The sequence below is a fragment of the Dendrobates tinctorius genome, unplaced genomic scaffold (genome assembly GCF_039654945.1).
Source record: "Dendrobates tinctorius isolate UK_male_01 unplaced genomic scaffold, ASM3965494v1 ptg000019l, whole genome shotgun sequence".
Taxonomy (NCBI): domain Eukaryota; kingdom Metazoa; phylum Chordata; class Amphibia; order Anura; family Dendrobatidae; genus Dendrobates; species Dendrobates tinctorius.
This window is the reverse complement of record NW_027361687.1, coordinates 85,305,242-85,377,330: the sequence shown is the minus strand read 5'-3', so window position 1 is coordinate 85,377,330 and position 72,089 is coordinate 85,305,242. Positions and strand designations below refer to the sequence as shown.

General features: G+C 47.4%; 1 protein-coding gene across 1 annotated transcript; it reads right to left on the bottom strand.

Annotated features, from left to right (window-relative positions):
- Positions 1 to 18,343: 18,343 nt before the first annotated feature.
- On the bottom strand, positions 18,344 to 53,511 carry LOC141082743 (Fc receptor-like protein 6). Its single transcript, XM_073566662.1, has 3 exons — positions 53,385 to 53,511; positions 25,194 to 25,454; positions 18,344 to 19,272 (listed from the first exon to the last, which is right to left on the bottom strand). Exons 1-3 carry the CDS (start codon positions 53,467 to 53,469, stop codon positions 18,989 to 18,991), a joined length of 630 nt encoding a protein of 209 aa, XP_073422763.1. The 5' UTR covers positions 53,470 to 53,511; the 3' UTR covers positions 18,344 to 18,988.
- Positions 53,512 to 72,089: the final 18,578 nt, after the last annotated feature.

Here is a 72,089-nt window from a genome sequence, read left to right as displayed (position 1 = left end):
GGGCCCCATTTCTACTGCTCTAGTGTATAATGGGCCCTGTAAATGCTGCTCCAGTGTTTGATGTCCACCTTTGTTGAATGATATATGGGGTCCACCATACACTGGAGCATTCCAGAGTATAGTGCTCTCCAAAAATTGCTGTCCCAACATTGAAAACAATTACATAAGTCTCCTTGCTAGGGAATCCCTGCACTACTCTGAACTCCGTGTCGTCCCCATCTTCCATCTCACTGCACTTGGCTGTTTAGGCCCTCCCACCGGCAGAGACACTTTTGCGTACTATGCGGTGCCCTGTGCCAGTGCCATCGCCCATGAGTATGCCCCCCCCTACCTGCTCAAGGAACCTGCACTTTCATCTGCACCTTCCTCTTTGTCACCGTGTAAGGTGGTATAGTATGTGGGAAGGGGAAGCTGAGTTTCCTCTGGGTCAGATTCTGTCAGTGTAGAGTGCGAGGGGAATGTAGTGGTCTGGGTCAATGTACCAGCAGCAGCATCCAGCAGTGGCTGGGCCTCAGTGCACTTGTGGCGCCCCAAGAGTACGGTCGCCACTGTGGCATTACCTTCCTCCTAGGGAGTGTGTTGTCAAGCTTGGGAGCAACAAATGATCTCTCTAGCAGTGAAACCAACACACAACACATTTCCCACTCCAGGCTAGCAGGGAGACCTCTGAACCTGACTGCTGAGGAGCCGCTCTCTGTGGTCGGGAGGAGGTAAGTTAGGGCACTCTGTGCAGGGAAGGGGAAGTGTGTGGATGTGAGAAGGGGAGCTGGAGGATGAGCAGAGTTAAGGCTCACTCCTAGCTGGAGCGCATGGTCCGGATTCCGGTCTCCGAGTTTGCAGGGACACTGACGTTCCTGCAGCAGAAACCGGGGGAAGTAGCAGCTATAAATGCTCTGTACCCAACTAAGGCTCGGAGGCCCCAGCATCGACGTGTGGGAGCCAGAAGGAAAAGGCTACAGCTATCTGCCATACAAGTAAAGTCTGAGGAACATCTGTTAGACAGGAGGCGCTTCAGTAAACCACGGTCCTGTGAGTGCTTCCCCCACAAGCGCTAGAAAGGAGATGTTCAGGAAAGTACATGTTGGCAGAGTGTTGGAAGGGAGCTTTCCATTTTGGTCCTGGAGGTTGGCTGAGGTCCTGACCCGGAGGACACAGCACGGAGGCAGGCATCTGTGTAACTTGCAGACTGTGAGTAAAGCTTTGGAACTGCACGCTCTGGTGTCCTACAGTTATTCCAGCACCGCTACATCTGGGTACCAGCACATACACCACCTGTGCCTTTCCCCCATCACTACATCTACACTTCCCTGGGACTCCAGCTCCACCTGTAGGGAGCTTCACCATCTTTGCTGCACAACATCATCAGTCCCAGAGGATCTGCATGCAGTGTCGGCCTAACATCTATGTTGCCGAACACCACAGGTGGCGTCAAACTATCTCTATAAACTCTTTACCATTATACCACGCCATTTACATGGGCGCCCAGGGCCACCGTCCGGGTCACCGCTGCTGTGACACATCCCACTGACACCGGCCCGGTACCGAGTACCCCACAGCCCTGGGAGGGCGACCCATATGCCGACTGCTGATCGGGCGGCGTTATTCCCACGAACCTCCAAACAGCGTCCCTGAAGGCAAAGTTTTTGGTTTCCGGGGGCAGTATGATTGCAAAGCTGAACCTTAAAGGAATGTCCAAAAGGGCACCACCAGGAGTGGAGCCTGTGGCTTAATTGGACTCCACCCGGGAAACCACAACCATGCCACCTAAAGAAAAGATGCACACTTTGAAAGCTGTGTCGATTCTGTGTGTGGTGTGGTATGTGTGTTGGTAGTTGTGCTAGCGATTTCTCAGCTTTATGCCGTTAACAACCGAGACTCCGGCATGCCCCCGCAGTACGCGTCAAGCTTACTAGAGGGATAAGCGAGGCTCTGGCACGTGAGATCGAGCAATAACAGGTCTAGCATTCCCGTACATGTCCAGGGCTGCATGCACGCTACACTGAAAGGACCAGCTTTTGTCGCTTACAGGTGCAGATAACCTGCTGAACTCCGTTAGTGATGGGGATCTGGGATTCAGATTATTCCCCGCGAACAATGATTTCCCAGTAAGTTCAGGTCAAACGCAATTCCGGAGTTAGGCCTAACCGTCATTCCTGAAAAAATTACGTGTCCAAACCACAGGTGCTGTAGCTTGCTTAACAGCTCGGCAGCCGTTCTCAGGCCCAGTATGGATTCAACAACATTGTAGAAAGTTGATAAAGGGTACAGTTTCACCGGATAACACGTATATATGTAGCCTAGTTTACACATTAAAAATATATGTCTATAGATCAGGAGGCAGACTCAGATGTTCTCAGGCCCAGTGTTAGCGTGGGTGGTCAGGAGCGGGAGCTCCGAGAGTGGACCCTCTGGACCGTGGCACCGAGGGACCCCGGGCGAGCTGCCAGGTGGAACCGACCCCTATACAGGGACCGTTAGGAGCAGGCCCAGGGGTTCGAGTACCACGGTAGCCGGTACCGAGAGGGGCGGCTCAGGATGGACCGGAGTAAGACTGAGACTGGAGTAGGACGGCAGGAGCACTGAAGACAGGACTGGAGTAGGACGGCAGGAACACAAGGCAGGACTGGAGTAGGACGGCAGGAACAGTGAAGGCAGGACTGGAGTAGGACGGCAGGAACACAAGGCAGGACTGGAGTAGGACGGCAGGAACAGTGAAGGCAGGACTGGAGTAGGACGGCAGGAACACAAGGCAGGACTGGAGTAGGACGGCAGGAACACAAGGCAGGACTGGAGTAGGACGGCAGGAACACAAGGCAGGACTGGAGTAGGACGACAGGAACACGGGTAGCAGGACTGAGAAGCTGCTGTGAGGAGCAGCCGAGACAGGAACTGCAGGAGCAGAGTGTGCACGATGGAGCGAGGCCAGAGTGTCAGGAAACACAACGATCAGGTGCCTCCCTCAGGGGGAAGCGACCTGATATGGCCCCGTCTGGTCAGCCATTGGTCCAAATGTGCTTCCGGGTCAGGGCACAGCCGGAGCATAAGAAGCAGGAAGGAGGCGCGGCCGCGGCCTATGGCGCATGCGCATAGCATGCAGGGAAGGCATCGGTCGCGGGTCTGTCTCAGGTGACCGCCGCGGCCGTCGGGTGGAGAGAGGCTGCGGCGTGGGAGCGGAGGGCGACTGCGGCGTGGGAGCGGAGGCCGGGTGAGTATGGCGGAGCGGTGTAACAGTACCCCCTCCCCTAAGCCGCCCCCCCCGGAGATTAACAAGAAACCTCTTGAGGATACGGGGAGCATTAATATTCTCCCGAGGCTCCCAGGATCTCTCCTCAGGACCAAAGCCCTTCCAATCAACGAGAAAGAAAGTCCTACCTCTAACCCTTTTCACAGCGAGGATGTCCTGCACTTCAAAAACGTTGTCGGCACCCACCGGCTGAGGACCAAGATCAAGCGAGGAATGGAAACGATTCAGCACCACAGGCTTCAGGAGAGAGACGTGAAAGGTGTTTGGGATCCGGAGCGAAGCAGGCAACCTCAATTTGTAGGCAACTTCGTTAATACGTCCCAGAATTTCAAACGGACCGATGTAGCGTGGACCCAACTTGTAGGAGGGCAGTTTTAGTCGGACGAATTTGGAGGAGAGCCAGACCTTGTCGCCAACACGATACGGAGGAGAATCCAACCTCTTTTTGTCTGCATAGTTCTTCATCTGATCAGCGGATCTCTTGAGTGATGTGTTGGTCTCAGCCCAAATCTTAGAAAATTCCGAGGACAAGGCATTGGCCGCGGGTACCTCAGAGGCAGGGGTTATCGGAAGAGGGACACCAGGATGTCTGCCAAAAACAATGAAAAACGGAGACTTGGCCGAAGACTCACCAGCATGGTTGTTATAAGCGAACTCTGCCCAGGGGAGTAAGCTGACCCAATCGTTCTGGTGGGCGTTAGAGAAGTGGCGTAAGTATCCCGTAAGCGTCTGGTTGGTACGCTCTACTTGTCCGTTGGACTGTGGATGGTAGGCCGAGGAGAAGTCGAGGGAAACGTTCATAAGCTTACAAAGCGAACGCCAGAACTTGGAGGTAAACTGAACCCCTCGGTCAGACACAATGCGTCGAGGTAGTCCATGAAGCCTGAAGACTTGATGAATGAAGATCTCGGCCAGCTCCGGCGCTGAGGGAAGACCGGGCAGAGGGATGAAGTGAGCCATCTTGGAAAAACGATCCACCACCACCAGAATGACTGAGCAGCCCGCAGAGCAGGGTAGGTCGGTGATGAAATCCATGGCGATGTTCTCCCAAGGAACCGTAGGGACAGGCAACGGAAGCAACAAGCCAGACGGAGATCTCCGTGGTACCTTGTTCTTTGCACAGGATGGACAAGAAGCCACAAAATCGAGTACATCTTGGCGAAGTGAGGGCCACCAGTAGTGACGTTTGATAAGATCAAGGGTCTTCTTAGTTCCGGCATGGCCGGCCAGTTTGGAGGAGTGCCCCCATAGAAGAACCTTTTGCTTGAGATTCTCTGGCACAAGCGTCTTGCCAGGCGGAGGAGTAAGCCAGTTCACTGGAGCCACGGTGATGATCCTAGTGGGATCAATGATATGTGACGGTTCCTCCGTGGATTCGTGTGGTTGGAAGACCCTGGACAGGGCGTCGGCTTTGGAATTCTTGCTGCCGGGACGGAATCGGAGCTCGAAATCAAATCGGGCAAAAAATAAAGACCATCTGGCCTGGCGAGGGTTTAGTCTCTGGGCAGACTGGAGATAGGCCAGATTCTTGTGGTCCGAGAAGATGACAAAAGGATGGACAGCTCCTTCCAGGAGGTGGCGCCATTCCTCCAAGGCCAACTTGATGGCCAAAAGTTCCCGGTCACCGATCGAGTAGTTACACTCGGATGGAGAAAAGGCCTTCGAGAAGAAGCCACAAGGGTGCAGGCGACCGGAGGCGGTTCTCTGGGACAGCACCGCCCCGGCACCAGTCGAGGAAGCGTCCACCTCGAGTACAAAAGGTCGATCGCTCTCAGGGCGATGCAGGACCGGAGCCGTGGAGAAAGCCCGTTTTAGGGACAGAAAGGCCTCCTCTGCCTCAGGAGACCAATCCTTGGAAGTAGACCCTTTACGGGTAAGCACAGAAATGGGTCTTGTGATCGCGGAGAAGTGGGAGACAAATTGCCGGTAATAGTTGGCGAACCCGAGGAATCGTTGTATCGCCTTTAATCCGACGGGGCGAGGCCATTTGAGGATGGCAGACAACTTCTCGGGATCCATCCTTAGACCAGCGTCGGAGATAATGTATCCCAGAAATGGCAGAGAGGTCTGTTCGAAGAGACATTTCTCGATCTTTGCATACAGACGGTTCTCCCGAAGACGCTGAAGCACCAGGCGGACACTCTTTCTGTGGGACGAGAGGTCCGGCGAGAAGACGAGGATGTCGTCTAAGTACACGACCACACAGGAGTACAAGAGATCCCGGAAGATCTCGTTGACGAACTCTTGAAAGACTGCAGGAGCATTGCAAAGACCGAAGGGCATGACCAGGTACTCGTAATGGCCATCTCGAGTGTTGAAAGCGGTCTTCCACTCGTCACCTGCACGGATACGGACCAGATTGTAGGCTCCTCTGAGGTCCAGCTTGGTAAAGACCCGAGCCCCTCTGAGACGGTCAAACAGTTCCGGAATGAGTGGAAGAGGGTACCTGTTCTTGATGGTAATCTCATTCAAGCCCCTATAGTCAATGCATGGCCGTAGAGTCCCGTCCTTCTTTTTGACGAAGAAGAACCCGGCTCCCGCGGGCGAAGAGGATTTCCGTATAAAGCCTTTGGCGAGGTTCTCTTGGACGTACTCGGACATGGCGGTGGTCTCCACGGGAGACAGAGGGTAGATTCTGCCCCTTGGGGGGGTTGAACCAGAAACAAGTTCAATTGGGCAGTCAAACGGCCGGTGTGGAGGGAGGACCTCTGCTTCCTTCTTATCAAAAACATCGGCGTAGGAGCTGTAAGCTGGAGGAAGACCCGGGAGGTCTGGAGGTGACCGTGGAGCGGCCGCCAGGCGGACAGGAGTCAGACAGCGAGCTTGGCACGGGTGCCCCCAGCGGAGTATCTCCCCAGAAGACCAGTCGAGAACAGGCTGATGAGTCCTTAACCATGGAAGACCGAGTAGAATGGCGTGAGAGAGCTTAGGTAAAACGTAAAAGGCTATCTTCTCTCGATGTAAGGCTCCGATTTGCAATTCCACCTCTTCAGTGACCAAGGTGACGGTCACCTGTAGCGGTTTGCCATCCACGGTGGCAATCTGAATTGGGTTAGATAGAGTGACTACAGGAATTTGGTATTTGTCTACCTCTTCCGGCCGAATGAAGTTACCCGCTGAGCCCGAATCCACGTAGGCCACCTCGGAACCACGCCTCCCTCCTGAAACCAAAAGCACAGAAATCGTAAGGGGTTGAGAGGAATCATCATCATCACCTAGGAAGGCCTCTCTTACCTGACCTAGGTGGAGTCGTTTCCCTGTCTCTTAGGACAGGTGCGGATATAGTGTGACGAATGACCGCAATAGAGGCACAGACCTTGTGCCCGTCTCTCTCTCTGACGTAACTCGGCCAACCTGAGATGATCTATCTGCATGGGCTCACCCGAAGAGAGGGAAGAAGATCCGACTGAACGGGAGCTGGCCGACTGAGCGAAAGGAGGAACTGACCTGGAGGAGCGCCTGTCTCTCACTGACTCCCGAGCGCGCTCCAGGAAGCGCAGGTCAATGCAGGTAGCCAGCGAGATAAGGTCCTCTAAGGTGGACGGGGTATCTCGACCAGCGAGTTCATCCTTTATTTTACTAGAAAGACCGCGCCAGAATGCCCCCACCAAAGCTGCATTATTCCAGCCGAGCTCAGAGGAAATAGTGCGAAAGCGAATAGCGTACTGTCCGACCGTGAGAGAGCCCTGGTGTAAGTTAAAGAGTGACTCAGTGAGAGAGGCTAACCGGCCCGGCTCATCGAAAACCTTACGAAACGTATCCAGGAAAACCGGGAGACTCGAAACGACCGGGTCGTCACGTTCCCAGAGCGGGTTTACCCAAGAAAGGGCCTCTCCCTCCAGATGGGACATGATGAAGGCCACTTTGGCCCGGTCCGAGGGATATTGCTGCGGCAGCCATTCAAAGTGGAGACTACACTGATTTAAGAACCCCCTACAGAGCTTGGGATCCCCGGTGAAACGAGGCGGCTTGGCGAGGCGGGGCGTCGGATGAGCAGCAGACGCAGGGGGAGGAGTCGGCACTGCAGCAGCAGCCTGGAGGGCCGACAAGCGACTATCAAAGGAGGCCATGTAGGACAAAATGTGGGTTTGAGTATCTTGCTGCTGGCCCAGCTCCTGTTGGAGACTGGCCAGCTGAGTGGCATTTCCAGGATCGGCCACCTGTAAGGCCGACAAACGGGTGTCCATCGACTTCATGATTGACATAATGCGCCCCTGATTCTCCCGTAGGAATAGCAACTCTTTCTGGGTAGCAGCCGTAGTACCGGCGGAGTCCATGGCCTGATCGTACTGTTAGCGTGGGTGGTCAGGAGCGGGAGCTCCGAGAGTGGACCCTCTGGACCGTGGCACCGAGGGACCCCGGGCGAGCTGCCAGGTGGAACCGACCCCTATACAGGGACCGTTAGGAGCAGGCCCAGGGGTTCGAGTACCACGGTAGCCGGTACCGAGAGGGGCAGCTCAGGATGGACCGGAGTAAGACTGAGACTGGAGTAGGACGGCAGGAGCACTGAAGACAGGACTGGAGTAGGACGGCAGGAACACAAGGCAGGACTGGAGTAGGACGGCAGGAACAGTGAAGGCAGGACTGGAGTAGGACGGCAGGAACACAAGGCAGGACTGGAGTAGGACGGCAGGAACAGTGAAGGCAGGACTGGAGTAGGACGGCAGGAACACAAGGCAGGACTGGAGTAGGACGGCAGGAACACAAGGCAGGACTGGAGTAGGACGGCAGGAACACAAGGCAGGACTGGAGTAGGACGACAGGAACACGGGTAGCAGGACTGAGAAGCTGCTGTGAGGAGCAGCCGAGACAGGAACTGCAGGAGCAGAGTGTGCACGATGGAGCGAGGCCAGAGTGTCAGGAAACACAACGATCAGGCGCCTCCCTCAGGGGGAAGCGGCCTGATATGGCCCCGTCTGGTCAGCCATTGGTCCAAATGTGCTTCCGGGTCAGGGCACAGCCGGAGCATAAGAAGCAGGAAGGAGGCGCGGCCGCGGCCTATGGCGCATGCGCATAGCATGCAGGGAAGGCATCGGTCGCGGGTCTGTCTCAGGTGACCGCCGCGGCCGTCGGGTGGAGAGAGGCTGCGGCGTGGGAGCGGAGGGCGACTGCGGCGTGGGAGCGGAGGCTGGGTGAGTATGGCGGAGCGGTGTAACACCCAGTATGGATTTGACCAGATTGTACAAAGTAGAGAAAGGGTACTTTATCACTGGATAGCAGGTATATATAGCATAGTTTAAACATGTAAAATCTCCGTGTTCTCAGTATGGATTACACAGCAATCTAAAAAGTGGAAAAAAGGAAATGCATTTGAGGCGTACACAACTATATACTTTTGGTGTTATTTTTAAATCTTCAGATATATTTCTGTCTCCGTAATACAGTCCAGCCTCTCAGTAATTGTATGCATCTCATTTCCTATTGCGGACATAAAGGCTAGTGATTGCAGAAATCTAGGAATTACTATTCACGGGAAAAACTTCTGTCACAATTCTCATAGGCGATGCTGACCCTCAATTAATTTGTGTGTTGAGACAGTGAAAACTTTTTTTGTGAATAAAGTCTTGCTGTATCGCACTTCTGTTGATTCCATCACTAGAGTTGAGCGAAACGGGTCGAAAAATTTCAAAAGTCGCCGACTTTTGGCAAAGTCGGGTTTCATGAAACGAAACCCGACCCTAGGATGAGGTCGGCCACGAGGTCGGCGACTTACGCGCCAAAGTGGCGTTTCAAAAGTTTGTTTTGCGCTCTTTTTCAGCCAATCAGGATCCACGGACACTGTGGGCAACGTGATGACATAGGCACGGGTCACCATCATCTTTCAGAAGGGCATGCAAGTGATTGGCTTGCTTTGGTGGGCGTCACAGGGGGTATAAAAGGGCGTGCACACCGACCGCCATCTTACTTCTGCCGATCTCAGTATAGGGAGAGGTTGCTGCTGATTCTGTAGGGAGAGCATTAGGCAGGGAAGAAGACAAAAAAACTGCTTCTGCTGCTAGCGATTTGGCCTGCACAACACACCAGTCACTGTGTGTGCAGTGCAAGGGGAGGCTATATTGTGGTGTATCAGTGGTGTTGGTTGTTGGGCTGCCTTTTAAGGCTTCCTGACAGGCTGGCATTGCTGTTTACCCACTGCTCTGCAAACTGCTTTTTTAAAAGCAATCCAATCTCCCTTATCCTCTAGTCACTTTGGTCACAGCTGTGCCATCGAGCCTGGCACATAGCGCTCAGATATTCATTGGGCCTCACACAATCCAAAAGTGTCCAGTGTCCACAAGTGTGTGCAGAAATTCAAAATCTCTCTTATCCTCTAGTCACTTTGGTCACAGCTGTGCCATCGAGCCTGTCACATAGCGCTTAGATATTCATTGGGCCTCACACAATCCAAAAGTGTCCAGTGTCCACAAGTGTCTGCAGAAATTCAAAATCTCCCTTATCCTCTCGTCACTTTTGTCACAGATGTGCCATCGAGCCTGTGACATAGCGCTCAGATATCAGTGGCCCTCACACAATCCAAAAGTGTCCAGTGTCCACAAGTGTCTGCAGAAATTCAAAATCTCCCTTATCCTCTAGTCACTTTGGTCACAGCTGTGCCATCGAGCCTGTCACATAGCGCTCAGATATTCATTGGGCCTCACACAATCCAAAAGTGTCCAGTGTCCACAAGTGTCTGCAGAAATTCAAAATCTCCCTTATCCTCTAGTCACTTTGGTCACAGCTGTGCCATCGAGCCTGTGACATAGCGCTCAGATATTCATTGGGCCTCACACAATCCAAAAGTGTCCAGTGTCCACAAGTGTCTGCAGAAATTCAAAATCTCCCTTATCCTCTCGTCACTTTTGTCACAGCTGTGCCATCGAGCCTGTGACATAGCGCTCAGATATTCATTGGGCCTCACACAATCCAAAAGTGTCCAGTGTCCACAAGTGTCTGCAGAAATTCAAAATCTCCCTTATCCTCTAGTCACTTTGGTCACAGCTGTGCCATCGAGCCTGTCACATAGCGCTCAGATATTCATTGGGCCTCACACAATCCAAAAGTGTCCAGTGTCCACAAGTGTGTGCAGAAATTCAAAATCTCTCTTATCCTCTAGTCACTTTGGTCACAGCTGTGCCATCGAGCCTGTCACATAGCGCTCAGATATTCATTGGGCCTCACACAATCCAAAAGAGTCCAGTGTCCACAAGTGTCTGCAGAAATTCAAAATCTCCCTTATCCTCTCGTCACTTTTGTCACAGCTGTGCCATCGAGCCTGTGACATAGCGCTCAGATATCAGTGGCCCTCACACAATCCAAAAGTGTCCAGTGTCCACAAGTGTCTGCAGAAATTCAAAATCTCCCTTATCCTCTAGTCACTTTGGTCACAGCTGTGCCATCGAGCCTGTCACATAGCGCTCAGATATTCATTGGGCCTCACACAATCCAAAAGTGTCCAGTGTCCACAAGTGTCTGCAGAAATTCAAAATCTCCCTTATCCTCTAGTCACTTTGGTCACAGCTGTGCCATCGAGCCTGTGACATAGCGCTCAGATATTCATTGGGCCTCACACAATCCAAAAGTGTCCAGTGTCCACAAGTGTCTGCAGAAATTCAAAATCTCCCTTATCCTCTAGTCACTTTGGTCACAGCTGTGCCATCGAGCCTGTCACATAGCGCTCAGATATTCATTGGGCCTCACACAATCCAAAAGTGTCCAGTGTCCACAAGTGTCTGCAGAAATTCAAAATCTCCCTTATCCTCTCGTCACTTTTGTCACAGCTGTGCCATCGAGCCTGTGACATAGCGCTCAGATATCAGTGGCCCTCACACAATCCAAAAGTGTCCAGTGTCCACAAGTGTCTGCAGAAATTCAAAATCTCCCTTATCCTCTAGTCACTTTGGTCACAGCTGTGCCATCGAGCCTGTCACATAGCGCTCAGATATTCATTGGGCCTCACACAATCCAAAAGTGTCCAGTGTCCACAAGTGTCTGCAGAAATTCAAAATCTCCCTTATCCTCTCGTCACTTTGGTCACAGCTGTGCCATCGAGCCTGTGACATAGCGCTCAGATATTCATTGGGCCTCACACAATCCAAAAGTGTCCAGTGTCCACAAGTGTCTGCAGAAATTCAAAATCTCCCTTATCCTCTAGTCACTTTTGTCACAGCTGTGCCATCGAGCCTGTCACATAGCGCTCAGATATTCATTGGGCCTCACACAATCCAAAAGTGTCCAGTGTCCACAAGTGTCTGCAGAAATTCAAAATCTCCCTTATCCTCTAGTCACTTTGGTCACAGCTGTGCCATCGAGCCTGTCACATAGCGCTCAGATATTCATTGGGCCTCACACAATCCAAAAGTGTCCAGTGTCCACAAGTGTGTGCAGAAATTCAAAATCTCCCTTATCCTCTCGTCACTTTTGTCACAGCTGTGCCATCGAGCCTGTGACATAGCGCTCAGATATCAGTGGCCCTCACACAATCCAAAAGTGTCCAGTGTCCACAAGTGTCTGCAGAAATTCAATCTCTCCCTTATCCTCTAGTCACTTTGGTCACAGCTGTGCCATCGAGCCTGTCACATAGCGCTCAGATATTCATTGGGCCTCACACAATCCAAAAGTGTCCAATGTCCACAAGTGTGTGCAGAAATTCAAAATCTCCCTTATCCTCTAGTCACTTTGGTCACAGCTGTGCCATCGAGCCTGTCACATAGCGCTCAGATATTCATTGGGCCTCACACAATCCAAAAGTGTCCAGTGTCCACAAGTGTCTGCAGAAATTCAAAATCTCCCCTGTCCTATAAACACCTTGTACCTTGTTTTACATTACTATATAGTTTGTTGGATTTTGTCTACATTTCTACCAAAAATGAGGAAGGCTGGTGGAAGAGGCCGTGGAATTGGGCGGGGGTTGGCAGCTGGTAATGATGGTGTTGGTTCTGAATACTTGGTACCTACAACAGGTCGGGACCGCGATGGGGACTCCGGTGGCATGCACTTTCGCCAATCTTTTTTTGGCTGTTTTTGAAACCAGGCATATCTATTCACTTTCTAACGTCTTTTTGAAGCACATCAAGATGTACAGCATATTAGATATGTGGACGATGTATTCATTGTGTGGGACGGCCCCCCAGATGTATTTGACAATTTTGTGTTGTATCTTAACAATTTAGATGACATGAATATGTCATTTACTTCCAAATTTGGGGGCACGTCAATTGAATTTTTGGACTTTTTTTTAGAGGTCAGAGAGGGTTCTATCTTTTCTTCAGTTTTTCGTAAACCATCATCCACTAATGCCATGCTCCACTATGACAGTCATCACCCTTTTTACAGTAAAGAATTTTTCATGTAAAGTCAGTTTCTTAGACTAAAATGTATAAATAATACCCAGAAAGGCTTTGTTGACCAACCGCGAGAATTATTTAACAGATTTTTGAAGAGGGGTTACCCTGAAAACCTGCTAAAAAAACACAGACCAGGTTTAATCAGAACTCAAGTGGTGAGGAGAATAAAAGGGTTAATTGCAAAAAGGATGAAAAGAGGTTTGTTTTTTCGTTTGATTTTGGTCCTATGGACGGGGCAGTCAGGTCTGCAATCCGTAAAAATTGGCACATTTTAAGTCACGATACTGATTTATCAGAAGTTGTGGAGAGAGGACCCCTTTCTGCTTGTAGGAAAAGTGTCGGTTTAAAGGATATTCTTGTAGATAAACGTATGGAAGACCCACATAGTAATTGGCTCAATTTGATACCCCGAAAGGTAATTATCGATGTGGGCAGTGTCCGTTTTGTTCTCATCACATTCTTGACCGTTGTTTACGTATACGTGCGGTAACTCATTATGTCACTGATTTTATTTCATGCAGAACCACTCATGTTGTTTATGTTTATTTTGTCCTTGTAATTTTTTTACATAGGGAAAACTATACGTCCTCTTTATGTCAGGTTTAGGGAGCACTTCAATTCTATTTTGACAGTCAAAGGGGTCCCTAGACTTATTAACCGTATGAGAGAAGCACACGGTGGCAATCCCGATGCATTATCATTTGCTGGCATAGAAAGGGTTACTCTACTCTCACGGGGAGGTGATCTGAATAGGAATTTACTGAAACGAGAGGCCAGGTGGATTATGTAAACCCGTGCTTTAGAGCGCACGGGACTCAATGAGTGGATTGATATGTCTGTTTTTTTGTGAAAGGAAACAAGTTTTTTTTTGTTACAAAAATATTTTTAAAAAAAAAGGTTTTTTTTGTGAAAAATCATTATTTTTTTGCCTCTTTTTTGCTTTTTTTCTCTCTTTCATTTTGTATTTATGGTACTATTATATGGATTATATATTTTTGTTTTCACTTATGTGAACTATGCATACTTTTTTTGTTGTTTTGTTGATTGCTCAGCAGGTGAGCGGCACCGGTGGGAGGGGTCCTGACTTCTGGTTGTGGGTATTTCCTCCTTGGCCGGCTGCAGCTCACCATGTAATCTGTTGAAGCGCCTTTGCAGCATGAAACAATCGTCGTTGCTATCTCCTTTTTGCACCCCTTCTCCCGCTGATATGCTTTTACAATAAAGCCTTGACTACACTACCCGGAGAGTGCCGTTCTTTTCTACTATTTTTTACTTCATTACATCACATTTTATACGACTTCAACTCACAGGACTTCTCACTTCATCCAGTTAACGTGGCTGACCGCACGCCGCACAGTTCATTAATGTCCACGGAACACAACAGGTACCAACAGACGACATTAAGTTGCAGTCTCTACAGTACCTTGTGAAAGTGTTCGGCCCCCTGGAACTTTTCAGCCTTTTCCCACATATCATGCTTCAAACATAAAGACACCAAATGTCAATTTTTGGTGAAGAATCAACAACAAGTGGGACACAGTTGTGAAATTGAATGAAATTTATTGGTTATCAGTTTTTGAATTTCCACAAAAATTTAAAATAAGTGGAGTGTGCAATATTATTCGGCCCCTTTAACTTAGTACTTTGTTGTGCCACCTTTTGCTGTGATTACAGCTGCAAGTCAATTGGGTTTTGTCTCTATCAGTTTTGAACATCGAGAGACAAATTCTTGCCCATTCTTCCCTGGCAAACAGTTCTATCTCAGTGAGGTTTGATAGAGATCGTTTGTGAACAGCAGTTTTCAGCTCTTTCCACAGATTCTCGATTGGATTCAGGTCTGGACTTTGACTTGGCCATTCGAACACCTGGATATGTTTATTTGTGAACCATTCCGCTGTAGATTTGGCTTTACGTTAGGGATCAAACATAGACAAAATCTCTTAAAGGTACAGTACCAAATAACAATACATCTCGAATAATCCCACATGGACAAAATTTCAAGCAAAGGAATCTCTGAGCTATGAGTCACTGTGCTTAGCTATGATTGGATTGGGAGCTGTGAGATCACACCTGTGGGAGTGGCTGCAACCATGACAATGGGGATACTGTGCATTGATTGGTGGAGGAGTTTCTGTTTACATTCTGCCATCACGAAGTTATTTGTGCAAACTCTGCTCTACGTTACAGGTATAATACCGATCAGAGCTAGCGATTTGATGTTAGATTAGCTAGTAATGCAATGGATGCTCAGTGGGTTTGTTTTTAATTATATGTTTGGTGTTTTGTATTGATGGGATTGTATTTACTATTATGTCTGTATTTTATTGGTGCTTTGTTATTTGGTGGATGGTACTTGTCCAATATAATGGTGCTAATAAAAGGTCTTCGGACCGAAACGTCATCACAGGAGGCAGAATAAAATGTAAGGCTTTTTTTTCACCACTGTCTGAGGCGCTGTCTTTTTTATCTATTGCTATGGAACTTGCTCCAGGATGGACTCCCTGGTTTTGACGTGCACCTTCACAAATATGTCTTAAAGACTTTGACGCTTATAGGGTGCGGTTTAACTTTTCGTTTTTTGGTATCAAATCTTTGTCCCAGTCTCAGGTCTTTTGCAGACTCCAACAGGTTTTCTTCAAGAATGGTCCTGTATTTGGCTCCATCCATTTTCTCATCAATTTTAACCATCTTCCCTGTCCCTGCTGAAGAAAAGCAGGTCCAAACCATTATGCTGCCACCACCATGTTTGACAGTGGGGATGGTGTGCTCAGGGTGATGAGCTGTGTTTAGGGATGAGCGAGTATACTCGTTAGGATTCGGTACTCACGGTACTCGAATCCTGGTGAGTATTTCATTACTCACCTCGCAATATTCGGCACAGCCCGCACAGTTCCCGCACAGTCCCGCACAGCCCTGCACAGTACCTGCACAGTCCCGCACAGTACCTGCACAACCCAGCACAGTCCCACACATGCCAGCACAGTCCTGCACAGCCCAGAACAGTCCCTGCACAGCCCGGCACAGTAACTGTACAGCCCCACACAGGCCAGCACAGTCCCACACAGGCCAGCACAGTCCCCGCACAGCCCGGCATAGTCCCTGCACAGCCCAGCACAGGCCAGCACAGTCCCGCACAGCCCGACACAGTGTTCGAACAGTTCCCACCCAGCCCAACACACACACAGCCCATTACTCACATTTCCCATAGACTTACATTGGACTCACTACTCATTACGAGTACCCGAGTATTAGGAGGTACTCGTAATGAGTACATCGAGTATGAGTATTTCACTACTTGCTCATCCCTAGCTGTGTTGCCTTTACACCAAACACATCATTTGCCATTGTTGCCAAAAAGTTCGATTTTGGTTTCATCTGACCAGAGCACCTTCTTCCACATGTTTGGTGTGTCTCCCAGTTGGCTTGTTGCAAACTTTAAACAACACTTTTTATGGATATCTTTGAGAAATGGCTTTCTTCTTGCCACTCTTCCATAAAGGTCTGATTTGTGCAGTGTATGACTGATTGTTGTCCTATGGACAGACTATCCCACCTCAGCTGTAGATCTCTGCAGTTCATCCAGAGTGATTATGGGCCTCTTGGCTGCATCTCTGATCAGTCTTCTCCTTGTTTGAGATGAAAGTTTAGAGCAGTGGTTCCCAAACTCCAATCCTCGCGGACCCCAACAGGTCATGTTTTCAGGACTTCCTTAGTATTTCACAGGTGATGGAAGTATCATCAAGGCATCAGGAATTCTCTCACATGTGTAACACTATGAAAATCCTGGAAACATGACCTGTTGGGGTCCGTGAGGACTGGAGTTTTGGAACCACTGGTTTAGAGGGACGGCCGGGTCTTGGTAGATTTGCAGTGGTATGATACTCCTTCCATTTCAATATGATTGCTTGCACAGTGCTCCTTGGGATGTTTAAAGTTTTGGAAATCATTTTGTATCCAAATCCGACTTTAAACTTCTCCACAACAGTATCACAGACCTGCCTGTTGTGTTCCTTGGTCTTCATGATGCTCTCTGTGCTTCAAACACAACCCTGAGACTATCACAGATAGGACCTTACACTCTGACCATTCAGGTCCATATGCTTTGAACATATGACCCAAACCATGGTCACGCTAAGTAGCTGTAGCCACCTCACCAGTGGGAGGTGTATGTGTGGTTAGTCAGTCCAGCCGAGATATCTAACTAACCCTGTAAGCCTCCCTAGTAAACTAAACAAACCACTTGTGAAACTACAAGTCCCAGAATAACAACATTTTTGGCTTACAGCGCAGACTTCCTCTGCGACACATACCGCCCATTTACAATGCTGCCAGTCACTGTCGCACTATCATCATTACACCTCCATGCGCCTCCTGAGGAGCACATACAGCGCCCCCTAGCTGTAACAGGGGTCACTGCCTCACAAACCCTATAGACATTTGTCCTTTACTTTTAAATTAAAACTGCATAGCCACCTATCACATACCATTCTACTCATGGTCCAACACATGTCATGTAGGGTCAACACTAAAGTTGTTCAGCTCTGACCTATTCTATTCTTTTTGTGTTCTGTTTGGTTCAAATTCAGCTAATTGGCAGCCAGAAAGGCATGTGAGAAAATTCTCACTTCGGCAACCACTTATCCCACCACTCCCCTTAATCCTGCTAGCAAAATTCCTTTTAATTGTTTCGGCATCTTCATTCTCAGCCAAGGTTTCCAGAACAGGCCTCTGATTAGGTCTCAGTCAATACAAGCCTTGGTTGCTTCTGAAATTGTCAGAAGAGCTGAAGAGGATGTTATATGCCTGGTGCCAGAAGACCATATGGGGGACTACAATGGCAGGACAAGTAAGCAGCGAGGTGAATGTGTGTCTTTCCATATGAAAGACAGAACTAGACATTGTAAAGAACATCAGATTCCAATCCTATAACAATATGAATAATGAATGGACAACTTCAATATAAATCAAATTTCATGGCCAAATTCAAAGGAACTTTGCAATAATCGAAGAAAACATCAACCATACAGAAAAGAGACTGTTATGGGCTTCTTTTAACATTCTGTGTTCCTTCAATGCAGAAAAACCAAAGATGGGCACAAATTTGGTTTTATGCAGCATTTCATGGTGGAAAAAGGAAAGTCTGTATTAGGGTGGTTTCACATTAGCATTTCAGGCAGTAGCGTCGGCCTGCGCACGGCCACTGCTAAGCCCCGCCCCCAGCCGTGCCTCTTCTGGTAGCTCTGCCTATGGGCGCATGACGCTGCATGCGACCTGCGTCCCCTATCTTTAGCACTGGGGACGCAGGCCGTGCTCAGGTATGCGTTTGGCAGCGCATGCGTCCTACCAGCGCCAAACGCAACCTGTGAAACCACCCTTAGAGAAACATAAAAAAATGAAGATTTTGCATTGCTGAAATAAGGTGGCATAGCTGACGATCTATAGGATAGTCCTTACCCATCTCTTGTACAGGGGTCTCCAGACATGTAGGAATGACATGGCTGCTGTGAATAGACAGGTGGGTGTACATGCTCAACTGTCATCATTCACTTCTGTAGGAGTTTCAAAAACAGATGAGTGTGCCTGTCAGGCTGATCTAGAATTGTAAGAAATGAATGTAGAGAGATGGGCACAGCACCAGGGTAAGGGGGCACCTGCACTGGAGATAGTAGCAGGCCCCAGAGGTGGTTCCAGCATCTACCAGATCTTTATGATGTATCCCATGGATTTGCCAAAAATAGTGACATTTTGCAAAAACAGCATTTTATTGATGGCGCTAATATGTAACAAGCATATAAGAATACAAAGTGATATGTGGAGCAATTCTGCTGATGTCCTCGAGATGAGATTTTTTTTTTTTTACTTTTTATAATTTTTTTCAGTCATTCATTTTATATGATAGAAGATGAATTTTTTAGTAATCATTCTCTGCGCACCCTGCAGAATGCTAAAATACAGATTCCGTAATTAACCACTTCCATTTTCTGTGTAGCCTGCAAAAAAATATATATATTTTAACTATTGTAATTTAAAATAAGAAAAAAATGGAAATATGAAAGAACATAACTGGAACATTTCCATGAATTCTAGTTTTCTTAAGCTGTCCATGGTAGGTCACGCTTATTTTTTAGGTCTAATGTTAATGGCCCCAGTGAAAGAGATTAAATATAATTTTCGATGAACAGGAATGAATTAAGTTGTGATTTCCGTCACCCTTTGGGTGCTGCTAATTCTTTTTCTTAGACTTGGTTTGGTGCTACGAGTTTCTCCATTAATCTGGGGTTGTGGTTTTCCTTGCGCCTTTCTACTATGACAGATTTGGACCCACAGAAAGTCTCAGATACAACAGTGCCTCAAGAATAGATGGAAGAAGAATATATCAAAAAGAAGAAGTTGTCACACATAGAACACATAACCAGTGTCCTTACTGGCCTCGTCTCTGGATTATTTTCTCCAAACTTCTCTTCTTTACTCTGCCATCTCCAGTTTTTACGTCACATGAGTATCTTCCAGAATCCTTCCGTTGGACTATGTAGACATCACAGGTATCATTGAAGCTGAACTGTTGGAGAATTTGTCCTCCTTTGTAGAAAGCAAATTGTAGTTCTTCTTTCAGTCTGGAGGGATGGAGACTTGTCTCACATTTAAGGGTCACATTGTCTTGTTTTGGGTTTGGGATCACTTTTATTATTGGAGTCATGAACAGCTCTAGAAAGGAACATGGATGACAATACATTACTAATTCTAGTTCTTTCTAGAAAGCAGGACATTTAAGAGATAACTGCTACCAGTAGCAGAGTCTAAGGAGGAACATTTCATCAAGACAAAGTAAGGAGACTTATAGGCCTTACAATGCTCCTCTGGGAAGCTATAATCTACAAATAACTTCTTCAGAGAATAGCACCGCCTATTGGAGGGCAGCAATCCTAAAAGTCAATATTGACCAATAACAGTAAGGCCTGTTTCACACTTCAGTTTTTTGACGTCAGTCAAAATCCGCCAGAGTGTGAAAAAATGGATCCGTTTCTGTTTTGTGACAAACGGATGACACAGGATCCGTCTTTTGGATGGGTCTGTTTTAGATGCAAGTAAATGAAATTTAAAGCAACACGACTGATAGAGCGAGGGGGAGAGAGGGGGAGAGAGCGCGAGAGAGAGAGAATTTTTTGCTGCCAGACCGGAATTTTGGGTTAAAATCATGAAAGGAAATTCTTTCGGGCATGCTCAGTATGAAAAGGCCATTCATTGGCGTATTCCGTCAATTAACGGTTGCGAACGGATCCGTTGCTATCTGCTGGTTTGACGCACACAAAAAACGTTTCATAGTCCGTCCACTGAAGATGGCGGACGCCAAAATTATGACGGATCCATCAAAAAACGTATGCAACGGATGACCATCTGTCAAAATCCGCCGCAATGCAAGTCAATGGGAAAAAACGGATCCGCTAAAAAAAATGGCGGATCCGGTTTTTTTGCAAAATGACGGATTTTGACTGACGTCAAAAAACTGAAGTGTGAAACAGGCCTGAAACAAGCTGATTCCTTTTTGTATTTTTTTCCCTTTGTTAAACGCCAAAATACTAAATCAATCCTTATGATATCCATTGCTTCCTCAATCCTAAACTGTTCCATGCCAATGTCCTAAAGACTGGTACATGTGAAGAGGAAAGATGTGGAAAGGGGCAACATTTATGCTCTGTCTAAAGCTGGATTCACATAGGTGAGCTTTAACTCTTTACTACAGGTCACAATTTCTGGCTTGACCACTGGTTTCCTAACCCAAATTCAAGTTATGGTCAGGAGAAGCGCAGCTGGCCTTGCATTCAAAATCAACACATAGTCTAACTGGACTACAATGCAGTCCTGGCGTTCTAAGCCAACTACAAGACTTTCTTTTCCAAAATGGAGAAGACCATGACAAGGTAGGGTCCTGTGTTCTTGGTCCGATTTCTGCTAGATGGTCATATTCTAAACCATGGAGAAAGTCTGGTCACTTTTTTGTTTAGAAATGATTTCACGTAATAAATCAGCCATTCAATACTTGAGCTAGTCTTGTTGAGAAGATTACTTTTTCTAATGTGGCTTTATACTCTGATACAGGGAATCTGTCGCCAGGGTTTTGCTTTGTAATCTGAGGACAGAATGATGTAGGGGCAGAGAGTCTGATTCCAGCAACCTATCACTAACTGGTCTGCATGTTGTCACTTTGATAAAAAAAAATCACCTTTTTCTCTGCTACAGAGAAATGATGAGGCCTGTATATCCCCGCACTCACCACTGACTGACAGCTTTCTGTGTGCACATTACATAGACAGAAAGCTGCTAATCATTGCTGGGGTCCAGGTTACACATAACGGGAGGACTACTTGGCACAAAACACCAAGACTATGTGCACACGCTGCTTTTTTGGCCGCTGCGGATCTGCAGCAGTTCTGCAGACAGTGTACATGTATGTGATTGACAATCTGCTGTGCACACGCTGCAGGTTTTTAACTGCGGAAAAGCTGAGGTTTTAAATCCGCAGAAAGAATTGACATGTCACTTCATTTCAGCGGATTCTGCTGCGGTTTACCATCTCCTCCATTGTAGAGGTGATAAACTGCAGGCCAATCCGCAGGTCTTCTGACTTGCGGTTTTATCTGCGGTTCCACAGATACAAATCCGCAGACCAATCCGCAGCGTGTGCACATAGCCTTAGTCCTCCAGTGATAATCTCCTGTTGATAAAACACTGATTGTATTAAAACTGCAACACACAACATGCTAAGTGACTCATCACTGGAATCAAGTTCTCAGCCACAAAACAATGCTGATCTCAGTTTACACAGCAAGAACCACTGACAGGTCCCTTTAAGTTAGTGTTTTCGACTAGAGCAGTCTGTTCTTTTTTTACCTTCTGCTAGCATGATATGCATGACTGTGTTAGACCAAGTTAACACCTTCCAGAAGCAGATATTTTTTAACTTTTTTGTTTTCAGTCTACAAAAATAACTTCTATTTATATAATTGCCTTGTAATGTTTTCATTTCCTTTTCTGTCCAGATGTCACCACATCCCAGAATTCCAAGCGGAGGAAGTTCACTGATTGCCATATTGGGACGCCCAACTGATGGGTGTCTCAATATGGAAACGGCTGCTGGTACCAACCTATTGCACGGTACCACCAGCGGAAAACCATCGCACCACACAACACACATGCACACTCACACACGCACTCTATACGCTGTACGCACCACACACTCACACACACTCACACTCTATACGCTGTACGCACCACACACACACACACTCACACACTCGCACAATCACACACACTCACACACATTCATACACTCTAACACACTCACACTCTCACACTCTATACGCTGTACGCACCACACACACACACACACTCACACACTCGCACAATCACACACACTCACACACATTCATACACTCTAACACACTCACACGCTCACACTCTATACGCTGTACGCACCACACACACACACTCACACACTCGCACAATCACACACACTCACACACATTCATACACTCTAACACACTCACACGCTCACACTCTATACGCACGCACCACACACACACACACTCACACACTCGCACAATCACACACACTCACACACATTCATACACTCTAACACACTCACACGCTCACACTCTATACGCTGTACGCACCACACACACTCTCACACTCGCACAATCACACACACTCACACACATTCATACACACTCACATGCACACACTCACTCTATACGCTGTACGCACCACACACACACACTCACACACTTTTTACGCCATACGCACCACACACACTGACAGTCACACACACTCTCGCACTCATACACACACACACTCTGAATGTGTGTGTGAGTGTGGTGCATACGACGTATACACACACTCACACTCTTACACTCTCACACTCACACTCAAATTCACACTCACATTCACACTCTCACACTCACACTCTCTTACTCACATTCACACTCTCACACTCCTACTCAAACACTCACATTCACACCCACACACTTACGCAGCCTCTTGTGCAGTACCACCAGAGGAACACCGCCGAATCACTCGGCTGATTCCGGCAGCAGATGCACGTTGTGTCTACAGCCAGAGGAAGCCGATCACACTAAAGGGGTTTTCCCGTGAACGAAAGTTCATTTTAAAAATTGTCTGTGTCTGACCGTGTGTGTAGTATACCACATCTCCTGGGCAGGAGAGGAAGCAAAAGACAATACTGACATTACAGCAGGGGATCACAGTGGCTTCATTTTGTGAGGTAAAGCATTTCACTGACTGTTTTTAAACAATATTTTACCTCACTAAATGTATCCTCTGCGATCTCCTGCTGTAATGTCAGTATTGTCTTTTGCTTCCTCCCCTGCCCAGGAGCTATGGTATGTTCTGTACATGGTCAGACACAGAAGACAGCACAGTGGTGAGAGAGAGAAGACAAGGGGGAGAGCACATGGGGTACACAGGTCTAAGAAGAGATGAGATGAGAGGAGAAGACAGCAGATGTGTAGAGAGAAAGCACACAGGGGTGAGAGAGACAGAGTATAGAGGGGAGACAGCTCAAACATGACAGCACATGAGGGGAGAACACAGCACAGGAAGGAGAGAGACAGCAGACAAGGGGGATAGCACATGGGGTAGACAGGTCAAAGAAGAGAACACAGATGGGAGAAGTCAGCACCTGGGGAAAGAGAGAGTGGATAGGTGGGTGAGCACATGGGGGGAGAGATTCTCAACGCTGCAAAGCCTGCCCCCATCGTGACATTACCGCCCTCCCGATGGGATAGCATCGGGCCTCCATCTAGTAACCTAGAATTGTCTGATCGCTTCTATGCTGTTCTACAATATTGCATCATATTGTAAAAATTACAGTTTCTTGTGAAGTTGAGCTGCTTGCTGAGCTTCAATGGAACAAATTGATGGCAGGCATGAGGGTCTTGAGCAGACCCCAAGTTGTATGACAACCCATCAGCTGACTGCATAATAGGAGGCTGATTGACAGCAGCATTTTATGTGTGCTTGACATAGACAGTGACATATAAGTACACAGCAGAGTCAGAGAAAGGCTATGCATCAGCAATTATCTGCAGGCTCGGCATCTGAGCATGCTCCATGCACCTTCTCCCTACTTTTTCCATACATGTAAAGCGGATGCTGGGAAAGGGTTAAAATATAACTGATTTTTCAGATAACTTTTTATAAAAAGCGGTCATAATTGTAAATGAGGAATAACACTATTTCCAGTCATTATATTCTGCAGTTTTCACCAGTCTCTTATTTCTAATTCTGTCTCAGCTGGTGGGAGAAGACTCATCAGAAGTTTTGCCGATAAAGTGGCGTCATTTTCTGGTGTACATTTCGGGGGAAAGCACACACTGAATCTCGGACATATCTGATTCATTAGACAGCACATAATGCTTAAGGAATCAGGCAAGTGTATTTCAGGAAGCACTTTATTAAGATTGGTGTGAACAACACCTTAGGCTACTTTCACATTTCAGGTTTCGTAATCCGGCGGCATGCGGTGAAAAGTCGCAATACCGGATCCGGCAGAAAACGCTGACACCGGATCCTTCTTTTGGCCGGATACGCTGCAGCAGAAATTTAAAGGAATATCGCACAACAAGCAATAGCGGGTACTGGGGAGGAGAGAGAGAGAGATTTTTTCGCACTGACAGGGTTAAATTTCATGGCAGCGAACATATGCCGGGCATGCGCTGTGTAAAAAAGCGGTCCGGCACAAGGAAAAAACGTTACATGGAACATTTTTTCCAGACGCCGGACAGACACTTTTTGCCGTATCCGGCAAAAGCCAGACGCGACGCATGGCCCTCCGGCACAGTGCGGTGATAATGAAAGTCTAAGGGAGAAAAGCCGGATCCGGTGGCAAGCGGTGCCGGATCCGGTTTTTACAAATTTCGCCGCATCGTGCCTGATGCTAAAAAACTGAAATGTGAAAGTAGCCTTAATGAGTCACACCCTAAATATTTTCCATACAAAGCACTCAGAGAGAAGATTAGGGCTTTTCTTTTTCTGTTGCACACAATCAGAAGTAGCAGCAGCATAAAGGACAGTACACAACATGACTGAGCTGTGTGACTCTGAATCCAGCACTTACACAAAATACATTTAATGGGAGCCTCAGATCAATGTGCCTATGTCTGCCTAGTCTCTCACTGTGCTCCTCAATCTTCAACCTTTATCTGTCTTGCTTCAACCAAGACATCTTTGAGCTTCTCTTTTAGAGTCTATGTTGAATTCAGGAGGCCTGTACTATTTATGCAAAAGTATTCTGAAACCACAGTGCGCTATATTGCGGCTTCCATTGTAAGTGTAGTGTAAGCCATAAAAGAGATGTGAAAAGGTCCTAAAATCCACCATACATAATAGATGGATGTCGGCTGGCATTCCTAAACACCGGAGCTCTCACTGGTCTGACTGATCCCCTGGCAGACACTCTGGGCTCTTAAAGGGGTTGTCCCAAGTACATTAATAGATCTTGGGATAATAATAATTTCCACAATCCTCTGTGTACTGTATAATGGATGTGTCTGACCGTACAGTGACATGGTTTGATCATACCACAGCTCCTGACCAGGGTAGGGACTCACCTCGAACCAATATGGTTTCTTCATCGCCATGGCTATAATATATCAGGTGGTGTTTCACTTGTTTTGTACATTTGTACGTCCCAGTCATTTCCATGACCACACTGGGGATGTGAAAAAGATTATTATATCCCCAGTTCTGAAGAACTGTGTTATCTTTGTAAAATATGGTCTGCCCAGCGGTGTATCCAGGGTAGTGGTGACAGCTCAAAGTCAGGTTATCTCCTTCATAGACATAGTTGGGCGTCTGCAAAATGACCCAGCCTGAAACAGAACACAATCTTATCACACTTTCACATAGAATACAATTATTTATTTTAGATTTATAATAGAAAGTCATATTTAATGTATTTAGGGAGATGGAAGAAAACTGCAAGAATTAAAAACTTGGCAGCTCCTCGTGATTATGACATTAGCAGCGCATGTAAATATAAAAATGTTCTCTCCTAATAAGTGACAGCGAGGACACTGGAAATCAGTCAGAAATGTATTTGTCCCTTAGGCTACGTTCACACATAGCGGAACTCTCGCGGAAATTACCGCTAGAATTCCAAATTCCATTCCGCGGGAAAATCGCATTTTAAATTACCGCGATTTTCCCACGGAAAAACTAGCATTTTGCAAGCGTAATTAGCTAGCAGAATGCTAGCGTTTTCCAAGCGATCTGTAGCATCGCTTGGAGAACTGATTGACAAGTTGGTCACACTCGTCAAACATAGTGTTTGACAAGTGTGACCAACTTTTTACTATTGCGGCATCAGTAGTAAAAGATAGGATGTAAAAAATAATAAAAAATAAAAATTATTGTTATTCTTACCTTCCGGCGTCCCGCGCAGCCTTCCCGCCTCTCTCCACGCTCCCGGTCCCAGTAATCCTTTGCGAGAATAACCACAATGACGTCCGTTCTCGCGGGATCGTGACGTCTCGCGGTCATTCGCGATGACCGCGAGACTTCCATGATCCTGCGAGAATGGACATCATCGCTCGCAAAGCATTACTGGGACCGGGAGCGTAGAGAGAGGCAGGAAGGCTGCGCAGGACGCCGGAAGGTGAGAATAACAATATTTTTTATTTTAAATTCTGTTTTTTACAGGGATCTGGTACCCAAAGCCCGGAGGACAGTCTCCTCTCCTCTGGACCGTGGGTACCATCCGCAAATGTTCTGCTTACTTTTCGCATGGTGTGCACATATACATGCGGATAGTAAGCAGAACAATGCATTCCTATGGGTGCGGGATCGCCGAGATTCCGCAAAATTAATGAGCATGCTGCATTTTTTACCACAAAGCGATTCTGCCGCCGTAAAAACCGCAGATTAGCACAGCATTGCGGAATCCCATAGGAATGCTTATTTTTCGCGTTTTTGCGGCAAAATCGCGCGATTAAAACTGCCACGAAAATGCAAAAAAACCGCCACGTGTGAACATAGCCTTAGGCTATGTGCACACATATGCAGAAAATTTCTGCATAAAAAACGGACTCCTTCCCAGAAGCCGCGCTTTTTTTGCGCAAAAAATGCACGGTTTTTATGCGTTTTTTTTCCGCGCGGCCCCAGACACATAGAAATAGCCAGAAATGCGGAAAAATCCGCGAAATTAATGAGCATGCTGCGTTTTTTACCGCGAAGCGTTTTTTTCGCGGAAAAAAATGCATCAATATGCACAAAAAGTGCAAAATGCATTAAAATGAATGGGAAGCATTTTTTAAAGTGGATTTTTTGGCAAATCCACGAAAAAAAACGCATAAAAACGCTGTGTGTGAACATAGCCTAATTCTTACAACCAATCCAAATTGTAAAAGCATAGAACATTTCCAAAGCAGGGCATGGTATATTTGTCATCTGCTCTTAGCTCATTCCAAATACTTTTAGTGTTTGCTCCCCAAAATTTAAAAAGATCAACAAAATAATGAAACTGGTTTTGTGCTATCACATTTGTGCTCAAAGGGATGCATAAGTTGGTCTACACACTCAGTTCTTGTTCCTACAATCCCTGGTTTCATGTCCAAAATCACAGGATGGGCGAACACATTATGAGTTATGAGCATGTCCCCGTTATCAGAATTAGGCGAGAAACTCACGCGAGTCTCTTGCATCATCAATACCCGGCACTGCCGCCGGCACTCAGGACTGGAGTATGTGGCTGCATGTATTTCAGTGGCGGATTAAGTGGACCATGCGCCCGGGGCTGTTCATAAAACCTGGGCCCCAGTACCCCCCTTCCCAGGAAAACATTTTCTGTCAAAATTTTGTGGCTCTTCTCACAAAAACACTGCATATGCTGATTTTTAGGTATACAAATTGTAACATTTATTAGACCATAAAAACAAAGAAAAATTACTTTTTTCTCACAAGAAATTGTATTGTATGGCCAAACAATATAAATAACATTAAATATTCCTCAAAATCAACAGTCAAAATATATAATGTGGTATATACTGGCCTGTATTTCTTCATACAAGGTAAACATAAGGCTACATTCACCGTACCACATGTAAGTGCAAATAAGAACACGTAAACATAATATTAAACAATAATTCAACATAATTATTTCTCTATACAGATGTATATCTGTGTGGGTGGTAGCCTAACAGGAAAAGTGCAATGAGCACAGGCAACAATTTCTTAATGGACTAGAAACTCGGATTTTTTTTTGACACTGAAGATCATAAACTGCTCACAGACTTTTTCGGCGAGATTTTTTGGTGCTAAAGTCGTTGATGATTTCTGAGAGGTCTAGACTCTTCAAAAGCTCTTGTTCAATGCTCATTAAAGAGAGATGATTGAGTCTGTCTTGTCCCATTTGACTCCTCAACTCATTTTTAATTCGTTTAAGTTTTGAAAAGGATCTCTCACCTGTGCAGTTTGAAACCATCATGCATAAATACAGCTAGCTGAGCGCTGCGGTCCCCGTGCGGGAATTGACAGCCTTACGGACTGCAGTACTTGGTTTGCTGCGGGTCCGTACGGAAAACCCGCCACCATTCCGCCACGTGTGGACATGGCCTAAAAAGACGTTGCACATAAGCTGTAGGCCTACGGCCAATACGCACAAAATCGCCCAATGTGAACCTGGCCATAGGGGACGTGATGTGAGGACCTGAATGGGTTACGTTACATAATGCGTGCTACTGCATATATACTACATGCATACTACATATATACCACATGCATGCAACATGCATACTACATATATACTGCATATATACTACATACATACTACATATATACCACATGCATGCAACATGCATACTACATATATACTGCATATATACTACATGCATACTACATATATACCACATACATGATACATACATACAACATGCATACTACATATATACTACATGTAACATACATACTACATATATACTACATACTACATGCATACTACATACATGCTACATACTACATACATGCTACATACTGTATATACTACATACATAATACATATATACTACATGCATGCAACATACATACAACATATATACTACATGCATGCAACATGCATACTACATATATACTATATATACTACATGTAACATACATACTACATATATACTACATGCTACATATATGCTACATGCTACATACATGCTACATACTACATACATAATACATATATACTACATGCATGCAACATACATACAGCATATATACTACATGCATGCAACATGCATACTACATATATACTATATATACTACATGTAACATACATACTACATATATACTACATGCTACATACATGCAACATACATACATAATACATATATACTACATGCATGCAACATAAATACAACATATATACTACATGCATGCAACATGCATACTACATATATACTATATATACTACATGTAACATACTACATATATACTACATGCTACATACATGCAACATGCACACTACATGCTACATACATGCAACATACATACATGCTACATACTACATGCATACTACATACATGCTACATACATACTACATACATACACTACATGCATGCAACATACATATATGCTACATACAATACATACATATAGACATACAGTACATATAACATAGAGTACATACTCACCGTCACTTGTCACTTTGATCCCCGAAGCCATTGTCGCCTGAGGAATAAATATCAAAATAAAAAAACACCAATATACTTACCCCAATCCGCAGAAGTCCACGAGGGTCCCACGTCCATCTTGCGTGGAGAACAGCAGCATCAGCTGATGCTACCGTTCTCTACCAGCTCCAGGAATACAATGACGGAAGGTAGGTATCCTTCCCCACTGTATTCCTCCACCACTTTAAAAAAAAAAAAAAAAAGTCCCTAGTCTCACTTTATGCCATTGCTGCGTGGGAAATTCCCACGCAGCAATGGCATAAAGTGAGACTAGGGACTTTTTTTTTACAGTGGTGGAGGAATACAGTGGGGAAGGATACCTACCTTCCGTCATTGTATTCCTGGAGCTGGTAGAGAACGGTAGCATCAGCTGATGCTGCTGTTCTCCACGCAAGATGGATGTGGGACCCTCGTGGACTTCTGCGGATCGGGGTAAGTATATTGGTGTTTTTTTATTTTGATATTTATTCCTCAGGCGACAATGGCTTCGGGGATCAAAGTGACAAGTGACGGTGAGTATGTACTCTATGTTATATGTACTGTATGTCTATATGTATGTATTGTATGTAGTATATATGTATGTTGCATGCATGTAGTATATATGCAGTATATACGTAGTATGCATGTTGCATGCATGTGGTATATATGTAGTATGTATTTAGTATATATGCAGTATATATGTAGTATACATGTTGCATGCATGTGGTATATATGTAGTATGCATGTAGTATATATGCAGTATATATGTAGTATGCATGTTGCATGCATGTGGTATATATGTAGTATGTATGTTGCATGCATGTAGTGTATGTATGTAGTATGTATGTAGCATGTATGTAGTATGTATGTATGTTGCATGTATGTAGCATGTAGTGTGTATGTTGCATGTATGTAGCATGTAGTATATATGTAGTATGTAAGTTACATGTAGTATATATAGTATATATGTAGTATGCATGTTGCATGCATGTAGTATATATGTTGTATGTATGTTGCATGCATGTAGTATATATGTATTATGTATGTATGTTGCATGTATGTAGCATGTAGTATATATGTATGTATGTTACATGTAGTATATATAGTATATATGTAGTATGCATGTTGCATGCATGTAGTATATATGTTGTATGTATGTTGCATGCATGTAGTATATATGTATTATGTATGTAGTATGTAGCATGTATGTAGCATGTATGTAGTATGCATGTAGTATGTAGTATATATGTAGTATGTATGTTACATGTAGTATGCATGTTGTATGTATGTAGCGTGTACAGTGGGGAAAAAGTATTTAGTCAGTCAGCAATAGTGCAAGTTCCACCACTTAAAAAGATGAGAGGCGTCTGTAATTTACATCATAGGTAGACCTCAACTATGGGAGACAAACTGAGAAAAAAAAATCCAGAAAATCACATTGTCTGTTTTTTTTTCATTTTATTTGCATATTATGGTGGAAAATAAGTATTTGGTCAGAAACAAGCAAACAAGATTTCTGGCTCTCACAGACCTGTAACTTCTTCTTTAAGAGTCTCCTCTTTCCTCCACTCATTACCTGTAGTAATGGCACCTGTTTAAACTTGTTATCAGTATAAAAAGACACCTGTGCACACCCTCAAACAGTCTGACTCCAAACTCCACTATGGTGAAGACCAAAGAGCTGTCAAAGGACGCCAGAAACAAAATTGTAGCCCTGCACCAGGCTGGGAAGACTGAATCTGCAATAGCCAACCAGCTTGGAGTGAAGAAATCAACTGTGGGAGCAATAATTAGAAAATGGAAGACATACAAGACCACTGATAATCTCCCTCGATCTGGTGCTCCACGCAAAATCCCACCCCGTGGGGTCAGAATGATCACAAGAACGGTGAGCAAAAATCCCAGAACCACGCGGGGGGACCTAGTGAATGAACTGCAGAGAGCTGGGACCAATGTAACAAGGCCTACCATAAGTAACACACTACGCCACCATGGACTCAGATCCTGCAGTGCCAGACGTGTCCCACTGCTTAAGCCTGTACATGTCCGGGCCCGTCTGAAGTTTGCTAGAGAGCATTTGGATGATCCAGAGGAGTTTTGGGAGAATGTCCTATGGTCTGATGAAACCAAACTGGAACTGTTTGGTAGAAACACAACTTGTTGTGTTTGGAGGAAAAAGAATACTGAGTTGCATCCATCAAACACCATACCTACTGTAAAGCATGGTGGTGGAAACATCATGCTTTGGGGCTGTTTCTCTGCAAAGGGGCCAGGACGACTGATCCGGGTACATGAAAGAATGAATGGGGCCATGTATCGTGAGATTTTGAGTGCAAACCTCCTTCCATCAGCAAGGGCATTGAAGATGAAACGTGGCTGGGTCTTTCAACATGACAATGATCCAAAGCACACCGCCAGGGCAACGAAGGAGTGGCTTCGTAAGAAGCATTTCAAGGTCCTGAAGTGGCCTAGCCAGTCTCCAGATCTCAACCCTATAGAAAGCCTTTGGAGGGAGTTGAAAGTCCGTGTTGCCAAGCGAAAAGCCAAAAACATCACTGCTCTAGAGGAGATCTGCATGGAGGAATGGGCCAACATACCAACAACAGTGTGTGGCAACCTTGTGAAGACTTACAGAAAACGTTTGACCTCTGTCATTGACAACAAAGGATATATCACAAAGTATTGAGATGAAATTTTGTTTCTGACCAAATACTTATTTTCCACCATAATATACAAATAAAATGAAAAAAAATAGACAATGTGATTTTCTGGATTTTTTTTTCTCAGTTTGTCTCCCATAGTTGAGGTCTACCTATGATGTAAATTACAGACGCCTCTCATCTTTTTAAGTGGTGGAGCTTGCACTATTGCTGACTGACTAAATACTTTTTTGCCCCACTGTATGTAGCATGTAATTTTTTTTTTTTTTTTTTACATTCAACACATTAGCCGGATGATGGGACGACTACTGTCCCATCATTGGCTAATGTGTCAATCACTGTCATGGTAGCAGGCATCGCCCGATGGGACTTGTAGTCCCATCGGACGATGCCTGCACAGACCCCCGGATCCTGCACAGACCACCGGCAGGCCGGCACAGACCACCGGAGCCTGCACAGCCCCCCGGCAGGCCGGCACAGCCCCCCGGCAGGCCGGCACAGACCACCGGAGCCTGCACAGACCACCGGCAGGCCGACACAGACCACCGGAGCCTGCACAGACCACCGGCAGGCCGGTACAGACCCCCGGACAGTCGGCACAGCCCCCCCGAAGGCCTGAACTGACGGCGCATCATGATGCGCACAGACAGCGCATCATGATGACGTCATTTCGGCAGCCAATCAGAGCCACAAAAGTGGCTCATTGCATTTTGGACTTCCGATTCCGGTATCCGATACGAAAAAAGTATCGGTACTCGGTATCGGAATTCCGATACGGCAAATATCGGCCGATACCCGATACTTGCGGTATCGGAAAGCTCAACACTACTCACAATACATACCAGATGGAGTCAGTGGAATCACAGATGGCCAGGCTGCAGGACGTTGCTCACTCCAGGAGTGGAAGATGGCTCCAGGCACAGCTGTCTTGTCTCCTGGGGGACATGGAGGCACCAGAAACGAGAGGCAGTGGCAGAAGGACTAGGCCCCCAGAGAGGCTGTCGCTGGAGGTGAAAGGGCACAGCAGGTGCAAGCTCCGGAGCCCCTCCAGGGACCCTGAGGGTGGTGAGCACAGCGGTGAGGCTCCTCCCTGCCACTCCCATGCTGTCCTGTGCTCACAGGCCGGCTGAGTGGATTTCTGCCAGATTGGAAGGAGCGGCACGCCGGAAGTACAGGTCGCACCGGAAGTTCCGCCTGCCCAGGGAGCGCGGCCTACATCGCGGGCCTGAGGTGCACCCGATGGGTGCCGGGACTCAAACTTGGGCCAGGGACTGCCACTGGCAACACAGCAGGAGGCACCTGTGGCAGCAGCAGCCACAGTGGTGACGTCAGACAAGGAGGTGACTCGTGCGGCAGGCGCTCCTGGCGATGTCCCTACCAGGGTGCCTACCAGATGGAGTGCAAGACATGGGTCTCAGTGGGCAGGCAGTGACAAGAGGAAAACCTGCTGCTTGGCCCAAGTGTGCAGCGGGGGACGAGGGGAGCAGCGGGCAGCAATGTCGGGCTGCCTGGCCGTCAACTGGAGCGGGACACAGACCGGGCTGACAGGTCTGGGTTTGGTGACAGGGCTAGGTCCCGATCGATGAGGTGGTACGGCGGTCTTCACATGCTCAGGTCACCCCTGGTGACGAGGAGGCCAGGGGCACAGGCCTGGGGCAGCAGAGTGGAACAGATGAATTGGAGCCTGGTAGTGAGCATCGGGTAGAAAGGGAGCAACAGGATTCCGGAGGTCGTGCTGGCGGGTACACAGCACCTGCGGAGCCCAGTGAGTATAACTTTATGTCTTGTTTGTCGCCCACAGAGGTTGGGTTACAGGAAGCTGGTGGGAGTCAGGCAGTAAGGCTTGAGGAAAGGAGGTTGGGAGGGTCTGGCGGGTGTAACAACCCTGCTGGCATCACTGCATGGCCTCCCTTCCCCCACACACCAACTTACTCACTGCTCCGGGTCATGCTGTGAATTCTGTTTGCTGCCAGTCCTATGCTTTGTGTCTCCATTCTCCTGTATGCTTTCTGGCTATGTGTGTATAGGGGGGCAGTGCCAGAACTCTCTGGTTCTTATGCTGTCAGGGTGCACTTATTCAATCTGTCCCTGACCAATTACCTAGAGCCCTCAACTATTTAGATCCACCACACCCATTGAACATGGCCTATGCAATGTCTATACTCAGTTAGTATCTTGCTGCTGAGGAAGCCAGGCCCTGTTCTGTGTATCTCCTTCTCTGTAGGAATACTCTTAGCCTTGCTTTGTGTTCTTTGCCTGCCCTCCAGGAGGCTGCATATCCTTGTCTCTGTGTCTTGGTCCTAGCTTTCTGTTTACTCATCCTTCCACCTGCCAGGAGGCAGAATATCCTGGTCCTTGAGTCTTTGTCCCTGTACCTTGTCTGAACTCTGTCCTGCCCCTGCCTCCTCATCTTTGGCTTCCTTCCCTGCTGTGTCTTTCCTTGTGTCCTCCCTGTCTGAGCCTCTGCACCCTTGCTGCTCTGTCTGTGCCGCTGCACCCTTGCAGCTCTGCCTGCTCCTCTCCTGCTGCTGCAGAACCTCTTGCTGCAGCTTCTCTCCACAGACCTTGTGGTTCAGCTTTGCTCTGCTGCTGCAGAACCTCTTGCTGCAGCTTCTCTCCACAGACCTTGTGGTTCAGCTTTGCTCTGCTGCTGCAGAACCTCTTGCTACAGCTTCTCTCCATTGACCTTGTGGTTCAGCTTTGCTCCGCTCCTGCTGCCGCTGCAGAACCTCTTGCTGCAGCTTCTCTCCGCAGACCTTGTGGTTCAGCTTACCCTGCACTCCTGTGGTTCCTTCATATTCCACTCCTTCCTGCCTGTATCCATACCTGCACCTCCTGTGTGAACAGATCCAAACCTGTTCCTTCATATTCCACTCCTTCCTGCCTGTATCCATACCTGCACCTCCTGTGAGAACAGGTCCAAACCTGTTCCTTCATATTCCACTCCTTCCTGCCTGTATCCATACCTGTACCTCCTGTGTGAACAGGTCCAAACCTGTTCCTTCATATTCCACTCCTTCCTGCCTGTATCCATACCTGCACCTCCTGTGTGAACAGGTCCAAACCTGTTTCTTCATATTCCACTCCTTCCTGCCTGTATCAGTACTGGTACCTGCTGTGTGAACAGGTCTCTACCTGGTCCATCATATACCGTGCCTGCTTGCCCTGTGTTGCCAAGCTGTGCCTGCTTGCCCTGTGTCTCCAAGCCGTGCCTGCCTGCCAGTGTACCAAGCCGTGCCTGCTTGCCCTGTGTCTCAGCCGTGCCTGCTTGCCCTGTGTTTCAGCCTGCCTGTTAGTCACACCTGTCCAAGTGACTTGTCCCCGAGTGGGATCAGCAGTCACAGCCAGACACCCCCTGGAGTGGCACCCGACAGCTATCTGCTGCACAAGCCTGACCTCACCATCAGAGGCTCCAGCGAAGACCGAGGTAGCTGTCTTAGTCACGCCCCTTCCAGGGTAGTCTGGTTTGTGGCACAGTGGGGCCACAACCCCCCGACTTGCGCCATTCAGCCATGGCACGAGCGTGACAGTTTGCACAGGCCATGGTCCCCGCTAAGTCCCATGTCCTTCCGCTCACAGAGCGTCATGAACTTTTGTCCTGCCAGTATGAGCAACCGGAAGAATTTGTTCTGCCCTGTGTGGCTCCGTTTGTTGAGACTTCTGAACCACTCATAGTCTCTAAGACCATCTATGAGCAGATCCTGGCCTATGAAGAGCATGACGCAGCAGACCTGCCTAGGTTCTATGGGCACCCTAAAGAGTGCCAAGGGTTCCTGAAAAAGTGCCTGCACTACATCCTGCAGAATGCAGCTTGTTTCCCCTCTGACCGGGTCAAGGAGGGATACATCATGTCCTACCTAGCTGGTGATGCCTTGATGTGGATCTGTCCCCTTTGGGAAGCAGGGGACCCTGTCGTCATGAGCCTGGGGGCCTTTGGTGGCCTTCCGTAAAGTGTTCGACATGCCTCGTCTAGCTGCTCTTGAAAAGTCTTCCCCTCCAAGCTTTCAGAGGCAGACCAGACAAGAGGAACCTGTGGGTGAATCGTCTCAACCACCTGTGACCGTCCCTGACACTCCTGTTCCACAGCCTGCCAAGTCGGCCTCCCGTGTAAGATCCAAGCCGTCTAAGAAAAAGCGGCTGGCATGCTTGCAGCCACAATCTGGTCTGGTGAAGGAACATCCTGATGGTCTCTGTCCTGTGAAGCTAATGACTGTTTCTCTGCCTTCAGGGAGCTTTGGTGTGTATGAACCGCCAGCCATACGGAGTCAGTGAGTGGTCTCTGTCATACAGCTCCCAAAGCCAACGTTGGCGTGGTCTCGAGGTGGCCGAGCCCTATTGGAGAACAGTTTAGTCCTACAAGGACAACTACAGCTCCAGGTCGGAGCTTTCTACATGAAGAAGTTCATCTTCCACTTGTTGACTGGTATGCCCATGGGTCATTCTGAACCAGAGATCCTTGTGCCCATTTACGTCTGGAGACCCAGCAGGGCGCCGCACTTGAAACAACCAAGTGACAAGAGGTGTCTGGTTCCCTTGCATTGCATTCAATCAGCAAGGTCGTCTTCTTCGCCTGATTCGCTAGTCGCCGAATCAAGGTGTGAGGATGCCTCTGAAGAGGGGGAGGCGGTCTCAGTCTCCTCACACATCCCCAGCGACTATACCTGTCATCTGCTCACTGGAGCATCCCTGCCTCTTAATTCTCTTCCCCAGGATAAAGGGCTGAAGATGGATCCAGAGTGTATGCCTTCAGCTTCCCTGTGGCCTAGTGGTGAAGGTCCCAAGACAGAGCTTCACTCAACCTCTAACCAGGAGGAGGTAGTCCATTTTTTTCAGGGTAACAGGCGGAAATGGCTCCCTGTATGTATGCCTCCAGCTTCCATGTGGCAGGTGGATGTAGAGGTGGAAACAATGGCCTATGTATCTCTGTTTCCCACCCACCTGGAGGAGGTGGTCAAATTTTCTTGGGATAACGGGCTAAAAATGTACTCGGTGAAGGTGTCTTCAGGTTCTAGCTGGCCGGCTGATGTAGGGGTGAAGTCTGAAGCTTCCAAGTCCCTGCTTTCTGCCAATCAGGAGGAAGAAGTCATTGTACCATCTGTGTTGGAAGCTGACTTTGTTGGACACCAAGAGACTTGGCACGCTAGGATTCCTGATGGCCCACATACTCCTTCCGACCTGAAGAGAATCGTGTCAGCCTGGACTGTGTGTGGTTCCATACTCTGTTATGAATGAGTCACCGTAGGAGGCAAAAACAGAAATACTAGCTAAGTCCAGAAAACCAGAGAAGTTGGCAGCTATCGGATTGCAGATCTCTGAACCTATCAACAACAACTAGCAGTAGCCGTGGGGGGTTCCTACGGTGCCCTAGACTCCTCGATCACAGCCGGAGAACTACATAGCCTAAAGACAGAAAGGGAAATCTAAACTGCCCGAGAGCAGACCCCAAAGCAAAAGGCAGCCCCCAACATATAATGACGGTGAAGCAAGATGAAAAACACTCACACAGATAGAAAGATAGGCTGAGCAAATGATGGGGCCCAAGCTAACTAGATAGGACAGGATAGAAAAGCTGCTGTCTGTAATCCGCCAAAACCCTATCAAAACAAGAGCCAACAGCTGATAGGGAAAAAAGCCCTGAAGACGCTAGGCTTCAAAAAGACTATATCAGTGCTCAGGTATTTTCTGAAGACAGAACAAAAAGGAATTCAGCTCACCCCAGCAGGGAATGGCAGAAATCAAGGAAAACAATGCAAAACAAAACCAAAACACAAATGCAAAAAGTAGAGCAGAAAACTTAGCTTTTGAGGAGCAGGAATCAGACTGGTCTCCTAGAATCCCTCAGAGAGATCACCAGCAAGGCAGAAGGGCGTCAGCTGCCTTATATCCAGTCAGTAATTCCCGTCACCCAGTCATCATCATCCTGCCCAGGTGGTTGGTAATCAGCCTCACTACCTTCCTTCACCAGAAGAGGGAGTTCATCAGACCTCAATGGTGAAGGGGAAAATGAACTCACAGCAATACTCCTTCTTCAGGTCATTCTGGCAGGCTTGAGGAAGAGGGGCCGTAAAGGGGGGGTACTGTAACAACCCTGCTGGCATCAATGCATGGCCTCCCTTCCATCGCACACCAACTTACTCACTGCTCCGGGTCATGCTGTGAATTCTGTTTGCTGCCAGTCCTGTGCTCTGTGCTCTGTGTCTCTGTTCTCTTGTATGCTTTCTGGCTATTTGTGTATAGGGGGGTGGCACCAGAACTCTCTGGTTCTTATGCAGTCAGGGTACACTTGTTCAATCTGTCACTGACCAATTACCTAGAGCCCTCGACTATTTAGATCCGCCACACCCACTGAACATGGCCTGTGCAATGTCTATACTCAGTTAGTATCTTGCTGCTGAGGAAGCCAGGCCCTGTTCTGTGTATCTTCTTCTCTGTAAGAATACTCTTAGCCTTGCTTTGTGTTCTTTGTCTGCCCTCCAGGAGGCTGCATATCCTGGTCTCTGTGTCTTGGTCCTAGCTTTGTGTTTACTCGTCCTTCCGCCTGCCAGGAGGCAGATTATCCTGGTCCTTGAGTCTTTGTCCCTGTACCTTGTCTGAAGTCTGTCTTACCCATGCCTCCTTGTCTTTGGCTTCCTTCGCTGCTGTGTCTTTCCTTGTGTCATCCCCGTCTGAGCCTCTGCACCCTTGCTGCTCTGTCTGTGCCGCTGCATCCTTGCAGCTCTGCCTGCTCCTCTCCTGCTGCTGCAGAACCTCTTGCTGCAGCTTCTCTCCACAGACCTTGTGGTTCAGCTTAGCTCTGCTACTGCAGAATCGCTTGCTGCAGCTTCTCGCCACAGACCTTGTGGTTCAGCCTTGCTCCGCTCCTGCTGCCGCTGCAGAACCTCTTGCTGCAGCTTCTCTCCACAGACCTTGTGGTTCAGCTTTGCTCTGCTGCTGCAGAACCTCTTGCTGCAGTTTCTCTACACAGACCTTGTGGTTCAGCTTTGCTCCGCTCCTACTGCCGCTGCAGAACCTCTTGCTGCAGCTTCTGTCCGCAGACCGTGTGGTTCAGCTTTGCTCTGCTGCTGCAGAACCTCTTGCTGCAGCTTCTCTCCACTGACATTGTGGTTCAGCTTTGCTCCGCTCCTGCTGCCGCTGCAGAACCTCTTGCTGCAGCTTCTCTCCGCAGACCTTGTGGTTCAGCTTACTCCGCACTCCTGCAGTTCCTTCGTATTCCACTCCTTCCTGCCTGTATCCATAGCTGCACCTTCTGTGTGAACAGGTCCAAACCTGTTCCTTCATATTCCACTCCTTCCTGCCTGTATCCATACCTGCACCTCCTGTGTGAACAGGTCCAAACCTGTTTCTTCATATTCCACTCCTTCCTGCCTAAATCAGTACTGGTACCTGCTGTGTGACAAGGTCTCTACCATTCCCTCATATACCGTGCTTGCTTGCCCTGTGTCTCCAAGCCATGCCTGCTTGCCCTGTGTCTCCAAGCTGTGCCTGCTTGCCCTGTGTCTCCAAGCCGTGCCTACTTGTCCTTTGTCTCCAAGCCATGCCTGCTTGCCCTGTGTCTCCAAGCCGTGCCTGCTTGCCCTGTGTCTCCAAGCCGTGCCTGCTTGCCCTGTGTCTCCAAGCCGTGCCTGCTTGCCCTGTGTCTCGTCTCGAAGCCGTGCCTGCTTGCCCTGTGTCTCCAAGCCGTGCCTGCTTGCCCTGTGTCTCCAAGCCGTGCCTGCTTGCCCTGTGTCTCCAAGCCGTGCCTGCTTGCCCTGTGTCTCCAAGCCGTGCCTGCTTGCCCTGTGTCTCCAAGCCGTGCCTGCTTGCCCTGTGTCTCCAAGCCGTGCCTGCTTGCCCTGTGTCTCCAAGCCGTGCCTGCTTGCCCTGTGTCTCCAAGCCGTGCCTGCTTGCCCTGTGTCTCCAATCCGTACCTGCTTGCCCTGTGTCTCAGCCGTGCCTGCTTGCCCTGTGTCTCAGCCGTGCCTGCTTGCCCTGTGTCTCAGCTGTGCCTGCTTGCCCTGTGTCTCAGCCATGCCTGCTTGCCCTGTGTTTCAGCCTGCCTGTTAGTCACACCTGTCCTAGTGACTTGTCCCCGAGTGGGATCAGCAGCCACAGCCAGACACCCCCCTGGAGTGGCACCCGACAGCTATCTGCTGCACAAGCCTGACCTCACCATCAGAGGCTCCAGCGAAGACCGAGGTAGCTGTCGTAGTCACTCCCCTTCCAGGGTAGTCTGGTTTGTGGCTCAGTGGGGCCACAACCCCCCGGCTCGCGCCATTCTGCCAAGGCACGAGCATGACAGCAGGGCAGAGGTGCCGGGTCTTAGGGATATTTTGCACAGTATGTCTCAAATTCTAAGGAGATTAGTGGGCGGTGCAGCGAGCAGGGCCAGGACGTCGGCGCTGGGAGCATGGCTGCCAGTGATGAGGTCTGGGTCTCAGTTCGGGAATGAGTCGTTGAAACCAAGTGGGGGGGCAGAGGTGGCATCTTCGGGTGTATCAGTGTCAGTTCAGATGGAAAAGGAGATGGGGGATGCGGTAAAGTTGGATGATAGAGCGAGGAGTGAGGTTTTTGTGTGTTTTGAAGGCCCTCTGGGAGCACATTTAACGAAAGAAGTGAAGGAAAAGATTTGACAGGATGAGTATGTGGAGATTTTCTCCCTCCTCCCCTTAGTATTGTCTTTCTTCCCTTTATCCAAATTAAACTTTTCTAAGAAGGAGGAAGAGGAAAATTGGAGCTGGTGGCTGAATTCCGCAGACATTTGTTAACTGGTTGCAGGCATTTGCGATACTGGCAAGCGTCATGAGGGAGAAGTTTCCTGAGAATTGCTTGGGATTGTTTTGCTATCTGGACAAGATAGGGGAGGCGCACCGTACATATGGGGGTCAGACATGGCTACGGTATGATGAGCAGTTGTATTGTAAGGGTTCCAATGGATTGTGATGAATAAGAAAATGCTCACACAAGAACTGAATTTACTAAATTGATTTACTTAATAAGTGATAAGATCAAATAATAAACAATATAAAACTATAAATACAAATGCATTAATCAGAAACAAGCATTATTCATACGTTACATTATTCAGATAGACGTCGACCAGTCATCCTCCAAAAGCCAAGAGAGCCAGAGAACATGTGTCCTAGTTCTTTTAAAATGTCCAGCTAAAAGGTGTGTCCAGCCCCACCATATGGGGAATGATGTCACCAGTCTATTGTCCATTGGCTATAAACACATCCCCTCAATACCTGTTTTAACCAGTATATAATACAGGAAGCTGGAGGGGGCATCCTGTGTGCCACATAGCAAAAATACAGCAAGCTGGAGGAGGGGCTTCGGAGCACAAGATTACCTAATTATGGCAATGAAGGTCCTTTGTTGGTAGATAAGTGTAAGCCAGTTGTTTGCTCTGCTTGGACAATTTGACCATCTCGTTGAAACAAGTTTCAATGACCTTCTAGGAAGGTTCAAAGAGCTGATTGAAACTATATCAATAGTTGGTATTAATTAGAGTTGAGCGAAACGGGTCTAAAAATTTCAAAAGTCGCCGACTTTTGGCAAAGTTGGGTTTCATGAAACGAAACCCGACCCTAGGATGAGGTCTGCCACGAGGTCGGCGACTTACGCGCCAAAGTCGCGTTTCAAAAGTTTGTTTTGCGCTCTTTTTCAGCCAATCAGGATCCACGGACACTGTGGGCAACGTGATGACATAGGCAGGGGTCACCACCATCTTTCAGAAGGGCATGCAAGTGATTGGCTTGCTTTGGTGGGCGTCACAGGGGGTATAAAAGGGCGTGCACGCCGACCGCCATCTTACTTCTGCCGATCTCAGTATAGGGAGAGGTTGCTGCTGATTCTGTAGGGAGAGCGTTAGGCAGGGAAGAAGACAAAAAAACTGCTTCTGCTGCTAGCGATTTGGCCTGCACAACACACCAGTCACTGTGTGTGCAGTGCAAGGGGAGGCTATATAGTGGTGTATCAGTGGTGTTGGTTGTTGGGCTGCCTTCTAAGGCTTCCTGACATTCCTGCATTGCTGTTTACCCACTGCTCCACAAACTGCTTTTTTAAAAGCAATCCCAATTTTTTTTTTTTGTCCTGCTGAGAAGAAAAAAAAACTGCTTCTGTTGCTAGCGATTTGGCCTGTACAACACACCAGTCACTGTGTGTGCAGTGCAAGGGGAGGCTATATAGTGGTGTATCAGTGGTGTTGGTTGTTGGGCTGCCTTCTAAGGCTTCCTGACATTCCTGCATTGCTGTTTACCCACTGCTCCGCAAACTGCTTTTTTAAAAGCAATCCCAATTTTTTTTTTTTGTCCTGCTGAGAAGAAAAAAAAACTGCTTCTGCTGCTAGCGATTTGGCCTGCACAACACACCAGTCACTGTGTGTGCAGTGCAAGGGGAGGCTATATTGTGGTGTATCAGTGGTGTTGGTTGTTGGGCTGCCTTTTAAGGCTTCCTGACAGGCTGGAATTGCTGTTTACCCACTGCTCTGCAAACTACTTTTTTAAAAGCAATCCAATCTCCCTTATCCTCTAGTCACTTTTGTCACAGCTGTGCCATCGAGCCTGTGACATAGCGCTCAGATATCAGTGGGCCTCACACAATCCAAAAGTGTCCAGTGTCCACAAGTGTCTGCAGAAATTCAAAATCTCCCTTATCCTCTTGTCACTTTTGTCACAGCTGTGCCATCGAGCCTGTCACATAGCGCTCAGATATTCATTGGGCCTCACACAATCCAAAAGTGTCCAGTGTCCACAAGTGTCTGCAGAAATTCAAAATCTCCCTTATCCTCTCGTCACTTTTGTCACAGCTGTGCCATCGAGCCTGTGACATAGCGCTCAGATATCAGTGGGCCTCACACAATCCAAAAGTGTCCAGTGTCTACAAGTGTCTGCAGAAATTCAAAATCTCCCCTGTCCTATAGACACCTTGTACCTTGTTTTACATTACTATATAGTTTGTTGGATTTTGTCTACATTTCTACCAAAAATGAGGAAGGCTGGTGGAAGAGGCCGTGGAATTGGGCGGGGGTTGGCAGCTGGTAATGATGGTGTTGGTGGTGGATCTCATGGTAGTGGCAAGAGCAAAATAGGACCGAATGCAGGAGGTGTTGAGCCTGCGTCATCGTCTGGCTACATAAGGCCTCGAACGCTTAGTTTTCTAGGAGTTGGCAAACCGCTTTTAAAGCCAGAGCATCAGGAAAAAGTTTTGTCTTACATTGCTGACTCAGCCTCCAGCTCTATCGCCTCCTCTTCTTCAGTTGTAAAAAGTAAAAGCACTGAGTCGTCATTGGAGGCTCATGTTCATGAACCACACCTTTCCTTGTGTCCTTCACCCCAACCAAGATTGAAGGATGACGCAGGCCATACTACTGATTACTCCATGGATCTGTTTTCACATACCATGCCTGGATTATCAAGTGAAATGGTGAATTACCCAGGCCAAGATGAATCTGATATGGAGTGCACTGATGCACAGCCGCTGATGGATGATTCTGCTGGTACATTCACTCAGAGCACTACATTGTCCTCGCAGTGTACAGAGCCAGATTCTGACCCTGATGAGACTCAGGTGCCCCTTCCCGCACACTATACCACCATACACGGTGACACAGAGGAAGGTGCACATGACATAGAAGAGGAGGTGATGGATGACCCAGTTGTTGACCGAGATTGGCATCCATTGGGGGAAGAGGGTGCTGCTTCCAATAGCTCAGATGATGAGCATCCACAGCAGACATCGACATCGCAACAGCTGTTATCTGGAAGGCCCGGAGCACTCCAAAGACAGGTTCCAAACATCAAAAGAGTTGCTGGACAGCTTGTCCAGAGGGTCAAAAGATCACAGCGTGCTAGGCCGCAAAATGTCTGCCAAAGTAGGAAGAGTGCAGTGTGGCACTTTTTTGACCAAAATCCTCATGATCAGGCCAAGGTTATCTGTAAGAAGTGCGCAAAGACCTTTAGCCGAGGGAAAAATCTGAAAAATTTGAATACCAGTTGCATGCTTAGACATTTAACCAGCATGCACTTGCAAGCGTGGACACAACACCAAACCTCAAGTGCCACATGTGCAACTGATCACAACGAAGGTAGTCAGCAACGCTACATTGTTTCCCCCACTGTAAGCCCACCGGTGAGCACAGCAGCAAATGTTGAGGTGTCGTTGCAAGGCCACAGCAGTCAGGGAATCCCACTGTTATATCAACGAAAGACTGATTCTAGGCCATCAGAAAGAACACCAACTCCATCACCATCACCAACCCTCTCTCAGTCCGCCCTGTCCACCGCTACTTCCACCATATGCAGCTCTCAAGTCCAGCTCACCCTCCCAGACACTATGAGTAGGTCAAGAAAGTACTCAGTCTCTCATCCGCGTACACTGGGTTTGAACGCCCACATTGCCAAACTAATCTCGTTTGAGATGATGCCCTTCCGGTTGGTGGAAAGCACAGCTTTCCGCGAACTCATGGCCTATGCAGTACCACGCTATGACCTACCCAGTCGCCACTTCTTCTCTCGCAAAGCCATCCCAGCCCTCCACCATCATGTGAAAGACCGCATTGTCCATGCACTCAAGCAGTTAGTGAGCGGAAAGGTGCACCTCACAACTGATGCATGGTCCAGTCGGCATGGCCAGGGCCATTACGTGTCCATCACTGCGCACTGGGTTAATGTGGTGGATGCAGGGTCCACAGGAGACAGCGGTGGTGGGACAGTGCTGCCTAGCCCACGGTATAGGAAACAGTTGGCTGTAGGCGTTCGACCCTCCTCCTCCAGAAGCGAAAGCTCGTCCACAGAGCGCAGTCGTACGAGCACTCCATCTGCAGCTGCCACTGTTGCACACGATGTGTCCCCCTATCGAGCAGCTAGTGGAAAGCGTCAGCAGGCTGTGTAGCAGATGATGTGTTTGGGCAACAGACACACCGCCGAGGTGCTGGCCGAGTACTTGAAGCGACAAACTGAGTCATGGCTGGGCAGTGTACATCTTGAGGCAGGCAAGGTAGTTAATGATAACGGCCGTAATTTTGTGGCAGCCATAGCCCTTTCAAAACTCAGCCATATACCTTGCTTGGCTCACACCTTGAACCTGGTGGTGCAGTGCTTCCTCAAAAATTATCCGGAGTTAACAGCCCTGCTCCAGAAGGTGCGAAGACTGTGCGCGCACATCCGCCGGTCGCCTGTACACTCCGTTCGTATGCAGAAGCTGCAGCGATTGCTCCACCTTCCCAACCACCGCCTCATTATCGACATTGCAACAAGGTGGAACTCCACCCTGCACATGGTGGAGCGGCTGTGCGAGCAGAGGCAGGCCATAATGCATTTGTGGGAGGATACACGGCCAGGCACTTTGAGAGCAGACATGGAGTTGACAGGCGTGCAGTGGTCGAAGCTGAAAGACCTCTGTAAAGTCCTTCAGTGTTATGAGGAATGCACACGGCTGGTAAGCGCAGACGACGCCATCCTAAGCATGAGCATCCCACTTATGCGTCTGCTCATGCAAACTTTGACGCACCTTAAGGAGCAGGCGTCTGCAGCCAATGTTGATGAGGAGGAAGAGGAGGAGGGAATCCTTGATGACATTCAGCCATTGTCTGCTCAGGGACCTCTCCTGGACGAGGTGGAGGAAGAAGAGGAGGAGGATGATGGGGATGATTACTTATGGGAGAAGGATGCATCTCGTGGGGCAAGTGAAAATGTTGGCGTGGCAAGGTCTGGTACAGGCTTTGTGCGTGACTGGAGGGATGTGGATTTGCCAGGAAGTGCTCCTCCAACCAGCACTCGCAGTGCATCATTGACACCGGGAACATTGGCCCACATGTCAGATTATGCCTTGCAGATCCTAAAAAGGGACCCACGCATTGCCAAAATGATGAACGATGACTACTACTGGTTGGCCAGCATCCTGGATCCACGCTATAAAGGCAAATTACAAAACATCATGCCACAGGAGAACCTTGACCTAATATTGGCTAATAAACAAGCAACTCTGGTAAATCGGTTGCTTGAGGCATTCCCAGCACACAGCAGCGGTGATGGTTCTCACACGAGCCGTACGGGCCGGGGGCAGCTTGGCAGAGGTGTTCGTGGTGCACACAGCAGAAGTGGCGTTGGAGACAGGGGTTTCATGACAATATTGTGGACTGATTTTTCAAATACCGCTCACACAACTGGTAATACTGCATCGATGGAAAGTGACAGGAGACAGCAGTTGTCAACTATGGTTACAAACTACTTTTCCTCCCATATCGATGTTCTCCCACACAGGTAATTCCCCTTTGACTATTGGGCCGCTGAACTGGACACCTGGCCTGAATTGGCCCAATATGCCTTACAGGAGCACGCTTGCCCAGCTGCAAGTGTGCTATCGGAAAGAGTCTTCAGTGCAGCTGGATCAATCCTGACAGAAAAAAGGACCCGTCTGTCAACCCAAAATGTGGATGATCTAACCTTCATTAAAATGAACCATGCATGGGTTTCCAAGGATTTTGTCCCACCTTCCCCTGATGACACATAGGGTGACAGAAAAATGGCTTGCTTTGGTCCACCACTTCCGGGGACTTGACCTATTTCGCCTTTTGCATCAGCTGAATGTCCAACATCAACATATGCCACTTTCTAAAACTCCCTAACTGTGCTGCCTCCCCCCCCATGGCCGGGGTCACCACCTAGCGCACGACACCGTGCGAGTGCCGTTGCCCTGGACAGGTGGGTAGGCCGACTCTTGGGTGCGGGCACTGGCACAGGGTCCCTCATAGTGCAATCAAGTGTCTCTGACGGTGGTGGTGCACACCCGCCGTCAGACACACCGCCGTACTATGAGGGGCCAGTGCCAGTACCGACGCCCACGAGTGGGCCCCCCTTGCTTGGGCAGGGCCCCAGCATTTGCAATCTTTACCTCTCCCTGCTCCTCCGCTGTGTAATCTGGGCCGTCAAATCCATACTGTGCCTGACACCGTCTGAGCCTGCCTCCTGATGTACAGACATATATTTTGAATGTGTACGCTATCCATACATGTTATCCGGGGATACGGTACCCTTTCTAACCTTTGTGCAATCAAGTGCAATCCATACTGGGCCTAACACCGTCTGAGCCTGCCTCCTGATGTATAGACATATATTTTGAATGTGTACGCTATCCATACATGTTATCCGGGGATACGGTACCCTTTCTAACCTTTGTGCAATCACGTGCAATCCATACTGGGCCTAACACCGTCTGAGCCTGCCTCCTGATGTATAGACATATATTTTGAATGTGTACACTATCCATACATGTTATCCGGGGATACGGTACTCTTTCTAACCTTTGTGCAATCACGTGCAATCCATACTGGGCCTAACACCGTCTGAGCCTGCCTCCTGATGTATAGACATATATTTTGAATGTGTACGCTATCCATACATGTTATCCGGGGATACGGTACCCTTTCTAACCTTTGTGCAATCACGTGCAATCCATACTGGGCCTAACACCGTCTGAGCCTGCCTCCTGATGTACAGACATATATTTTGAATGTGTACACTATCCATACATGTTATCCGGGGATACGGTACCCTTTCTAACCTTTGTGCAATCACGTGCAATCCATACTGGGCCTAACACCATCTGAGCCTGCCTCCTGATGTACAGACATATATTTTGAATGTGTACGCTATCCATACATGTTATCCGGGGATACGGTACCCTTTCTCACCTTTGTGCAATCACGTGTAATCCATACTGGGCGTGAGAACGGCTGGCGAGCTGTTAAGCAAGCTACAGCACCTGTGGTTTGCACACGTAAGTTTTTCATTTTTTCAGGAATGACGGTTAGGCCTAATTCCGGAACTGCAGTTGACCTGCACTTACTGGGAAATCATTGTTCGCGGGTAATAATTGTCATCAGTGATCCCCATCACTAACGTTGTTCAGCGGGTTATCTGCACCTGTAAGCGACAAACGCTGGCCTTTTCAGTGTAGCGCACATGCAGCCACGGACATGTAATGGCATGACACACCAGTTATTGGCCAATCTCATGTGCCAGAGCCTCACGTGTCCCTCTAGTAAGCCGGACTCGGACCGCGGGGCATGACGGAGTCTCGTTCGTTAACGGAATTAAGCTTGCAATGTGTGCATCTGTTCTGTAGCTGGCATGGTTGAGGTTTTCCAGGTGGAGTCGAATTTAACCGTAGGCTCCACTCCTGGTGGTGCCCTTCTGGACATTCCTTTAAGGTTCAGCTTTGCAACCATACTGCTCACGTAAAACAAACACTTTGCCTTCATGAACGCTGTTTGGAGGGTCATGACTCGTGGGAATAACACCGCCCAATCAGTTAACCTGCTAGAGAGATCGTTCGTTGCTCCCTAGCATGACATCACACTCCCTAGGAAGAAGGTAATGCCACTGTGGCGACCGTACTTCTGGGGGCGACACAAGTGCACTGATGCCCAGCCACTGCTCGATGAATCTGCTGGTACATTGACCCAGACCACTACATTCCCCTCGCACGCTACACGGCCTGAATCTGACCCTGATGAAACTCAGGTTACCCTTCCCATATACAGTTCCATCTTACACGGTGAGAAAGAGGAAGCTGCAGATGAAAGTGCAGGTTCGGCCCACCCGCCATCAGACACACCACCGTACTATCAGGGGCCCTGTGCCAGTGCCGTCGCCAACGAGTGGGCCCCCCCCTGCTTGCTCAGGATCACAGCACTTGCAAAGTTGAAATACTGTGCAGTGAGATGGAAGATGGGGACGACGAGGAGTCCAGACAAGTACAGGGATTCCCTAGCGAGGAGACTTATTTGATTGTTTTCAATGTTGGGACAGCAATTTTTGGGGAGCACTATACTCTGGAGAATGATAGATGGTGCCCACCATACACTGGAACATTCCAAAGGTGGACATCAGACACTGGAGCAGCATTTACAGGGCCCATTATACACTAGAGCATTAGAAATGGGGCCCATTATGTTTGGAGCATTATTTGGGCCCGTAAGACAGTGGAGCTTCATCCATGGGGACCAACATATACTGTAGCATTATGTGGAGCTCATCATATACTGTTTCAAACATTATATGGGACCAATGATTCTGTATGGAGAAATAGATGGGCCTCGTCATGAGATGTAAAAAGTGAAGTATTTTTCATTGTACTATACCGCTATTTCTCTGCCGTATCGGAGCATGATGAGTTGTGGTATGTGTTAAAGGGGCGCTCTTTTGCCCAGGGCACATGAAAACCTGGAGCCAGCCCTACCCCCCACAACTTTAGCCAAATAACCCCCATTTTTCAGTGCGTAACTTGTATTATGAAGTTAATTAAGGTTGACAAGCTTAAGTAAGAAGAATTGATGCTTTTGGCATTCAAATGGGCACTGTAGGTGTGTTTCCTGTCCTCCTCTCACTGCCGACTTTTATTCCCCATTGACTTACATTGGGTTTCGTGTTTCGGGACGACCCCGACTTTTCCCTATAATCGGACGATCTTGCTCGACCCGACTTTTGGAAAAGTCGGGTTTCACGAAACGAAACGCGACCCTAAAAAACCAAAAGTCACTCAACTCTAGTATTAATTAATTGGAGTGTTGAAACCATTAAAAATAACTCATAGTATACAGCAGTTTAGGCAACGGAAGGCAGTACGGCCGGAGATTAGGTGGGACCAAAAGGATATTGGGCTTTGGCTGAAAGTTATGGCTCCAGCCAGGTATGGGCAGTCATTTCATGGGAGATAGCATCAACCAGCAGGTAGAACACAGAAGTGGTACTCAGAGGATGCAGAGAGGAAAGGACAAATCTGAAACATGCTAGCAGTTTAATGACGGCCAGTGAAAATACGGCAACGGCTGTAAGTTTAAGCACATCTGTTCCCACTGTAATGGGAGCTCACATGGAGCTTCAAAATGTTTTAAAAAAGGAAAAGGAGTGCCGGTCAAGGGGGACAGCCCGGGGAGACTTCTAGAGATGGCCCCCTTTCTAAGTAGGTACCCAGATCAGGTGAAGGCTATGGTTATTATGAACGGTTTTGCAGAAGGTTTTAGGATTCCCCCTCCTAGTCATGTTGTTCCGTTTTCGGTTAGGAATTTGCGGTCTGCAACATTGCATCCGGAGGTAGTTGATGTTAAGTTGGAAAAGGAGGTGGAACTTGGTAGGATGGTAGGTCCGTTTTAGTTTTTGCCAGTGGAGGGGGTGATCATTTCCCCTTTGGGGTTGGTGCCGAAAGAAGAGCATAATAAATTTCAGCTGATTCAACACTTATCGTATCCTAAAGGGCGGTCAGTTAATGATGGTATTGCCCAGGAGTTGTGTTCTGTGGAATAAACATCTTTTGATACGGCAGTGCAGAGCATGCGCATATACGGCCAGGGTGCTTTGTTAGCTAAAACTGACATTGAATCGGCCTTCAGATTACTACCGGTTCATCCGGACAGCATTCCATTGTTGGGTTGTTTATGGAAAGGTAGTTACTACCTGGATAGATGTTTGCCGATGGGTTGTACAATTTCATGTTCAAAAAGGTATTGAATGTCGCAAACAATGGAGTGGGTGGTGAGGGACGTTGCCGGGGTTCAGTCCGTCATTCACTATTTGGATGACTTCCTGTTTATAGGTCCTCTGGATTCATTGTTACGTACGAAAGTATTAGTGGCCATAGTGTGGATTGCAGAGCGTTTTGGGGTACCATAGGCGAAGGAAAGGACTGAAGGCCTGAGCACTGTTTTGAGTTTCCTCGGTATACTAATTGATTCAGAGAGGATGGAGTGTCGGTTACCAGAGGACAAATTGTTGTTACTTAGGCAGGAGTTGAACAGGATTTGGAAGCTGCAAAAGGTGATGTTGAAGTAGCTGCAGTCGTTGTTGGGCAGGTTGAACTTCGTGTGCAGGATCATGCCCATGGGCAGAACATTTTGCCGCAGGTTGTCTGGGGTGACAGCAGGGGTGCGTGCGGTGCACCATTTCATTCATTGGAATAAGGAACACAGGGATGATTTGACGGTGTGGCAAATCTTGCTTTGTTTGAATTGTTCCCTTTTGTTGTAGTGGTTTCAATTTGGGGAGAAATGTTTGCCAATAAGAGAGACAATATGAGCATGGTGTCAGTAATTAACAGCTTGTCAGCTTCATCCCCCCCTGTGATTAAGTTGGTTAGAGAGCTGGTGCATTGTTGCCTTGAGCTGAATGCCTGGATTTGTGCGGTGCATGTGCCAGGTGTGCAAAACTCAATAGCGGATGCAGTGTCTTGTTTCCAGTGGGAACGTTTCCGGGAGTTGGTGCCAGAAGCAGAAGCCTTCGGAACGGAATGCTCTTTGCACTTGTGGCAGGTGATTATGGACAAGCAGGAAGGCTAATTTGGGAGTCTGTTATGAGTCAGACCTGGTCATCATAGGAAGCATCATGGCGAGTATGGCGAAGCTGGGTATCGCGGTGGATTGCGGTTGAGTTGGAGGAAGATAAGACATTGGTAGTGTTATTTCTAGTTGCTAAGGCGGCAGAAATGGGTTGGTCAGTTTCTAAGGTGAACAAATTTATTACCGGACTTGCCTTTGGTTTTAAGTTCCAAGGATCGGTGGATGTCACACAGACATTTTTGGTTAAACAGGCTCTAAGGTGTCTTAGAAGAGGCAATCAGAGTTTTGACAGGCGGAGACCAATATCGTTCAGCTTGTTGGAAAGATTGGGTAGAGATTTGGAAATGATTTGTTGTTGTGATTTTGAATTGGTGCGGTTTAGGCTACCGTTTTCTTTAGTCTTTTTTAGGGCAATGCGAATATGTGAACTCGTGTCTTGTAGCAGAGACAGAACAGGTGGCTTGTTGGCAGAAGATGTGGAATTCTGGGCGGGGGACATTGTTTTTTGGATGAGGCGGTCAAAAAATGATCAGTTGGGTAGGGGTGGATGTGTGGTGCTTGAGAGAGTTGAGGGGTCAGTGATGTGCCCGGAAAGGTGCTTGGAATCATATTGGCATTTGTGGCCAGGGAGGGTGGGCCCACTGTTGTGTCAGATGGAGGGGGCATTTTTGTCTCGTTTCCAGTTTATTGCAGTTCTCAATAGGGGATTGCAAGAGTTGGGCCTTACCCCCGGTATTTATGGGTCACACTCTTTTGAGATCGGGGCTGCTTCAGAGACAGATAGTCTTGGCTTAGGTGCTGATGCGATACGGCAAATTGGCAGGTGGAGTTCGGACTGTTACTCAACGTATGTACCGCATTAATTACACCGGCAGAATTTAAGGCACTTGTTTTGAATTGCTTATTGTTGTGTATTTTCAGGTGGTGACCCCTTATTAGCTTGAACCTTTGGACATTCGTTCGTGCATTGGGAGGGCGTTGCAGGAGGATGTAAGGCCGGACGGTAGGCAATTGGGTTTTAGTAGAGAGCAAGTGGTAATTCGGTGGCTAGGATTTAGGGGGATGGTTTGGAGCAGCGTCCTGTCCGAGTTCTCCAGAGCCGCCCGTTTGGATAGATCACCGGACATTTTGGTTATGCATAAGTGTGGGAATGACTTGGGAGTGAGGACGGTTTGGGAATTGATCAGGGACATTCATATTGATTTTCTGAGGTTGTGGTAATCTTTTCCAGGCGTATTGACTGTGTGGTTGGATATTGTACCTAGGAAACAGTGGAGGGCGGCCAAATCTTTAAAAGGGATTAATAGGGCTAGGCTGAAATTGATTGGGCAGTATCAAGTTTCGGATCCAGGAATGGGGGTATAAGCGTCAGACAATTTGAATTGGAATCGGGGGTTGGAAATTATTGGTTGGAAGATGGGGTTCATTTAAAACCGATAGGCATCGATTTGTGGGCATTGGCAATACAGTGAGGGGGTTGAGAGAGCATTGGTGGCGTTGGTGCACTCAGGAGCCTGAAGTGGTCAGGGCAGTTTGTGTTTGGCAGGGGGTGGGGTTCTTAGAGTTGACGCTGATTGGTCAGAGGAATGGAATTGTAAGTAAATTCCAGGCAGTTGGAAATGGTGTGGGGTTGATTTGGCATTTGGTGATGGGCTATGGACGGGGTTTTACCCCGGGAGCTTTTGGTGTTCAGTCTTCCCTGAACGGGATGTATGTTGCCCCCGAGCTGGTGATGAACTGCTGAGGGTAACATGGTGGTCGAGTTTCGTTTGTTTTGCCAAATATAAAGCCAGATCTTTTAGCTCCCAAAACCCTCCCCTCATCTTTGCATACAGATTGTATTAATATTTATGGTTTATAATTGATTTATATTATTGTTTGTTAATAAAATTGTAGACTGTGGCCAAAATTTATCCAAAGAATATAATTAGTAGTGTTTTTATTTAAAAGGGGTGGCATTTGGTGCTGTCACACCTGCCATGCCTGGCATGCTGCTTTGCCCCCAGTGACAGGTCCCTGTGGGCGCCCTGGAGGTCTCTCATGTCTTAAGCTGCAAGATCCCTGGAGCAGTGTGCACATGCACCTCGTGACTGTTGTTCTGCAAGATGCCTGGAGCAGTGTGCATGCGCACCTCACCTCGTGGCTGCATGCCTTGGCTGTGTGACCAGCTGTCTCTGCTCTGCCTGTGGCAATCCTCTGTGTTCCTGAAGACCCTGATCATATGACCTTTCCAGCACTGTCTGAGGCAGCAGTCTTCTCTGTGTTTCTGGAGCCCCTGATCATGTGACCTTTCCTATGTTCCAGCACTGTCTGGCCCAGCTGGCCTCTCGGTGTTTCTGGAGCCCCTGATCATGTGACCTTCTCTATGGTCCAGTCCAGTCTGATCTAGCAATGCTCTCTATGATCCTGGAGAAACTGAACCGGAAATCCCCTCATGGTCCTGACCCGGAAGTGTAGGTGCTAATGCCCTATATCAGACCACCCCTTCCTATGGTCGGGGCCTGATTACCGTGTTGCTTCCCTGCATGTCGGCTTGGTCTGCTTGGTCGCTCCCTGTATTCTGTGCCCCTGCACTCTGCCCTGTCGTGCGTCTCTGCAGACGCTCTGTGCTTGTATTCTTCCTCTTGTCCTGTGCCATGTCTTGTGTTGTCCTTTGTGGCATGTTTTGTCTCTCTCATGCTTTGACTTGTAGTCCTTCCTGTGTTCTCTGCCTTTGCCTGCTTTGCCATGTCTTGCTTTTGCTCTGCTTGGTGCTCTGTTGTGCCTCCTGGCACACGCACCATTCCTGCTCTGACCTTTGGTGCTTTTCAAGCACATTTCCAGGCTAGTCTCAAGGTTCTTCCTTGACCCGGCTCTGGGCTTCGGCCTATGCTCCGCTGCTAGCCCTGTTCTCTGCCTGGTGCTCTGTTGTGCCTCCTGGCACACGCACCATTCCTGCTCTGACCTATGGTGCTTCTCAAGCACATTTCCAGGCTAGTCTCAAGGTTCTTCCTTGACCCGGCTCTGGGCTTAGGGCTAGCAGCGGAGCATAGGCCGGTTCTCTGCCTGGTGCTGTCATGATCCAGGTTGGATATGACAGGTTTTGAATAAGTGAGAAAATGGAAACGGTCTTAGGAGCGAAGGAAAGAGACTCAGACAAGAGATGGGTTTAAACCACAACACGTTTCGACGGAGCATCCGTCTTCATCAGGTGGAAGTTTATTATTGACATAGGGGATGGGGTATTTAAATGGGAGGCAGCCAATCACAACAGTCAAAACAGTCACATGTTATGATAGTCACATGTTACGACAAGATGACATCAAATATTATAAAAAAAGAAATAAAAACAACCTACATAAAACGTGAGATAAAACAGCATGAGGTAAACAAGTTTTAAATGTATAAAATGTGCAAAAAGGAGCAATAAAATAATATAGATAAAAATGAATAAAATTATTAACAGGTTAGTAGACCAGTAAAAAGACCAATAAAAAAGCGAGAACCCATATTAATAATAAAAGCATGTAAACAATAGCATCTAGGTAAAACGCACTGATGATAAAAAGGCAAATAAAGTTATCTGGTCACTTTATCTGTAGTTAAATTCAGACCTTCAGGGGCAAGTGTGCCAAGCTTGAATATCCAAAAGCTTTCTCTATTGATTAAACTGTTGAAGCGATCAGCCACGGTATCAGGTATGTGGTCAATAATCGTTAGTTTCAAAGTTTTTGGATTTTTTTCATGCACAGTTAAAAAATGTTTGGAAAGGCTGTGCAGGAGAAAGCCATTTTGGATATTCTGTCGATGCTTATTCAATCTAGCATGCATCATCTGTATGGTTCGACCTACGTACTGTAGGCCGCAACCACATTCAATCAAGTATACCACAAAAATAGATTGACAGTTAACATGAAAATTAATTTTATATGAGGTACCTGTAGTGTTGGATTTAAATTCATGTACCCTATTTAAAATGGAGGTGCAGCAAAGACATTTGGGGGCTCTACATGCATAGCAACCAGGGTTCAGAGAAATTGGGAGAGAGGATAGAGAACCTGAACTCAAGGTGTTGTTGATTGGTGCAACAAGGTTCCTTAACGTGCGGTTTCTGCGGAATACCGTTCTAGGTCGGGGGGGAATATGCTTGGTCAAAACTGGGTCCCCTTTCAGGATGAACCAGTACTTGGTAAGGAGCTTCTTAATCAACCCATAGGAATGGTTGAAAGTGGTAACGAAACTCCATCTACCTAGCTCCGTACCAGAAGAGCAAGCCGTTTTATTACTCGGAATCTTGCTTATACAGTCTTTCTGTGTGAAAGTTTTGGCTCTCAGAAATGCATCCTGGACCAATTTTTTAGGGTACCCTTTCTGCTGAAACCACTGTTTCAGAACTTTTGCCTCCTCAATGAAGTCAGTATCCTCTGTACAATTTTTTCGTATACGCCAATATTGCCCATATGGAATGTTCTGAATCCACTTGGGTAGATGACCACTGCTGAAACTAAGGTAGCTGTTCACATCTACTTCTTTAAAATGTGTGGTGGTGAAAAACCGTCCCAATTTATCAACATGTACCAACAGGTCCAGGAATTGGATGGACGTAGTGGAGGTATTAGCTGTGAAGTGGAGGCCCCAGGCATTCAAATTTAGATTGCGGATGAATTCAAGTGCTTCCTCCTCTGTGCAAGTCCAGATGATGAACAGATCATCTACAAAGCGTCTATAAAAGGCTATTTTGCCCAATGCCAGGTTGGACTACGCGATGAAGAGAGATTCAAATGCCCCCATGAAGAGATTTGCATAACTGGGGCGAATCTCGTCCCCATCGCGCAGCCCTTGACCTGGCGAAAGAAGGAATGTTCAAAAGAAAATACATTATTATTAAGCACAAAATGAATAGCATTTTTTAGGAATTCCCTTTGAAGGGGGGCAATAATGCATCAATGGAAAGGAATTGATCTACAGCCTCTATGCCTCTATCATGAGATATATTTGTATAGAGTGCTTGAACATCCATTGTGACAAGAAGGCAATTAGGAATAGGTTGTATTCTTTGAAGGGAATCAATGAGGTGGGAGGAATCTTTAAGATACGAATCTAAACCCATAACATACTTCTGAAGAAAGAGATCTACATAATGGGATAGATTACTCGTAATTGAGCCAATGCCGGAAATTATAGGGCGTCCAGGAGCGTTAAGCGGGTTCTTATGGATTTTTGGTAAAAAGTAAAAGAATGGAGTTTTGAAACGGGGGATGTTGAGGAATTTAGGGATCTTGAATAAAAAAGAATTTAAAGAGGTATCATGGTCCAGCCTAGAATAGAAATCGGGATCATTGAGTAATCTGAACCCTTCCTTGATATAGGATTCCCTATTCATTATAACCACCCCACCTCCTTTATCCGCATTTTTTATGATAATATTGCTATTCTCACGAAGGGACTTGATGGCTGCCTTTTCACCAGTGCTCAGGTTAGTAATTAACTTCTTACCAGGGGATAGCGAGCGAACCTCCTTAAAGATGAGCTGTTGGAATGTTTCTATATGTGACCCTTTGTGGTGAAGAGGATAGAACTGACTATGGGCATTTCTTGGGGCCACATGCAAAAATGGATCTGTTTGGGTGGAGGGAATATCCGCTGCAGAACCATTGTCAACCTTATTGCTTTCAATTAAAAAGTGACGTTGTATAGTTACCTTGATCTGAATGATTTCATTCAGAAACTTGAGGTTAAAAACATTCAGTGGTGAATCTGGACAAAACGATAGGCCCCGTTCTAAAAGTGACCTTTCATCATCATTAAGATTATAGTCTGACAAATTGAAGATGCTGGAACGTGCATCTAAATTGTCAGGGTTGTTGCTGGTTCTCTCACTGGAGGGCCCACAGGTTGCCCAAAGGCTTTTTTTGTGTTTGCCTTTGCCCCTGCATCCTCGTATTCCCTTTTTCTTTTTGGCTGGTGGCCCTGTACCACCTGAAAAAAATGGGTGATTTTTGAATTATGCGAGTCAATCCTCAAGGGAGAGGACAGGGTAAAAATCTCTAAATGGGAGTTGGATTCCCTCAATCAAATACCTCATCCCCTATGTCATTAATAAACTTACACCTGATGAAGACGGATCCTCCATCGAAACGCGTTGTGGTTTAAACCCATCTCTTGTCTGAGTCTCTTTCCTGCGCTCCTAAGATCGTTTCCATTTTCTCATTGCTCCTATCCTCCATTGGAGGTTTTCGGCTGGAGCTGCGGTGGAGACAAGACATCTTTGTCTGCCCCTGGGTTGCTTCCTAAGCGCTCCTCTATGACCGCTTATCACTGACTCTTAGGTTTTGAATAAGTAACCTTTTTTTCCGTTGAGCTGGTTGCTTGGAGTTGATTTTGCCCCCAGTGGTCATTGGAGTTATTGCACAGTGGTGTCTTTTGTTCTAGTTAGGCCCCGGTGGTGGTGAGTGTTATTGCATGGGAATCTCTAACAGGTGTGAGACTCTGGCTCCTAACTATAAAGGTGTGTCAGGTGTTCTCACTCACTGTTGGTGATATTGGTCTTTTCCAACCATCCTTGATGAAGAAAGGAGCTAGAGAGAGTTCCTGGCAGCTCAGTCAGAATCCTGGAGTGGCAGCTATGCTGTCAGCAAGTAGTTCTGGCAAAGCTTGGAGGAGTGGCAGCTATGGTGTCAGTGTGGAGTTCTTGCAAAGCTTGGTGGAGTGGCAGCTATGGTGAAAGCTGCACTCAGATGTTGGACTCTGTTGCTGGAAGAGAGCTGCATTCAGATGCTGGACTCTGTTGCTGTAAAGCTGCACTCAGATGCGGGACTCTGTTGCTGGAAAACTGCACTCAGGTGTTGGATCCGGTTGGAGGAAAAGATGCACTCAGGCGTCGGACTCTGCTGCTTGGAGCATTAGCAACAGAGCAAAGCTAAGTGGTGTTTCCCTGTTTGTCACTTTCCTCAATGTGTGTTTTAGTGCAGTGGTGGGATTAGTTTCTGCACCGTCCACTTCACTAGTAAGGGATTGGTTCAGGGCGAGCTAGGGATTTCAGGTATCCTGATTGGCGCCCAGTGCGGAACCGGCCTAGGGATCGATAGGAGTGTAGAGACACTTGACTCAGGGGGGTGCAGGAGGTCTCCACGTCCCCATTCCCTATCGCAGGGCCACCATTGTAATTGTTTTCCTGGTTTTCCCCTTTATTCTGAAATTCGCCCTGCTGGAGGCGGTGTATCCAGACATAAGTGTACTATTGAAGTTTGCCTGCTGGAGGCAGTGTATCCGGCTGCACGTTCTATTATTTAAATTCGCCCTGCTGGAGGCAGTGTATCCAGGGTCATGCGTGTCATATATATTCGCCCTGCTGGAGGCAGTGTGTCCAGTCACACGTGACCATGACAGGTGCTCTGTTGTGCCTCGTGGCACACGCACCATTTTTGCTCTCTGACCTATGGTGCTTCTCCAGCACATTTCCAGGTTTGTCTCAAGGTTCTTCCTTGACCCGGCTCTGGGCTTCGGCCTACGCTCCGCTGCTAGCTCTGTATTCTGCCTTGCTTTGTGGTGCCTCCTGGCACACTCTCTTTCCTGTACTCTCTCTGACGCCGCTCTGTGCTTCTGCCTAGGGTCCGCTCCTTGCTTTGTCTTTTCCTTGCCCTGTCTGGTTTTTCCTTCCCCTTGTCTAGTTGTTTCAGTACCGACCTGTTGGTCGCATCACACATGACAGTGTCACCTGTCAGTTTTGTTGTTTTAGTTACTGGCCTTCAGGTCATGTCACACAGGACAGGCATATGTGACAGATTGCCCCTGGCCCACCTCCTGTGCCTTAGTCGTGCCGCTTGCTTGTGTCTCAGCCATGTGCACTGGCCAGTGAGGCATGTCTCCTGCCTTGAACCCTGGCGTGGCTCCTAGCATGCACCCTGCCTCGAACCCTGGCGTGGCTCCTAGCACACACCCTGCCTTGAACCCTGGCTTGCCTGCCAGATTCCTGAAACCTGCCGACCTGCTAAAAGTCCAGAACCAGATGACTGCGGACTGATGTCCGGAGCTGATTTCCGCAGCCTGATGCCTGGATCCTGTCGGTCGTTGAGAGTAGTCCGGAGTCCAATGCCATCCTCCTGCCTTGAAACCCTGGTATGTCTCCTAGCACATACCCTGCCTTGGACCCTGGTATGTTTTCTAGCACGTGTTATGCCTTGAACATTTGGCGTGCCCCTGCACGCACTTTGCTGTGTTTCACTGTTTATGCCTTGCACCTGATTAAAGCTTGAAACCACGCTTATTAAAGAAACCCAGTGACCTCGCTTTGTTTTGCATCCTGCTCGTTCCTTTTGTTAGACACTCACTAGTGTCCCCCTGAGCCGGCCGTCTGGTCCTAGAAGTCGTGGTGGCTCACCCCCTTTGTCTTGCCCCTGACACTCCCTGTACAAGGGGTGGTTCCTCACAAGGTCAGCTTGCCCTCGGTGGGTGGGTGCCACGACCCAGAGGGTCCACTCAAAAAATCGGCTCAGCAGAAGCTGAGGCCGTCACAGGTGCGGAGTGGTTGCAGGTGGAGGTTGCAAGGTAAGAACACGTACTCGCCATACACGGTCAAGATGGGCGTTGAAGTTAGGGCATAGCTATATGGAAGCCCCCAATGACTGGGCTTGGCTGGGGAGGTTTCAAGCCTGAAAATTTAAGGGGGACGGGTTTAGGTTGGTGGGGGTGGTAAGGGGTGGAGTCTTAGTGGGGAGGGGATGGGGGCTCAAGGGGTGGTAAGCAAAAGTGTGGGAAAACTGCCATTCCAGCCCAGGAACCCAGGAAGTGAAGACCCACCCACCATCCCCCTTTTTTACTGGTCCAGTATTTAGCATGGGGGCTGGGCGTTCCTTATATATGCACGAAAAGAATTTTAACCACAATTGGGCAGGTGGCATTATGTGTTGGGTATATATAGAGATGTTTTGGTTTTCCTCGTCACAGTGGCAAGGTTGGCAGGGGGTGGGGTTCTTGGAGTTGACGCTGATTGGTCGGGGGTATGGAATTGTAGGTAAATTCCGGGCAGTTGGAAATGGTGTGGGGTTGATCTGGCATTTGGTGATGGGCTCTGGACGGGGTTTTACACAGGGAGCTTTTGGTGGTCAGTCTTCCCGGAACGGGATGTATGGTGCCCTTCGAGCTGGAGATAGATGGCTTGGGGGTCGAGTTTCGGTTGTTTTTCCAAATATAAAGCCAGATCTTTTAGCTCCAAGAATCTTCCCCTCATCTTTGCATACTGATAGTATTAATATTTATGGTTTATAATTGTTTTATGTTATTGTTTGTTAATAAAATTGGTCGCTGTGGCCAAAATTTAACCAAAGAATAGTGTTGAGCAATACCTTCCGATATCGGGAAATATCGGATCGGATCGAATCGGACTGATACCCCAAAAATATTGGATATCGCTGATTCCGATACCGGAAACCAATGCAAGTAAATGGGACACAAATATCGGAATGAAAATAAACCCTTACTTTCCTTGTAGGTTATTCTTAATTGTTTTCCTTCATGTAGAATTAATGTAGAATGTATTGGTGGAGGAGACATTAAAGGCATAGAGGTTTAGCCCAATCAAATGGAATATTAGGAATTAATTTTTTTTTAAGACGTTCGGAGTTACAAAGATATTGACTATGTTAAGCTTTTTTATATTTTGTCAGATATTTATGTTTCACTACGTCCATGCTCTTCACCTTCTTTTTTACTTCTCCCACACTTTCTCCTTCATCATCCTCTTCAGGGTCATCTTCTTGGTCTTCTTCGGGGTGGTCTTCAGGGTCATCGTCTCCAGGGTCGTCGTCTTCTTCGGGGTGGTCTTCAGGGTCGTCGTCTTTAGGGCCGCCGTCAGGGAGATCCAGAGTGATTACCAAAAACCATTTCAAAAAGCTTGTGTCATGATACCAGTGCTGGGTGAACGGCACTGCTGGGGTTAATGTTCTGACCTCTGTGCAGACTCTCACCTGCACACCTGGGACCTATTATGGTGGCCTCTCATTGGTTCTGGGGAGGCTTCTTATAGCCTCAGGAAGCGCCCATCCCCCGTCAGTTATACTTTCGCCCTTGACATTGTGTGGTGACCCCTGAGTGTGTTAGTGCTGTGTTCTGGTTGCATGATTCTCTGTGTATGACTCGGTCTGTTCTCTGGATTTTGATTTGGATTCTGCCTGGTACCTTCTACGTCTGTTTGGTTTTGATCTCTGCTTGGCCCTGACTATCCATTCTGTCTCGTCCCTGGTACTTTACTGGTATCTTGTGTATGACCTTTGGCTTTGTCTGACCTCCCGTCTGTTTATCCCTCCTGTACCTCACTTGCCTGTACTGTGCATGACCCCCGCTTTGCCCGACTTTGAGTTTTCTACCTTCTTTGAAAGCAGGATGCTAAGCCCCACCCCCTGCAGTCACATGACCTTAGGTCCCGTGCCGGCTTGTTAAACTTCTACATTCAGGTCCTGTGCATCTTTATTTTCCGGCTGTTCTTGTCCCCAGGGGTCCCTACGGTGCGGGTGAGTCCCTGCTTAGCGGAGGCTGTACGCCGGCGCTGTCAGGACCCTGACAGCTTGTACTTGGATATGTAGCACAAGGTACAAGAAGGCTGAGGAACTGTTGAGAACCAGCTGATGGTACTGGAACCTGGATGGGTAGCCGAAGGTACAAGAGCCAATGGAACTACCGAGGACCAGCTGATGGTACTGGAACCCGGTTACTAAGCAGGAGGTACCTGTGCCAGAAAGCACTACCAAGGACCAGCAGATGTTGGTGGAACTCGGATACCGAGAAGGAGACACCTAAGCCAAAGGTTCTGCCTGGAACCAGCTGACATTACTGGAACCCAGGGGGACATATTCAAGATTGACTTCCAAAGATCCAGCTAATGGTACTGGAACTCAGATAGGCAGCAGAAGGTACACATGAAAAAAAAGTTGCAAGGCCGCGAGCCGGCCTGAGTTACCGAAACCCACAGTCCTACAGGGGGAGCTTGTCCTATTGGCACTATGGAACCAGCCTTTATTGCCAGATCCCGCAGCCCACATAGGAAGCACCTAAACTGCAGGCACCATAGAGTCGGCTAACCCGACCGCAACACGACAGTACAACGTATTGGAGGCAAAGTGACCTTGACACTACCCGGAAACAGCAGGCGTGCTGGAACCAGGCTGGGCAGGAGGGAGTACCCGTGCCAAAGACTCTTCTGAGCAGCAAGTGGCGGTGTTGGAGCCCAGGGATTACAGGAGAAACAGAGTGTAGCCAGAGGCCTAATTGGAGCAAGTTTAACCCCTTCACCCCCAAGGGTGGTTTGCACGTTCATGACCGGGCCAATTTTTACAATTCTGACCACTGTCCCTTTATGAGGTCATAACTCTGGAACGCTTCCATGGATCCCGGTGATTCTGACATTATTTTCTCGTGACATATTGTACTTCATGATAGTGGTAAAATTTCATTCAAATAACTTGCATTTATTTGTGAAAAAAATGGAAATTTGGCAAAAATTTTGAAAATTTCGCAATTTTCCAACTTTGAATTTTTATGCCTGTAAATCACAGAGATACAGCACACAAAAAACTTTATAAGTAACATTTCCCACATGTTTACTTTTCATCAGCACAATTTTGAAACCAACATTTTTTTTTGTTAGGAACTTATAAGGGTTAAAAATTGACCAGCGATTTCTCATTTTTGCAACACCATTTAATTTTTACGGACCACATCACATTTGAAGCCACTTTGAGGGGTCTATATGATAGAAAATACCCAAAAGTGACACCATTCTAAAAACTGCACCCCTTAAGGTGCTCAAAACCACATTCAAGAAGTTTATTAACCCTTTAGGTGCATCACAGGAATTTTTTTAATATTTAAAAAAAAATGAACATTTAACTTTTTTTCACTAAAAAAATACTTCAGGTTCAATTTTTTTTTACTTTACCAAGGGTAACAGGAGAAATTGGGCTGCAAAAGTTATTGTGCAATTTGTCCTGAGTAAGCTGATACCTGATATGTGGGGGGGAACCACTGTTTCGGCGCATGGCAGACCTCAGCAGGGAAGGAGCGCCGTTTGACTTTTTCAATGCAAAATGGGCTGGAATTCAGATCGGACGCCATGTCGCGATAGGAGAGCTCCGGATGTACCTAAACAGTGGAAACCCCCCCCAAGTGACCCCATTTTGGAAACTAGACCCCCCAAGGAACTTATCTAGATATGTGGTGAGAACTTTGAACCCACAAGGGCTTCACAGAAGTTTATAACGTACAGCGGTACAATTAAAAAATCATATTTTTTCCAAAAAAATGATCTTTTCACCCCCAATTTTTATTTTTCCAAGGGTAACAGGACCCAAAATGTTATTGTGCAATTTGTCCTGAGTACGCTGATACCCCATATGTGGGTGTAAATGACTATTTGGGCGCATGGCAGAGCTCGGAAGGGAAGCAGCGTCATTTGACGTTTTTGGCTGGAATTGAGATCGGACACCATGTTGCGATTGGAAAACCACTGATGTACCAAAACAGTGGAAACCCCCCACAAATGACACCATTTTGGAAACTAGACCCCCCAAGGAACTTATTTAGATGTGTGGTGAGCACGTTGAACCCCCCAGTGCTTCACAGAAGTTTATAACGCCCGGGCGTGAAAATAAAAAAATCGTATATTTTTTCCACAAACATGATCTTTTAGTCACCAATTTTTTCATTTTCCCAAGGCTAACAGGAGAAATTGGACCCCAAAAGTTGTTGTCCAATTTGTCCTGAGTACCCTGATACCTCATATGTGGGAGAAAACTACTGTATGGGCACACGTCAGGGCTCGGAAGGGAAGTAGTGACGTTTTGGAATGCAGACTTTGATGGAATGGTCTGCGGGTGTCACGTTGTTATTTGAAAGCCCCTGATGTACCTAAACAGTGGAAACCTCCCACAAGTGACCCCATTTTGGAAACTAGACCTCCTAAGGAACTTATCTAACCCCCAAGTGCTTCACAGAAGTTTATAAGGCCTGGGCGTGAAAATAAAAAATCATTATTTTCCACAAAAATGATTTTTGCCCCCAATTTTTTTATTTTTCTAAGGGTAACAGGAGAAATTGGACCCCAAAAGTTGTTTTGCAATTTGTCCTGAGTATGCTGATACCCTATATGTGGGGGTAAAACACTGTTTGGGCGCATGGCAGAGCTTGGAAGGGAAGGAGCACCATTTGACTTTTTCAACGCAGAATTGGCTGGAATTGAGATCAGACGCCATGTTGCATTTGGAGAGCACCTGATGTGCCCAAACAGTGGAAACCCCCCAATTATAACTCCAACCCTAACCCCTACACACCCCTAACCCTAATCTGAACCCTAGCCCTAACCCTAACCCTAGCCCTAACCTTAATGGGAAAATGGAAATAAATACTTTTTTTTGTTTTATTATTTTTCCCTAACTAAGGGGGTGATATCGGGGGGTTTAATTTACTATTTATGGCGGTTTTTATGTTTGGCGGCTGTCGCACGCTAAAAGACGCTATTTATTGTAAAAATAGTTTTTGCATCACCACATATTGAGAGCTATAATTTTTCCGTATTTTGACCCACCGAGTCATGTGAGGTCTTATTTTTTGCGGGACGAGTTGACGTTTTTATTGGTACCATTTTCGGGCATGTGACATTTTTTGATCGCTTTTTATTCCGATTTTTGGGACGCAGAATGAACAAAAACCAGCGTTTCATGAATTTCTTTTGGGGGGGTGCGTTTACACTGTTCCGCGTGCGGTAAAATTGATAAAGCGGTTTTATTCTTCGCGTCAGTACGGTTACAGCGATACCTCATTTAGGTCTTTGTTTTCATTGCAAAAAACCGACAAAACATAAAAAATTTTATATAAAAAAATAATTATTTTTGCATCGCTTTAATCTGCGAGCTATAACTTTTTTATTTTTTTGCGGATGATGCTGTGTGGTGACTCGTTTTTTGCGGGACAAGAAGACGTTTTCAGCGGTACCATGGATATTTATATGCGTCTTTTTGATCGCGCGTTATTGCACTTTTTGTTCGGTGGTATGATAAAAAACGAAGCAAAAAATAATGATTTATTATTTTTATTTTTTTAAGGGGTTCACTAATGGGACAGTTTTATAGGGCGGGTCGCTACGGATGCGGCGATACCAAATATGTGTACTTTTATTGTTTTTTTTTATTTTCAAAAAATGAATTTATTGGGCAATATTTTTTTTTTTTTACTTTATTACATAGTCCCAGGTGGGACATCACTGTCCTGTGACAGATCGCTGATCTGTCATATCACAGATCACTGTGACAGATCAGCAATCTGTCACAGGCAGTTCTGCAGACTTCCTCATGCCTGCGCTTTGCAGGCAGTGAGGAAGTCAGCTCCCTACAGGCCCCCGAAGGCCTCCGTCGCCATCTTGGATCCAGGGGCCTGTAGGGAAGGAGTCCCCCGCAGCAGCGCTGCACATTGCGCTGCCGTGGGGGGCTCAGGTAAGCACGGAGGGAGCCCCTCCCTGCCGATGCTTCCCTTTAACCCCCGGTACACCGCGATCGTGTTTGATCGCGGTGTACAAGGGGTTAACATGTCGGGGGCGGTCCGTGACTGCCCCTGACACATTGTGCCGGGTGTCTGCTGTGATAATCAGCTGACACCCGGCCGCGATCAGCGGCGCTCACCATGTGGGCGCCGCTGATCGCGCTAGACGTACTATCCCGTCCATGGGCATAGGGACCCGGGTCCCATGGACGGGATAGTACATCTGATGTCAGTAAGGGGTTAATATCTGTAGTAGTGTGAATGTGGACAGAGCAGGAGAAATTGCCGGACACACAGCAGGGGATCAGCTGACGTTACTGAACCCCAATAACACTGGAGCATGTGTTGACTGTGCAGATGGCACTTATGAGCAGCAACTGGCAGTGTTGGAGCCCAGGGATTACAGTTCAGGTGGTAGAAACATGAACACAGCAGGAGACCTGGATACTGTTGCCAACCAATTATTTAATCTGGAAGAGGACTGGCAAATTCCGGCGAGATCCAGGCCTTGTTCATTTTCAGAAAAGTAAGCCGGTCAACGTTATCGTCTGTTAGTACACCACCTGCGGCACTAAAGACATGTTCCGATAATACACTAGCAGCAGGGCAAGCCAGCACCTGCAATGCATACTGACTAAGCTCTGGCCATGTATCCAGCTTAGAGACCCAAACCTTGAAGGGGGAAGAGCCGTGTGGGAGAACACTGAGAGGGCAAGACATGTAGTCTGTCACCATCTGACGGAAACGTTGCCTCCTGCCTGCTGACTGGAGCCGTCTGTGATGGAGTAGACTAGAGTTGAGGGAAATGGGTCGAAAAAATTCAAAAGTCGCCGACTTTCCCAAAGTCGGGTTTCATGGAACAAAACCCGACCTTAGCGTGAGGTTGGCCATGAGGTCGGCGACCAGAGCGCCAAAGTCGCGTTTCAAAAGATGCTTTAGCGCCCTTTTTCAGCCAATCAGGAAGAACGGACACTGTGGGCAACGTGATGACATAGGCAGCGGCCACCACTATCTTTGAGAAGGGCATGCAAGTGATTGGCTTGCTTTGTGTGCGTCACAGGGGGTATAAAAGGGCGTGCACGCTGACCGCCATCTTACTTATGCTGATCTCAGAATAGGGAGAGCTGCTGCTGATTCTGTAGGGAGAGCGTTAGGAAGGCCAAAAGAAAAAAAAACTGCTTCTGCTGATAGCGCTTTTCACTGTAGTTAGTGTGCAGTGAAAGGTGAAGATTTTTGCTTTTGTGCAGCAGCGCTGGTGGTGATTAGGCTGCTTTTTAAGGCTACCTGCATTGCTGTGTGCACACTGGTGTTCAAACTGCTTTTTTAAAAGCAATCCAAATTTTATTGTTTTGTCCTGGTGAGGTACTGAGCGTTCATTTTTTCACACACCATACAGCGGTGTACGCTCCTCACACAGTACCGTGTACCGACTGTTATCACGGCCAAATTGAAGCTATCTGTGTGTGACTCTGTAAGGAAAAGCTGAGGAGTTTGTCCGTTCTAACAGACCTACACTTTAGAGTTTTGTCCGTTTTTCACAGTGTAGGTCTGTGAGAACGGACTAACTCCTCTGCCATCCCAGCCCTCCACCTTCATGTGAAAGACCGCATTGTCCATGCACTCAAGCAATCAGTGAGTGGAAAGGTGCACCTCACAACTGATGCATGGTCCAGTAGGCATGGCCAGGGCCGTTATGTGTCCATCACTGTGTACTGGGTTAATGTGGTGGATGCAGGGTCGACAGGGGACAGCGGTGGTGGGACAGTGCTGCCAAGCCCACGGTATAGGAAACAGTTGGCTGTAGGCGTTCGACCCTCCTCCTCCTCCTCCTCCAGAAGTGAAAGCTCATCCACAGAGCGCAGTCGCACAAGCACTCCATCCGCAGCTGCCAGTGTTGCACATGAGGTGTCCCCCTATCGATCAGCTAGTGGAAAGCATCAGCAGGCTGTTTTGAAGATGATGTGTTTGGGCGACAGACACACCGCGGAGGTACTGGTTGACTACTTTCACCGACAAACTGAGTCATGGCCGGGCAGTCTACATCTTGAGGCAGGCAAGGTAGTTAGTGATAGCGGCCGGAATTTTGTGGCAGCCATAGCCCTTTCAAAACTCAGACACATACCTTGCTTGGCTCACGCCTTGAACCTGGTGGTGCAGTGCTTCCTCAATAATTATCCGGAGTTAACAGGCCTGCTCCATAAGGTTCGAAGACTGTGCTCGCACATCCGCCGGTCGCCGGTACACTACAGTCGTATGCAGAAGCTGCAGCGATTGCTCCACCTTCCTAAGCACCGCCTAATTATCGACGTTGCAGCAAGGTGGAACTCCACCCTGCACATGGTTGAGCGGCTGTGCGAACAGAGGCAGGCCGTAATGCATTTGTGGGAGGATACACGGGCAGGCACTTTGAGGGCAGACATGGAGTTGACAGGTATGCAGTGGTCGAAGCTGAAAGACCTCTGTAAAGTCCTTCAGTGTTTTGAGGAATGCACACGGCTGGTAAGCGCAGACGATGCCATCATAAGCATGAGCATCCCACTAATGCGTCTGTTCATGCAAACTTTGACGCACATTAAGGAGCAGTCGTCTGCAGCCAAGGTTGATGAGGAGGAAGAGGAGGAGGGAAGCCTTGATGACAGTCAGTCTTTGTCAGCTCCGGGACCTCTCCTGGACGAGGTGGAGGAAGAAGAGGAAGAGGAGGAGGAGGATGATGGGGATGATTATTTAGGGAAGGAGGATGCTTCTCGTGGGGCAAGAGAAAATGTTGGCGTGGCAAGGTCTGGTACAGGGTTTGTGCGTGACTGGAGGGATGTGGATTTGCCAGAAAGTGCTCCTCCACCCAGCACTCGCAGTGCATCATTGACACCGGGAACATTGGCCCACATGTCAGATTTTAGAATCTGCAAGGCATAAAGGGACCCCCGCATTGCCAAAATGATGAACGATGACGACTACAGGTTGGCCAGCATCCTGGATCCACGCTATAAAGGCAAATTCCAAAACATAATGCCATAGGAGAACCTTGACCTAATATTGGCTAACAAACAAGCAACTCTGATAAACCGGTTGGTTGAGGCATTCCCAGCACACAGCAGCGGTGATGGTTCTCACACGAGCCGTAGGGGCCGGGGACAGCTTGGAAGAGATGTTCGTGGTGCACACATCAGAAGTGGCGTTGGAGACAGGGGTTTCATGACCATGTTGTGGACAGATTTTTCAAGTAATACTGCATCGAATGAAAGTGACAGGAGACAGCAGTTGTCAACTATGGTTAAAAAACTACTTCTTGTCCCATATCGATGTTCTCATTCCCATTTGACTATTGGGCCGCTAAACTGGACACCTGGCCTGAATTGGCACAATATGCCTTACAGGAGCTCGCTTGCCCAGCTGCAAGTGTGCTAGCGGAAAGAGTCTTCAGTGCAGCTGGATCATTCCTGACAGAAAAAAGGACCCATCTGTTGACCCAAAATGTGGATGATCTAACCTTCATTAAAATGAACCATGCATGGGTTTCCAAAGATTTTGTCCCACCTTCCCCTGATGACACATAGGTTGCCAGAAAAATGGCTTGCTTTGGTCCTCCTCTTCCTCGGACTTGACCAATTTTGCCTTTAGCAGCAGCTGAATGTCCCACATCAACATATGCCATTTTGTAAACCTGCCTAACTGGGCTGCCTCACCCCCCCATGGCCAGGGTCACCAGCTAGCGCACGCAACTGTGCGGGTGCCGTTGCCCTGGACAGGTGGGTAGGCCGACTCTTGGGCGCGTATACTACATGTAATGGGTACTCCATTTGTATGCTACTGTATGCTACCATAATGTCTGCTACCATAGTGTACCTGCTATATTAGTGTACCCATTACATGTAGCATATAAATGATTCCCACTACTTTAGTATATTTTCTACAGGTAGTATACAAATGACAGCCGCAACCACAGTGTACCTGCTACATGTAGTATACAAATGATGTCTGCTACCATAGTGTATCTGTCACATTAGTGTACCCATTACATGTAGTATACAAATGACACCCATTACATGTAGTATACAAATTACATCCACTACACATAGTATACAAATGACATTTGCCACATTAGTGAACCCACTAGATGTAGTATGCAAATGACACCCACTACCATAGTGTACCCACATGAAGTATTCAAATAATGGCCATTATCTTAGTGTATCAGCAACTTGTAGTATACAAAGGACATACGCTAAATAAAGTATACAAATTACACCTGCCACATTAGTGAACCCACTACATGTAGTATACAAATCAAAAGTGTATCTAGGTTTTCTGGCACCCTCCCCCCCCAAGCACGTATGTGATTTGCACACTTAGTCACGTGCCGACGACACGCTCGCCTTAATTCAATGTTAACCCCTTTCCTACAATGGACGTAATACTCCGTCCATGTGACCTGGGACCTGAGTCCCAAGGACAGAATAGTACGTCTAATGCGATCAGCTGCGCTCACTGGGGGAGCACAGCTGATCGCGGCCGGGTGTCAGCTGATTATCACAGCTGACACCCGGAACAATGTGTCAGGGGCGGTCACGGACCGCCCCGACACGTTAACCCCTGGCACACCGCAATCAAACATGATCGCTGTGTACTGGGTGTTAAAGAAAGCATCGTCAGGGAGGGGGCTCCCTCCGTGCTTCCCTGCGACCCCCACAGCAGCGCGATGTGCAGCGCCGCTGCAGGGGTCACCTTCCCTGCAGGTCCCCGGATCCAATATGGCAACGGGGACCTTCGGGGGCTTGCAGGAAGCTGGCTTCCTCACTGCCCGCAGAGCGCAGGCATGAGGAAGCCTGCAGCAGTGCCTGTGACAGATCGCTGACAGCGATCTGTGATGTGACAGATCAGCGATCTGTCACAGGACAGTGATGTCCCCCATGGGACATTATAATAAAGTAAAAAAAAAATGTAAAAATAATTAAAAAAATATATATTCCCTAATAAATTCATTTTTTGAAAATAAAAAAACAAAAAAACAGTAAAAGTACACATATTTGGTATCGCCGCGTCCGTAATGACCCACCCTATAAAACTTTCCCATTAGTTAACCCCTTTAGTGAACCCCTTAAAAAATAAAAAACGAAGCAAAAAATAATGATTTATTATCATACTGCCAAACAAAAAGTGCAATTACGCGCGATCAAAAAGACGCATATAAATATCCATGGTACCGCTGAAAATGTCATCTTGTCCGGCAAAAACGAGCTGTCATACAGCATCTTCAGCAAAAAAATAAAAAAGTTATAGCTCGCAGAATATAGCGATGCAAAAATAATTATTTTTTATATAAAATAGTTTTCATTGCATAAAACCGCCAAAACATAAAAAAATGACAAAGTATCGCTGTAACCGTACTGACCTGGAGAATAAAACCGCCTTATCAATTTTACAGCACGCGGAACGGTGTAAACGCACCCCCCCAAAAGAATTTCATGAAACGCTGGTTTTTTATCATTCTGCGGCACAAAAATCAGAATAAAAAGCGATCAAAAAATGTCACATGCCCGAAAAAAGGTACCAATAAAAACGTCAACTCGTCCCGCAAAAAATAAGACCTCACATGACTCGGTGGGTCAAAATATGGAAAAATTATAGCTCTCAATATGTGGTGATGCATAAACTATTTTTACAATAAAAAGCGTCTTTTAGCGTGTGACAGCTGACAAAAATAAAAACCCGCCATCTATAGTAAATCAAACCCCCCTTTATCACCCCCTTAGGCTAGTTTCACACTTGCTTTTTTTTGCAGCTCGTTTTTCCCGCAAAAAAACGCATTAAAAAAACACATACAACTGCTGCATTTTTTTCAAGCATTTTTATGAGCATGCATGAAAAAAATGCAGCGTTTTTATGCGTTTGTATGCGTTTTTAGTGCGTTTTTACCGCGTTTGCGTTTTTTTCCAACATTAGGTGGCCCCTCACACTAACCCAAACCATGACTTTACTAACCCTAACCCTGACCCTAACCCTAACCCTAACTAACCCTAACCCTAACCCTGACCCTAACCCTTAACCAAACCATACTTAACCCTAACCCAAACCCTAAACCCTAACTAACCCAAACCCTAAACCCTAACCCTAACCCTGACCCTAACCCTAACCCTAACCCTGACCCTAACCCTTAACCAAACCATACTTAACCCTAACCCAAACCCTAAACCCTAACTAACCCTAACCCTGACCCTAACCCTTAACCAAACCATACTTAACCCTAACCCTGACCCTAACCCCTAACCCTGACCCTGACCCTAACCCCCTTTAACTAACCCTAACTCTAACCCAAACCCCTAAATTCCATGGTTAAAA

Bases quoted from the DNA above. Each gene is read 5' to 3' on its own strand.
- LOC141082743 (XM_073566662.1), bottom strand. From the start codon at position 53,469: ATGATCAGGGTCTTCAGGAACACAGAGGATTGCCACAGGCAGAGCAGA. The intron at 25,455-53,384 runs GTGAGGTGCGCA...GTTCTGTTTCAG, and splicing joins CCAAGGCATGCAGCCACGAG to GCTGGGTCATTTTGCAGACG. The intron at 19,273-25,193 runs GTGAGTCCCTAC...GTTCCTTTCTAG, and splicing joins AGAAACCATATTGGTTCGAG to AGCTGTTCATGACTCCAATA.